This window comes from Cygnus olor, chromosome 8, assembly GCF_009769625.2.
Source record: "Cygnus olor isolate bCygOlo1 chromosome 8, bCygOlo1.pri.v2, whole genome shotgun sequence".
Lineage (NCBI taxonomy): Eukaryota > Metazoa > Chordata > Aves > Anseriformes > Anatidae > Cygnus > Cygnus olor.
Window position 1 is genome coordinate 18,716,498 of NC_049176.1, and position 72,089 is coordinate 18,788,586.

At 37.0% G+C, this 72,089-nt stretch overlaps 1 long non-coding RNA gene across 2 annotated transcripts; it reads right to left on the reverse strand.

Annotated features, from left to right (window-relative positions):
• Positions 1 to 19,664: 19,664 nt before the first annotated feature.
• Positions 19,665 to 32,485, reverse strand: LOC121074035. 2 transcript variants are annotated; one of them, XR_005822076.1, is made up of 4 exons: positions 31,879 to 32,485; positions 24,424 to 24,475; positions 23,508 to 23,589; positions 21,438 to 21,523 (listed from the first exon to the last, which is right to left on the reverse strand). It is a non-coding gene; the product is annotated as an uncharacterized LOC121074035 (long non-coding RNA). The 2 variants fall into 2 exon arrangements; XR_005822075.1 differs by lacking the exons at positions 21,438 to 21,523; positions 23,508 to 23,589 and adding an exon at positions 19,665 to 20,043.
• Positions 32,486 to 72,089: the final 39,604 nt, after the last annotated feature.

Consider the following 72,089-nt stretch of genomic DNA (forward strand, 5'->3'; position numbering starts at 1 on the left):
TCTCATATATCCTCAAGACTTGAATGCTATTTGTATTAGCTTATATTCGTCCAAGGGTGATAAACTGTGATGTATTGTGGTTTCATGCCAAGGCTTTGGAAACTTTGTTGTATGTTTATATACATAATGCAATGGAAGTAGGGCACAAGTGAGAGCAGGGAACAGCCTGTGTGAATATGACAGGCCTAAACAGAGAACGCTTCAGGTCGCTGGGCCTGTGGAAGTGCCCTGTGTTGAAGAAGCAGAACGTGTAATTTGCAGGGCATTCCTGAATACAAAGAACAGTAAAAAATACTGAAAAAACAATTCATAATAAAGCATATTGCCAGAAACTTAATGATTATCCTATATAATTCAGGATCCACGTTTCAATGAATTATACCTAAATGACATCTTAGAAAGGATATAGTAGCAATCAAAGGATCAAGAAGTAATAATCCTATGGCAATATTTTAACTGACTAAACAGCTTGCTGTAGCTAAACTTATTAGTAACCTGATAAGCGTGCAGGTAACTAATTGTAGGTACTTAATTATGAAAGGTAAACATTAGAATTTGTCTCAGTTATCTTTTAAACTGAGGGGATTTCTCTCATCAACCTGGGACTAAGTAGAGGGTGAAAAGAACCCTCTATAATCCACTATCTGTATTTGCTTATAATTTTATCTGATTTAATCTTGTACTAAACACTGGTACTGCATACATTGAAAACTAGTTACTTAGAAACACTTTCTTCAAAAGCTGTAGTAAATACACATCAAAGTCGCACACTTCCCTAGGCACTCTTTTGTCTGTGGGTTTTCTTGTTTGTTTGTTTTTGGTCCATTAAGATCCGGGATGCTAAAAAGAAGGGGTTTGTTTGTATTTTTTCTCTTTCAACTCTGATTTCTTCTGTTATCCAACAAAAATCTTTGGGCACCTGGTGAAAAATAACAATGAAAGCCTGTATGTTACCAGTTTGATTCTGTTAAATGTGACTGCCCCAACAACATCAATTCACTCTGTCATTTTCCATGGTACCTGGTTCTAGCTTCTGGTTCAGTTTAAAAATAAACAGACCTTCCTTAAAGGAAAGCCCTAAAAGAACCAGCTTGTTCCTTGTTTGTACTTTTTACTTACATGTTGTGTTTTCTGGCCATTTAGTCTTTTCATAGGCTTGGCAAAATATCTTCTAGCCTAAGTAAATTTACAAGAAACAGAAAAACAAGGGTAATTGCTGGGGTGGAGGGGGAGGGAGAAACAGTGTTCTGTTTTAACAGATTTGAGCTCAAAGATGCTTGTCTATGGTCATTGGTTAGATGATGATAGAGCAGTGCTCCAGTATCCCCATCCCAATCTGCTGTCCAATAAGCTATAATTATACTTACTTGTCTGGTAAGCTTATACCTACCCTATGATATTTTTCTCCTTTGTACCTTCACCATCAGAAGATATGCATGATGGTGCACATTAGAGAACATGAACCAAAGTTTCATGAAGCACATGGACAGAGGTAGGGAACAGAAAAAGTGTGTATACTGGAGTACAATGAAAGCATAGGCATGTGAGCAATACAGCAAAGCAAACAGACACTTCTGTAAAAGTAGCACATGAGAAGAGAAGATCTAGGGAGAGGTGGGTCAGGAGAAAAGCAGACACAGCAGAAGAGCTGTGATAATGCTTTGAATTCCAGTGCCATGACACTTAGAAGACAAAAAATATGTATTTCCTCTGATTGTGATGCTGGTTGTTAAGTAATTGTTTGAAGTTTAGACAGAATTGTGTTATTCAAGACTTTAGTAAAGTAATACAAATAACATCTATTTCTGTGTTCAGATATCTATATTATCTACACTTGGCTGATTAATTTTATAGCATCCAAGTACTACAAAGTGCAACATGTTGAGTCACTTTGCAGTGGCATATCTGAGGAGCAAGTCAATAGAGAATTTGCTTTCAGGAGTGGACTGTGCTGCCAGTTTTCCACAGGATATTTCTGTATGTGGGTCAAGAGTACTTACAGGACTTCAGTCCTTTGTGCTAGTGAAATGGAACAGAAGTTGGTCATTATAGATGTCATCCAAAGCTTCTAAAGCTTCCTCAATGAAATATGAAGTATTCTACCACAAATGTGATTTCTCTATCTGGAAAGTCTGCAAGGTTATTTGCTACATTCATTAAAAATAAGTTATGACCAACTTTATGATGCCATTCTCATTGTGGAAAATTTTGAAATCTTTTTTTATACTTTGTAGAGGAATGTATAACAGATTTTGACAGATATGACTGTTTAAAAAACAAACAAACAAAAGATATTGATGGCCGACGTTCACTCTTTCATCTTTTACTGGAGTCCAGCTGTACAGCACGCATCCCTCATAACTTCACTTTTGAACTTGATCTTTCAGTTCTTGATTTGTATGAAGAATATATTTTTAATAACTCATTGAAACTGCTGGGTTTAACCATTGCCCTTCTGATGATACCTTACACAAAGCTCTCAGATTTTCAGCTTTCTCTATCATATATTGTCCAATAAATCCATAGGTGGTTTTGCAGAAATATTACTGGGAGAATGAAGCGGGAGGGGGAGAGCCTTCAGAAGAAAAGGGGGGGGGAAAAGCTTTAAAATAGTAAAGTTTTATTTTTAGACTAAGTTTCTAAGTTTTACTGTGAACAAGAAATACTCCACTTCTTTCTTACCCCAGCCTGTGTATTGGATATATTTATAAATATTATCTTTGGGGAGCCAAGAACATAGATCTTGCCTTGGATCAACAATGAGGTCTCATTGCTACTTTATTTTTGCACAAGTCAGCATTGGTTGTATGTTTTTTTCTCTCTGAACTTGCTCCAGTTATCTTTAATAAACACATGCATATGTGCAATATGCACGCCATAAATATATGAATATGGTATATAGTCTTCATACTGTACACATTTTTTTTATGCAGACTTTCTGCGAAATAACTGTTGAGCTCAATTAAATATTGTGAAGGTTTATGTTCAAGAAAAAGCACTGGTCAGTAATGTCCTCTGCTTCCTGCAACTTTAGGTTCAGCAAAGTATGAGTTTGTAAATGGTGCTGCACAAACACCAGCAATCACCAATAATTGTCAAACATGGAACAGTGAAATTATTGGTTATTTCCTCAGACATCTCTAGAGCTTGAAGTGTTGAAGGATTTTTCCATTTCATATTGTTAAAGCATATATAATTTTTGTATTAGTGTACCCCATTTTTACTCAGGCAGGGTATTTTGCTGAGATTTTTTTCTCTGCACAATATTAGAAACAAGTGCGCGTTACCCATATATTGTTTATATGTATTTTTTGCCTCTGTACTAACACAAGCTTTGGGCAAGCTACAACATTACTTGGCCTGTGTTCACCTTGCCTCAGGGTCTCCAATTCTAGCAGTTTCTGCTGTTTTGGTGGTTGACTTTAAATGGTGTATAATTATACTGGTGGTTGGGAAATTGATTATTTCTGTTTGGCTCATGTAGCCAGACCCCTAAAGAATGAATTCTTGTTTTCTGTGATTATTTACTTAAAGATTTCAAGGGTAAATTGTGCCTTACCAATGTGATTATTTTTGATAATGAAATTTTTGTCCCTTTAGGAGAACAGTAAACATCATATATAGTAAATTCAACAAGGCTTTCGATACAATCTCCTACAGTATCATGGCATCCAAATTGGGGATAAATGGACCAGAAAGGGAAATATATGGGAAAATCTGACTGACCTATCTATTGCCATTTCTTTCAAACAAAATGTGTATGCTTCAATGGTCGCTATATTAAAGGGCCAACACTTTTCCATGGTATAGAAATGGAACAGTACCTCTCTTAGTATTTACTGCATTTGAGGGTGCCATCTTAGACTTGCCTAGTTATTATTGGAGATCAGGAGAATCCTGGTAATGTTTGATTTCTTTAGCTGAGAGCTGATGTTTCAAATAATATTCTGAAAGATCTGTAAGCAAAATACATCTGGAGAACATAGACAGTTGAAAATAAAAACATTACTATAGTTTTGGAAACCGACAAAATCAATTTAACAACTGTTTCTGACTTTTGTTAACTGTGGATCCTGTAAATTTGTGTAATGGTATTCTGTTTAACTAAGTGTGAAGATGTTAACACTACTCACCAATCTAGATTACATTTTTATAGAGTAATTGCTGGTGAAATTGCTGGTGTTTTCAAAGAAGTACACCATGATATTTGAGGTGCTAAACTATTACTGCCTGTATACACATCTGTTAGTTTTAGTAGTTTGGTGACTGTTGCAAAATGTTGGTTCTTTAAAGGCCTAACTCAATACCTAATGAAAGGTTACAAAAGCCAAGTCTGTGGGTTTTAGACCTAGTTCATGTACTTTCCATTATTAGTGCTACCTAACAGTATGCAAAACCCTATGCCACGGTGAAAGTGTGGCATATCAAATTGGGGGGAGAAGAGGAAGGGAGGACACAGACCACAAATCACAAATGTAGTTGACAGCTGAATCAGATGTGTAGTTCTTGAGAAAACATGGACTCAGTTTATAAAAAGCATCTGTAACTTTCAATAGGCTTACATTTTGCAAGGTAATTTCATATTTAGTGGAAATATCTGATTTTGATTTCTTTTTAAATGTTGAATTTGTGTGGGGTGTGTAGGATGAATGTCAACATAAGGTCTATATAATGTATTCTGGAGATACTCTGTATGCTCACACTTTAAGAGTAGGGCTGTAGTCTATGCTACAACCATATATAGACCATATAAATAGATGCAGCAGTGTTTGAGTAACAGCAATGTATCGTTTAGCAGGGAAGCAAATCTACTTTCCAGGGAGACACAGCAACATGTGAATGTTCAATTCTGCTGTCGTTTGCCAAGAATGTAAATATTTTTATATAGTGATATACAATATTAGATCATTCCCTAGATTCTTCCCCCATGCTTTTCACACAAAGAATGTGCAATTTTCAAGCACTCATACCACATACTGAGATCCACCCTAGTTTCTGTGTTTCAACTACTGGCCCTGAAGAGAGATATAACCAAGTATTTTACACTGAGAAGTGTCCTCTGTTGGTGTTGTAGACCACAGACGTGAGAAATTCCAAATTCCATTTTTTTTTTATCCTAAAATCTTATACCCCACATGTTCCCTCTTCCTGATAAGTGTTCAAATTCTGATGAACTGACATATTCCTGTTCAAATCTTTTTTTTTGGTTTTCAAGGATGGATTGTAAAACATTGAAACATGGCGTACTGTCAGCTTATCTAAGGGAAAATAAATTAATGGTATTGCTGTACCTACACCACCATGAATGTGGAGTAAAAAGAGCTTTCTGAATGGAGAGGGCAGCTAGACAAATAGGCAAGATAAGCATAAAATCAGCTTAATAAATGATTTCATTGCCTGATGTATTGCTTTATGATAATGCAAAATCATGGCCCTTTAAAATGAGGTTCGTGTCTTGACTTCTGCAGCTGGATGGCTTGTTGACGTATGGAACTGTAAGAATCAAAGCATCTACACAACAGCAAAACAGCAAAATGTGTGGGCCTCAGTGTAACTGGAGAAACACAGCTAGCAAGTGCTTGTTTGTTGTAGAAGACCCATGAATGTGTCATGAATTAGGTGTGGATGGCAAATGTGTATTGAATGGGAGGGAGGACCCTTCAGGAGTGCATAGGCAGTCCCCAGATTTCTGAATTTGTGCCTGGGAGTCTGCCTCACTATTGCTATCTCCACCTCATTCTATGTTATACTGAGCTGCTGTTTGCTAAGGCACATTTGTCCTCTCTTCTCTTTCTTAAAAGGATGGTAATGAAAGTGGAAGTCAATAGTGTACATTTATTACAGCTTTACATCCTCTGTGCTTACAGGAATAGTAGGTGGCTACCCAGGATGCCTTTTGTGGCATGCTTACTAGAGGTCCATGGATAAAGAGTTAGTTATGTGATGCAATCTCATCTCATTGTTTGTTCTTCTTCAGTTGCATCAGAAGCTAAAAAGCAATATTAAGTAAAATAGATGTTCCATGTAAGAAATTGGTGTCCTTGCCCCAGGGACACTGAAGGACTGTGAATGGAAAAGAAGATCATGTCTCTGATACAGAAGGGAGGAGAGATGTGCATCTCTTTATTAAGATGTCATAGAGAATATGGGAAAAGTTTGGGGACTAGTGCACTATAATGAACTTGCTTTCACTAAATTTCTGAAAGCATCTATTTACTGAGGATATCAGTTACAGCCCTCTGGAATTGAGGGTCAGACAAAGCCGATTATTGCCAGCCCAGAATTAGGATTCTCAATAACTTTGCAGCATTGCTGAGCACCTGCTATTTAACCCTAAATGACATTTATTAAGTTTGCGCAGCCAGTGGACTGACGGAGTCACTTCCTCATTATTAAATGTGCGTTTTTCTAATCTTGCATCATTGCAGTGCTTTATTTAAAACTAGAATCAATATTCATGGTGCAGAGGGCTTTTTTCCCCAACTCTTTCATAAGTCTCTTGAGTACTTCTTAGTTTTCAAGCACCTTCAGTGAATGCAGTGAGTATAATACATCTATGACAAGAAAGTCTCAAAGAAATTGCTTTAAGTTCTTTAAAATCAAAAAGCTAAGGCTTTCACAAAAAAGGGGATTTGTCTTCTGTATGAAAATAAATAATTAAAGATTATTATTTTTTTACTATGCCACAATGTGTTGTAATATTAAAAGGATAAAATGAACAATACAGATATTTTGATTGCTGATGTAACAACTAGTTACTGTGCAATGTTGTTATTAAGTAATTACTGAGTTAATTGGTGGAGTAACATCTGAACTTTTGAAATCCCCATTAAATTCTTTTTGAATGAGATTAAGCATAATATTTAAGTATTAAGCATATAGATTATGTCAGTTATGTATTGCCCCCAAATTGCCACATGTGATAGAGCATTCTAAAGAACACAAAAGGTAGCAAAGGGGTTCTGAAGTTGGAAAAGTGACCCTTATGTGGAGGAAGAATCTTCTGTCTCTGTTCCTCTAAAATATCAGCAAAGGCCAAACCAGATGAAATTGAGGAAAATGAGAAATATATGAAGAGGTAGTGGAAGTAGCCAGTCTGGTTACAGGCTGGAAGACAGGAATTTCAGTGGTATCAGAAAACTGTAAAAGTATATAGGAGGGAGGTGGGGGAAATAGGTATTCTGGAAGTGACACTGAGGGGAGATGAAAGAAGTTAAGAAACAGGAGGGATGACTAGACACCAGCACTTACCATAGTAATCTGGAAACTTTATATTCTACTATACAGCATTTGTAAGGGTTCAGCTGACAGAATAAGGAAGTCCTTGCTAGGTCCTCCTCTTATTAAATAAATTTGTGAATATTTTTGGCAAAAAATTGGAGAAAGGTGGAAGTAAACAATCTGATCAGAAGGGTAGAACACTTCCTAGCATAAACAAACCGTACAGATCATGTTTTCTAGTTCTATTCCCAAGACATCTTCATTGAACACTGCTAGAAACAATACAAGATCTGGCCTGATCCAACAGACTTATTAGCTTATTGAAAAACTCACCACAAAATGTGCTGTTGGGAGACAGGACACGTCACATTATCCCTGAACCTTATTGCACAACAGGAAAACATTGAAATCGTGGTGATATATTTATAGAAAAATACTTGAAGAGCACTGTATACCCAAAAATGTTATTAAATAATGTAAAATGTTGTCAGCATCTCCCTAATATGTCCTACTGTGCTTTTTTTTTTTTCTTTTTTCTTTTTACTACAGTAATTACAGGTAAGCTGGTGGCTTTCTAGCAGCAATCTTTATTCTTACTAGTCACAAAATCAGCATTTTCTTTTCCAAGTCTGGCTTTATTTTAACTTTCTTTTAAATCATTTCATAAAAGCAAGTAGCCATTTTTAATCCTGTTTTTCATCTGGGGAAAAAGTGAGTCGTATTTATTCAGTGAACCACAGAATATACCTGGCAGTGAGGAATGGGTAAAGTCAGGGACAGAACACATCTTATGCCCAGCTTCCTTTCCTCTTTTCTACTTTGTAAGATTATTTCACAGCTGACTTGTGAATGCAACTTGTAACAAACATTCCTATTTGGAATGTAATGGAGACTTGTTTAGGATGTTTAATGACACAACATGACATGGAAGGGATGCTCTTCAAAAACAAGGCCCATGCTCGTGGCTTGCAGGACGCAAGTGCAGCTGTTCAGCGGAGCGGCAGAGAGATGTTCACCATAGCTTTGAGTTCTGTCTAGCAGATCCCCTCCAAACTTGTAAGCTCCTGCAGTGTGTCCATTATGTTCCTGTTTGGCAGAAAGGTGATTGCTGCTGTGCTGACATTCATCACTAAGCATTTTACTGTGGGTCTGGTGTTCTTATGCTGACACGCTTAGCTAAAGTCAGCATGGGGGTGTATCAGACTCTGTTCAGGCTACTGCAGTCCATGGGGAGGGCTTTTTTTTTTCCCCAAATGCTTTTTCTTCTCTAATATTATATTATTTTCTGTCTTTGAAACAAGGTAATAAGTGTAACAACAAAATACTTCTTTGCAGCCTTTTTCTTACTTGTGTTATAGATAGATTTTATATGTGTGCGTGTGTATATGTAAATGTCTTCCCTCCCCTTATGTAGTCAATTGAAATAGTGACAGCAGTACATGATACTGCAGGAGGAACAGTAGCCCACTGCCACCTTCTTTAAGCAGTCAGTCATTTTTATGGAGTGACATGTTTTGTTGTATACCCACAGCAGCAGTCCTTTGGTTTTGGAGGGGGGTGGTTTTGGTTGCTTGCAGGGAAGTGTGTTATTCTTCTGGAGGCGAGGCAATTTTAGTAGTATGGCAGTTTTGCATTATGATTTCTATATCACCAATTGTCATGTAACAGATTAGAAAATGCTGGGAAGTAGGATAGCTGTTTCTGTATGTAGAGCACAGACACTAAAGGCACCTCTGCTGATGAAAAGCGATTTTTGCATATCTCTTGAATCTTCATACTCCTTTCAGAAGGAATGACATTTGAAAAAAGACTGGATTTAATTTTCAGGCATGCTAAATATCTAGTATCTGCTAACTTCATGTTATCCTGGGGCTGTTCAGAACTGCTGAATATGAGGACCAATGCTGTGTAGGGTGTTTCTTTTCAGTAGCAGCTGAGAAGAGCTGTCTGCAAATAAGCTTATTTTAATACGCTAATTATATGTACTAGTACTGTGTTTAACTACTTAAAAAAAGTTTATTTCCTTTACAAAGGTATTGTCAGATGATCGGTCTAATTATTAAATGAAGTTCGATTCATGGTGCAATTAAACTACCTTGTATGTTCAGAAAGAGTGGCAGTATCTGTGCTTACTCTCTATGCTATGTAACTAACATCCTGTATTATCTATAGTATCCTGTAATAACTATAGTAGTAGTTGCAAAGACTGTAGGTATGCATAGTAAGTAGGAAGGTAGTATAGTTCCATAGTATAAAAGCAAACATTCAAGGCCTTTTCTGTTCTGCATTTCATGCTCACTGAATTTGGTGCAGAATTACTCTCCTTTGAGTTGAGCCCTAGAAACCATTTAAAGAGAAATGCCCCTAAAATTCTGGCTATGAACAATGGCAGTGTTAGCTTGTCATACAAAATGAAGAGATAACTGATGTATTGTTGTCCCAGTCTGCAATAGTTGTCTGAGCTGAACGCAGCAGCTCTGTGAGAATTGGGAAGTATGCTTTTTATCACAATGTTCCCTCTTAGTCAAAGTACTAAGGATAAATGTCTGAGTGTTTATATTCATTTTTGTTGCTGATGAGACATCTACTGCTCTTTCAAATCTGTTTTCAGGAACAATTACAGGAATTGCTATTTTATTCTCAATGCATTGACATAAATCTTAATAATGTAAGTAAAAAACAGAGTTGGAGTTTAATGGGACTGACTTCCTTCTTCCTGCTTTATAAAAGATTGTATATTCAATCAGGAAGAACAACAACACTGCTTGGGATCACGTCATAAGCAGTGTTTTAAATATTACAAGAAATACTTAAGGGAGTAGGATTTGAAAACAACTTACATTAAAATGTAGTTGGATGAAATATTAATTTAGCAAGTTGGTATTCCTGTAGGTAACTTTTTAAAAGAGTTACGTATAAGCTGTTTGCCTCAATCTAGCTGTAGTTAGTAGCCATGAGTTGCCTTGTTCTTTTATTTCCTCATGTCAATTCAAGTAACCACACCTAAATCTCTGCAGGTGTGTTGATCTATTTTCCATAGCTGTTCAGTGTAATTGACTTCTGTATCAGTGAAAAATAATAATCCTGGATACAGGATACAGACAATATGACATGAAAGAGAGGTGATAAAATTTTAAAGAAAATGATGTGTTCTCTGCAAACTGCTCTATTCAGTTGCTAAAGACATTTATATGTTAACTGATGCAGTCTCCTTTGGAGGAATCCATATTGCAGATGTGGAGAAAAAAAAAAAAAAAAGCCCCTTAAAATAGAATCTAAGTATGTCCAGGTAGTTGTTACAAAATTGAAAATTGTTGTGACTCTGTTTGTACAGGCAACTATTACATTCAGATAGCTGCTAGGGGTAATTTTAACCAAAAATGACTTTGAAATTAGAATTTAAATAGTTATGGAATTATAAGAGAGGATATACCATTTCTGTGTAAATCAGTTTAATAAAAATCAACCCCCTACTATTTATTAGAAATAATTTCACAATGTGTAGGGTACCAGAGCCTAGAAATAAAACAGTACAGATACCAGACCTGTTCATGTTAACTTCTGTCAATTCAAATTCACATCTTCCTTTTGGATATGTGCTTCATCCTGAAACAAGAATTTTCTGATTGAGGTCCTGTATTTCTTTGATAAAAGAACAGAAAGGAATACATAGGAGAAATGCTAGAAAAAACATAAGCATCAACAAACCTTAATACAAATGTTCAGTCTATCTAAGATAATGCACTTGAATCCATATTTGAACACAGGAAGATGACCTTATGCTAAAATGAAATATTATATAGTCAGGCTTTTTTGTTGTTGTTGGTGTTTTTTTTTTTTTATGTGAAGGACAAGATACATAGTCAGAAAATTTTGTTTTATGACATCTACTTAAAAAAAAAAAAGTCTAGGTAAATTTCAGCCTGTCTCTCCCATCTGTAGTAGTGCTGTGTTGAAGGATTTCCAGCACAACTAAAGCACAGTTAGTTCTTGGGTAGTAAAGTAAGAAGATAAGGGAAGTTGTGATGAATATCATAACATTTTATTATTGATGTATCAGTTTGAAAGATAGTGAGAAATGTAGTTGAGAAAAATTGTTGAAAAGCCATCTATTTTCTGTCTAAGACTGGACCATTTTCTAGGAAGGAGAAAGAGATGTTGAAAAATGTGGCCAAAAATGTCAACCAAAATGATTAAGGGCCTGGATTCACCTATAGAAAGAACAGAACAAAAGAAAAAAGAATAAATAAATAAATTGATAGTTGTGTTCAGGAAGAAAATGAATGAAAAGATTCATGACAGGTTAGTGCAAACTAACAGTATGACTGTGGATAAGGTACACTGGGTGCTTGTGTTTACACTTTCTGATGTTAAAATAAATACAAGTGATTAAAAATTTACATTTTTTCTGCATGGTATTTAATGAGCTCAAGAAACTTGCTGCAATGCATAATTAAATTCAAGAGCTTAATAGGTATGGGGTTTGATTTATTTGTCTACACTTTATAAAACAAACAAACAACAACAACAAAAAACGTTTTGTTAATATGTATATTCACCTTAACATAGATGGAAAAAAAATTAGAATGTGAAACTTAATGCATTCTGCCTGAACCACTTTTAAAAGTGCTTTTCTGATCAAGTGTGAAATAATGCATGACAGTGGAAGGCCTGTGAGCTAATGTGTTAAGTTAGAAGGTTGAGCAGTAGACACGTTAATATTTTTTTCTTTGACACCTGTAGTTACCTTTGCTTTTTCCACATTAAGGAACTGGAACAAGGAAGATCTCACATTAGTTTAGTGTCTGAGAGACACTAAACAGTCAAGACCTGGCGTGTAACCAGGACTCCCATTATTTCTGGGCTAACATCTGCAACCTTTGTTGCAGGCTTCTCTCCGATTAGTTTTACAGCCACTCTGTTAGCTGTCTTAACAGCTCGTGTAGTGCGGAGAGGGGCAGTGTTGTTCAGCAGTGTACAATGCAAGTTGTTTCAACTTGGTTTGAATCTGCTTGCCTATGACACTGAATGCTTTGTTTTATTGCAAGAGCAGCACATACACTTTCAGGGAGTTGGGGTGAGGTGTTTTTTTTTTTTAAAAAAAAAAAGTCAGGGCTGTGCAATCAAGTGGAAAATGTTCTGCCTGCACTAACACTGTAATGATCCTTGAGTGGGAAGAGAAACCTTAATGTCAAATTAATGTTAAAAATTTTATATGTACAGTGGCTACATAGAATCTATTGTTCTATGTTTATAAAATGTTCAGTCTCACAGTGCAGGAGAAGATGTGTAGAAAGCTAGCACTTGCATCTGTGCAGTTATGATATAGCAGTGGGTTCTGAAGGCAGACAGGCAGAAGCACGGTGCTGGCCTTAGCAGTCAGTACAGGTTGTTGGGCTTTGGGAAAGGGCTGCAGACCTTCAGCATCGTGTCTCCTTACTATACTCCACAGCTCTTAAGTAAGTGCCATTTAATCCGTGCAGTTTTGGTTGATGCATTTTCAGAGTGGTGGTTAAATGAAGTGGGTGAATGTGCTGATGTGACCGCCGTAGATTCAAGCAAGTGCTTTCAGCTCATGTCACATTACTGAGCTTCCTGTTGAAGGGAGTGGGGTATGCGCATAGTGATTTTGCATATTCAGTAGCACATTTGCAAGTGTAAGAAAACAATCATACTTTCTCCAATCTCAAGTTTATAGGTTTTGTCTGCAGCTTGGACTATGAGAAAACAGCTTGAATTGGACTATACTTCATAGTTTCTATGCCAATATAAATATTTTTGAATGTTCAATTTGTTCGAGCTTAGTACAGTTTAAAGTTGCTTAGGTATCAAAGTAAATATAGGCATGTGTAATAAGTTCTTTACACAACACTTGCTAAATGATGTCAGAAAACATTTTTTAATCAAGAAAGGAATCATCAGCATATTGCTCATTACACTCCTGTTTTTCTTTATTAAAGACTATGAGGAACACACACAAATATGTTCACTAAATAGTGGAAATGTTGTTTACAGTGGTCTTTGGGATCTAAATCTCATATTTTATATTATTTGTATTGACTATTAAATTACATGACCATTAATTTATACCTGCTTATGACTATTATGAAACTACAGTCAAACACGATTAAGGAGCAACAGTAGAGTAATTATTTTTCAGAGTATGAGGCTGAATGTTCCCATTTTGCCCTCTTCATTTCCTTGGAACTTGGCACAGAAATCTGAGGCTTCCCCTCTCAGGAGCAGTCTTTCCCTTCTGGGGGTGGACAGAACAGCCAATTAATTCAAGCATTTCCAAGGGCAAGAAGGCTGAAGGCAAGTCAAAGTGGTTGTCTAGGACCAGATAGGGTATGGCCAAACAGCTGTAGCCCATTGCCCAATTTGTCCGTGCTGAAGCTGGGCTAATGGCTGCTGCAGGGGGGGCTGACTTTTCTTCCCCTTCAGCTCCTCACTGCACCCACTCCTCCTGCTTCTCCTGTAATAACAGGAAAGAGACTCTCAGTCTGTCCTGTTTCCATCTCTTCCTTTTCCGAGCAGTAGTTGTCTAGCCTTGCTCATAGTTTATTGTGTGAGAAGCCTTGAGCCAGCTATGTCCTGGAAGATTTATGACTGCATTTTTAGACACCAGTTTATCTCTTGATCTTCTGCAGTCTTGAACAGAGCTCAAGAATTTGGAGTGAGAGAAGGAACATCTGTGCTTTCATCCTGCAAGGCATCTAGAGTCTTTCTGTATTGTCAGTAACATCTCTTTACCAGCGCAAGTGCTTTTCCTAAGGAGCAGAGAGACTTATTGACAAGGGAGAGATTCGGTTTGTTTAAGTGTTGCTCTTCTGGATGGTAAACCGGTTCAAGGGTGAATGTTAATAAATTGCTCTCATAGTGCCAGGAAAGAGGTATTTTGTCTACTGCCAACTCCAAAGTCCAGAGCTGGCAAATACTCCAAAGTAGTCCGTGGAGTACCGTGGTCAGCTGTTCCCATCTTTTCTGTGCACCATCGTAGTAGTGGTTTCTTGAGTTGGTCATGCTGACTGAATGTCCTCCCCAGCGTGGGACTCCATTACTTCCACGTCATGCTGCCCAAGGGACTCTGAATGATTGAGTTCCAAACTGCCTTATTGGACAGTGCAAATCCATCTCAGAAGCACTAAAATAAGAACTGAGATAGTTTTTCATTTTTGCCATATTTGCCTCAACAATATATGAAGAGGACTTCTTTTTTCTGAAGAAAATTGAGTCAGGAAATCAACGGTTTCTTTGTATTAGAATTTCTCTTCCGTTACCATGTATAGCTAGGTTGTACTGACAGGATTAGGTAACGGAGATTCAGCACTGATATTTGTAACCAAAAGAAAGACTGTCTCTTTATAAGCGTGAGTTGGGATCAACCTCACGCTCTCAGTACCAGTACAAATGTTTTCTTCCAACTCTCATCTTTGCTGTTCTCAGTGAAACCTCAGTCACTGATTTTTAATTTTGCTTAAGTTTCCCTTACGTCCTACTGATTCCTCAGTAATTTGCACTATATCCCTGTTGGCATTATGTTTGTCTGAAGATTACTGCTTTGTGCTGGCATTCAGGAGCATCCTTCCCTTTCTGATCCAAAATGGTACCACCGACTTCCCCACTGAAAGGAATAAGCATATGTGGAAATTCTCCCATAGACAGAAATTGTTATATAGCAGCCTATACTGTCCTTTTCTTTGCTGCCTTCCTTTTTGTTCATGAAACACAACCCCAAAAATTGTTTTGTGGCAAAACTGATAAAGCTCTCCCAGTAATAAAAGGGCTTACCAGAGGATTTCCCTTTTTCTTTCTCCTCATATGATTGCAGCCGTAGATTCACAAATTTTTCTCATTGTTTTTGGCTCCTAATAGGATGACGCAATGTGACCAATTCATGCTTTTATGTCATGCAGTGATAAGTGAAAACTCTTATTGGAGCAGATAGCTGCTTTCCCACCAACCTGTGAACACCCAATTCAAATTGTAATGAGTATCTTCATGCAGATAGAGCACCTGGCAGCCTAGACAGAATGGAGATTTTAATGGTATATTTAGTGGAAGACATGAGGGAATGTTTTACCAGAGATTATCACTAAATAAATTCAAGATTGAGAATTTAACTTTGCTTTCAATGGAAGATGGTAAGAGTTGCATTCTTCCTCTGTGGCATTGGTTGCAAAACATGCTTTTAGTATAAATTATATTCTGGCACAAGAGAAATGTGTCCCGCACTATTAGTTTCATGTTATTGATTAGAGAACACCAGTGTGCAGAAGCGACAGCTATACCATTAGGGTATGCTCTTGACTAAGAGAAAATAAATAGATCTTCATATTAATATTGCATCTTCCTGTAATTCAACGTAAAGAATGCACTCAGCAAAATGTCTTCTCTCTTAGCTATACAATGCAGAAGTCTAATAAGACTATAATCAGGATTCTTTTACTGTTGCTGGATTACAAAGAAGCACTTTTAAAAGCAGGTGTCCATGTAACGTGTGCACCTGTAATGATTTACTGTATATGGTTGTGTGACATTTATCACCTCTTACACTGACTTGCTAAAGTAGTGAATGTCATTATACCCATTTCACAGATAAGGAATCTGGACTTGGATATATGACACCTTAGCTTCAGAGTTAAGTGGCTGATCAGTCACATGGCAGATTTACAGAGAAGGTGGAAGAGACTAAACCCAAAGATAATCCTTCCTTCCAAAACAAGATATTTGTAAGCAGCAGTTCTTAACATATTATGATTAAGGTAGAATATATGTGTGTGTGTGTGTGTGTGACCAAAAAAGCCCTAGAGTTACCAAATGGTAAGTCAAAATTATATTGAAAACCACTTTTTTGCCCTAGAATCAAAGAATCATAGAATCATTTATGTTGAAAAAGACCATTGAGATCATAAATTCCAACCATCAACCTGATGTACTGAATCCCATTGCTAAGGTGGGTCCCTTAGTGCTTCATCCACACATCTTTTAAGCACCTCCAGGGATGGGGTCTCCACCACTTCTCTGGGTAGCCCATTCCAATGCTTGACCACTCTCCATGAAGAAATTCTTCCTGATATCCAATCTAAACATCCCATGGTGCAACTTGAGGCTATTTATTCACATTCTATCACTTGTCACCTGAGAAAACACTGACACCTGCCTCGCTGCAACCTCCTTCCAGGATTTAACTCCATTCACTACAACTCTTTGGCCTGGCCCTACAGCCAGCTCTTCACCCAGTAACTGTGTGTCTGTCCAAGCCATGAGCAGCCAGTTTCTACAGGAGAATACTGTGAGAAATAGTGTCACATGCTTTACTAAAATCCAGGTAAACAACATCCCCAGCCTTTCCCTCATCTACCAAGCAGGTCATCTTGTCATAGAAGGAGATCAGGTTAGTCAGGCAGCACCTACCTTTCATAAACCCATGCTGGCTGCTTCTGATCTTTTGATTGTAATAACATTCAAGATTATGTGCTTCATAACCTTCCCTGGTACCGAGGTCAGACTGACAGGCCTGTAATCCCCTGGATCCTTGATACTGCAATAACAACCACAGTATAGAGACAGAGAGACAGCAGCCTATACTTAGAGTGTTTCTAAAACTTACGACTTACTGTGACTCCTGTGGTTTTTGCTAGAGCAAAACTGGAAAACCTGAACTGGGGGTGTGGCTAAAACAGGAAGTTTAGCCAATGTTTTAAAAGTAAACCTTTCAATTAGTTTTATGACCTATAAATTTGAGTGCTTGAAGTTACCAAAAATCTTGTATCTTACATGGAGAATAAATGGAAGAGTTTCAGATATTTGTTGTGAATATCAAGATACAGTCACCAGATCTCATTCAGGAGGTACATGCCTGACAAATCCTGGAGAGGATGACAAAGAGGGCAGTCCTGTTTTCTGCCATTCCTAGGTGACTTAAAGCTTTGTATACCAACCAAGCAAAATCTTGCAGCACGTTTGGTGGTCTGTAAGCAGTCAAAGCAAATCACTGTGTGGATGTCATTGAAGAGTCTGGACAAAAGCCCTTGATCAGCTATACTGCTTGTTCTACAGTAATTGCAGTGTCTGAGTGTTTTTCAGGGGAATACACAAATAAAGCACGTTACTGTAATCCACAGATAACAGAGCCATTGTCATGGTGTGAACGCTTAAACCCTGCATTTAAAAAAGCATGTGATTTATAAGGTGTATTATTTTATCTATTTAGAAAAAAAAATCACAATCGCATTGGTAAATCTGGATTCATCAAATTTAAGGATCAAAATATGCAGAACATAATCAGAAATGCAGACATATCAGTTATGGAAATACATGTGACCAAATAAAGAATACTCATTCTGTAGCTGCTTTAAAAGTCATATGAAGGGAATGGCATCTCTGTTGCACACATGCCTGGCTGCCCATGCGCCATCTTCTGAAAATTATACTTGAGAGTGAAGATACAATACAAAAGAGAACTGGAATCAAAGGAAGTTATAATGTTGAAGTAGGAAGCAATGAAGGAAAAAAGATTTGCTTTTCCTCCTTAGTTAAAGAGGAACATTAGATAAAGAGGATATTTTGTAATGATGAGAGATGGATACTTGTTGTCGTTTGTTTTGCTTTGTTGTTGTTTTGTTTTGTTTTGGTGTTTGTTTTTTTTGTTTTGTTTTGTTTTTTGGAGGAGTGATCAAAAAGAGAGACCAAGAGTACAAAACACTATGTATTGGTAGTGAGTCAAAGTCGATTGCAAAGGACAATGCACACGGAAGAAAAAAGCTAAAAAGATGCTGCTTTTTTTTTTTTTTTTTTCTTCCCCCACCACTAAAAAGCTTGAGAGAGAAGAAAAGTTCCTTTATCTAAAAAGAAAAGGAATAGACGTTTGCAGTTTCTGGGTCAGCACAAAGGTCTTTCCTTAACATTCCAGGCAGAGGTACTGCAGCCCGGAAGGAGGAGCTTTGCATTGTGCAGTCCCACAGCCTGTGTGGGAATCCTACAGGCTTTGAGACAAAGTGGAAGCCCTATAAGCAGATTGTTTGCTTTTCCATTTGCAGATGACCCAGACGTGGCTGCTGGATTGATAATGCTGACTTCAAAAACTGGGAAGATCAGCATTTGTTTGGCTTCCTGACTAACTGCAGCAGCAGGAACAAAGAGGCGGAAAGCTCACAGCTTCGTTCCTCTGATTCTCTTGTATTTTATGACTAGTGTTGGTCAAATTAATTGATTAGTATAGCACAAAGTGCTCTGCCAACAACAGTCTCCTCTGTTAAGCATGCAGTAATCCTTACTGTAGCCGTATGGCAGAGGAAAGATGTGATTTAGTGTATATTCATGATCCTGCACTTCAAGGAAGTTGTGACCTTATGTTCTTCTATTTCCAGATTCAATTGGTCAGCAGATTAAAAAGCTAAATTTGGGCCATGTGAAGGAAAAACAAGATCAGGAAAACAAGATTCCATGGTTGAGTTCAGACTGGGCGCTTAAATACTGAAATGCTCACTGAAATTAAAAGAATATATGCTGAGCAAACTAAGGCTCTACTACTATAATCATTTCTGGGAAACTTCATCTTTGTAGCTATTTTTCCAACTTCTTCAAACCCTAACATTGCAACAGTACAGTGAAGTGAAATAATTATAACACCTTCTGGGGATGGGAGAGTAGCTCTAACAGACTGTTTCTTTTATCTTGCTAGATTTAGGATGGTTCCACCTCTCACCAAATCATAAAGGCATACCAACCTCTGTTTTGCAGGGATGTTTGTGAAAATACAACACAAAAAGACCAATCTTTACTTCTTAAATATTATATAAAGCAGAAAATGACCCAAAAAAACAGCAAGGAAGTTATTTTTTATATTGACCATACAGACTGAACAGAGTCTGAAATTTTGTATGTAGAGCAGGTATTACTCATTGTGCTGAACATCAGCCATTTTATATTATGATACAGTTTGTGTCACGCTTGCCTTCTTGTCAGGGTCCTGACTGAAGGTCATGTCTTTGCTTAGCATTTGGAAACAGTCTGTCCTAACCTTCTCATCCAGATTCAGTGCCAGAGCAGAATATTTTTACAACTTCTGAGTTTTGTTCTACTACATCAAAAGGAAAATACATATCAGGCTTTTTTTTTTTTTTTCCTGTTTTGGGGACCAAAATTGAAAGTCAAATTATTTTAACATAAGTGTTTTTGAACTAGATTATGTAGTGCATCTCCAGCTGCTTGGCTGGTAGGTTGTTGTCCTCTTCCACATACACACACACAAGTGTCAGAGTATAGGTGGCAGAGATGGTTTTTGCGTGTTACAGATATGTACTAGTCAATGAGAGCCACCAGACAATGACAAGGAACACTCTTTACATCTTAGGAACAGGCATCCGCTGGGGAGCTATATTAAATTCAAGAAAGTAGAAAGCTCCATCTAAAACAGTTGATTTTATTTTATTTTTTCCACAAAACAATTATTTACCACCAGTACACTTGCTGTCAATGAAGATTTTCTACCCAGCTTTCTGTCCAGACTGTTTGGAATTCTCAGCAGTATAGGCTTAACATTGCGAGGATAATTGGGCAAAGTTATCCTAGCCTTTATTTCCTCTCATATGGGAACATAAGGAGCAGAATGTACAAGCATAGCTCTGCTGAATGCTGGGGCTGCCAGGAAAGCATGTGTTGTGTACATGTGCCTCGCAGACTTGTACAATAGGATACACATGGAGCACAACATCTTGAAGTATCAGAGCTATTGTAGGATAAGTAATTGCCTCATCTTAAGCTGCGTCCAGATGCGCAACCCGCAGTCTTGGCCAGGGTTCACTCTTTCGCCATAGCCTAGTGAGAAGAATAAAATTTTGCTGTACAAATGTTGCCACATTTAGCCACGTTTTTCTCACTTGAAACAAGATTGCTCTAATCCGTTCTGCATGTGGCTACAGCCTGAGATCATTTAGAAATGGAAACTAATACAGAATGTCACAACTCACTATGTCATTCCACAGCGAGATCTCATTACACTGGTGCTCAGGGGTCTGTTCTGGTTGCCAATAACTTTTTGAGTAAAGTTGTTGGTTTTAAGTTCCCCATGCTGAACTGTTGCTATTAGAATTTGTGGATGTGGTTGCTCAGAGGTACTGTCTGTGAAAGGGCCACAGTTGTGGAGTTCAGCCCCTCTCTTTGGGAAAGGAGGGGGAAAAATCTCCAGGACTTGTCAAAAATATACTGTCAGGTGTATTTATTCCTGTTTGTTCCTCATAACCTTCTATGAGGTATGGAAATGTTCTGCTTTGTACCATGCTGACAGTGTGTGTTTGTTATCTACACATAATCAGTCATGAAAGTGAAATTATCTGTTGTACTTGAGTCATCTCTGTGGGTGTGCTCTGTCACTCTGCCTAATGGCATGTCCTTTCCCCTCTTTCCCCTGTCTCTAGGAGTTCAGGAGTTCATTTAGCTAGCTCTTTTTCTCCATGTTAAAAATTCTGGCCAACTTTAACAAAAACACAGCCTTCTATTTAAAAATAATAACAAAAAGTATAGGTTTTACCAAGGAGAAAAAGCACATAGCAGCATGGGGGAATTATGAATACTGCTCTCAAGCACTCTAAGAAATTGTGCATTTTTCTCCTTTTCTGATATTTGAAACAAATGGCAGTCTGTTAGGCAACACAGGTGGCAGATGTTGGCTCTGCTCAAAGGCAAAAGAAATCTTGTGGTCTGGCATCTAAGGAGTGGGCGTGTCTCAAAGAGAAAGAATTTAACTTCATAATATATTCTCACTGCCACTGAAATTAAGCAGTTTTTGTTTTGTTTTGTTTTGTCTTTAATATATCCTCTTACTAAAAGCACTCCCTCAAACGTTTGGTGAACGTAATGAGTTGCCTATCTGTAGGAACTCCAAAACAGGTAAAGAGAAAGTAGAAATTTCTCTCCTTGGGTCTCCTTGGTGCTGCAGACCCACAGAGTGGGTGTTCTTTCAAAGCTCCATAGGGCTAACAGGAAGGAGGGGTAGGAGTCAAAGTCCAGTCCTGATTACTTCATTATATTTTTTTGATCCTTTTATTAGATTGCATTTATCGTCATCAGTTTTCATATTTTTGATCTCTGTGCCCTTAGTTAATTTGCAAGTGCTCTGTGCCTCATCACATTTCTCTTTCTGCAGTTTAATTTTGGTAGAAGTGGATAACAAAGCTCAAGATACATGCCAACACTATGTAAAGAGATAGTTTATCCCATTAAATGTATTTGTTTATTTGAAACCTTCTGCTTTACTGATATTTATTTTTCCATAATAGGGTCACTGCATCTTGTCCTCCTGTTGGAGAATTAGGTAGCATTTAATTGCCATTCACCTGAAACATTGTTTTGACATAATTCAATTAACATTAAATGCAATTTATAAAATTTGAGTATATTATATTTACCTCAGCTCATAAATTTAACATTTATGATCTAAGGTACATATCTTTCTTTCTGCAGAATTAAGGAGATGCTATTAAATGCTTGGTCACCTTTGATAAATGTTGTTATCAATTATATCCTTAATTATTATTATCTGTCAAGATATGCATTATGAATAAGTATAAGTTAGGGTTGAGAGGTTATAGTTCTGAGTCATTAATTCAAACTTGCATATATTCAGTAGTGTTTGGAAAATTGGTCTGTGATTGTGCATTTCTTCCAAAACAATTTATCTGAACAGATTAAGGAGAGACGTAGCAGTTGGTTTAATGATAAAAAGTGGAGTTCTTTTAAAATCCTCTAATTGAGAATAAATGTTTCAAAAGTATTTGCTCTGAAAATAGTGAATATAAATGAGACATCATTTGTACATCTGAAGATATATCTTTACACTTATGAATCTGAGGAAAACATAAGGAACAGATTCAGATCAAAAGTACCAGGCAGGAGCCTGGGTTTTGACTTCCATAATTTCAAAAGATATGCAACTGGCAATGTTTGTGCATGCTGTCTGATCATTTATGCTAGTAAGGAAGCGACTGGCAAGATCAAAAGCTAACAGGTAAAGTCCACCTAAGTTCCGTTAAAACCACCTGCTTAGAGCTAGGAGGACAGATAGATAAGCAATTTCAGCTTTCCATCTTTACCTGAGGAAACTCCTCAGAAAGTTCAGATGATCCTTTGGTTTAGAATTGTCCCTTTTAAAATGTAAATTAAATCCTTAATGAAATTTGTCCATAATAAAATTAAGGGATAGCTCCTTTCTGCTACTTTCTGCTGTTCTAATCAGAGGAAACTTCACTTTATGTTTAGCCAAAGTATGTTTGTTTGAATGTTATCCCATAGCAAAGGCTACCTAGGCAAGTGAGTTGCTGCACAGCTGTTGAAGTACTGCCATTTTTCAGTCATACTACCTTTGCTAGGAGCGGGTGTTCAGATGAAGTTATTGTCCATGTTGTATGTCAGTGAATCAACATCATTCCACTGGAAATATTCACTGGAAATTATTCACTGTGTTGTGAATTTGGCCAATTCTTTACACTGAGCAAATGTCTGCAGTTATAGATCGGAAGAAAACCACTTATTTCAGTGGTTTTCTAACCATTTCTAACTGTGAAATGCATCTGATTCACAGCTCCTTTGCAGCTGTTGCAAAATGTTAGTTTGGAAGTCACTGCATAGTACTGTCAATTCAGACAGTTCATGCATCTGAAGTATACTGATGTTGTTAAATGGTTCACTAAAACTCTTGACACTGTAAGGCAAGACAATGCTATTGTTTCAATTTATGCTTAATGGTAATTGAATTATTAATCTTGAATTTACCATATGGAACATTTAAAATCATCATGTTTCTCTAGAGTTAAAGCAAGTGAAAGAGAGAGAAAAGATTAAATGCTTGGTCACTTTCAATAAGTATTAGAATCAATTATATTCAACAATTATTATTATCTGTCAAGATCATCTTTGCAAATATGGAGACTTGTAGCGTTAATATGCATATTAAAATATATAAAAACTTGCAGTCCATGAGCAGTATCTGGTTTTCTATATTTATAATTCAAATGTTTCCATTAAAAACACAGCTCTGTGGTTCATAATAAGAGTTAACTGTCAGAAGGAAAGTAATGTTTTGAACCAGTAGGTGTTAGGAAGAATCTACAGTTAGCAGTGTTTTAAAATAGCCAAATGGACTCCTGTAAGTATGTTCAAATTAAAACATTCAATTATTGCTGAAAAATATAATTTCTTCTCCAGATGGCATTACCAGGGCCCAACTTAATATGGTGTTGAAGATCATCTGTTTAAAATATCTAAAGCAATTGCAGGGCAGCTACCTGATCATTTCTGAAAGCATTTTTATCCACATTCTGTAGAATTCAGGTGACCATGACCATATGAAATCAAAATGCTCATTGTCTGAGAAAACACAATACAATTACATTAATAAAATTGATGAATAAATGGGGATTTTATACAATGGTCCTGCTAAGTTTGTTTATCTCTAACCTGAACCATGTTTCACTTCTCTAGCAATGTATTCCAGACTTTTTTTTTTTTTTAGGCAGTCTTTGTAAACATTAAATCCATTAAAAATAACGATATAAGATCTTTCTCATGTGCAGTTTGACTGCATCCAATTAAAATGTTCTTTTGCAGCAGTCCCTTATGTAAACATATGCCTATCTAACCTTGCCATTTTGCTCCAGTGTCCCTCAGACCACAGAGATCTAAAGCAAATCCTTGTAGCCTTCTGTTTAGTCCTATGAATAACTGTTTAGTCATCAACAAAATTATCTTCTGAGAAATAACTCCAAACAAAAATAAAAGTAATACTATTAAGAACGTGTAGCATAATTCTGTTCAAGGGTATTGAACGCAAATCCCTAAGTTGAAATGTAGTTATGAGAGATTAGTGGTTTCCGAAGAAGTGAGTGTCATATCCCATCTTTTGAGTCTACATTACTGTTGGGCTGGAAGTATTAAGATTAAGCTTCAAGAAAGCAACAGCTTGCTGACAAAGTTCCTGCTTTTATATGCATGTTCTTAAAGGGAAGAAATAAAGGGATTAGCAACTTATTTTTTTTCATCGGTTATGTTTTTCAGCCTACCCATTCACTGAGTATGAAAGATTACTTAGGTGATAGTCAACAGGAGACGTACCTTTCTTTTGAATGTTAGAGTCACTGGATGAGACTTCTACACATAATTTAAATTTCCACTCAAAGAAAAAAAAAGTAAAGAAAAACATACCTGTGATTGTCTTCCATATTTTGTGGGCCACATCATTTTCACAAAAATAAAACTGCAAGCAAGAGAGCAATTAACTACAGTTGCAGTACTGCATTATAAGTTATTAATAAGCATAAGCTCTGCATGTGTGTGCATATATATTGAAAATGTATTGTTTGGTTACATCAGTACATGAGACCTTGGATACCCCAGTGTGTTGTTAGAACTCTGAATTTGTGCCTGTGATATACTGCATCAGTTCAAGTACTGTGCTGCATTGGAAAGAGCTTTTAAGAATTTAGCAATCATTTGTGTCCAATTTTGTGATATGCTATCAATGCTGCATGAACTCCTCAGGGCTAAATGGCACCTCTGTAATAGGAAGATATGTAACCCATTTTTCTTTTGTTTTGCTTATGTATCTGTGAACAACTCTCTAGTTCTGAGTTTCTGAGTTTTCCTTTTGTCTTCCTCTGTACATGTCTTTTGTCTTCCTCTGGTAATGATGGTCTTTTAAAAGACCAGACCATGTGTCAGATAGCTCTAGTATATATCAACAGCTTTCCTTTCTTTTGTGTGTGTGTTTTGTTTTTTTGTTTCTTTGTTTGTTTGATTGATGTTTTAAGCTAGTCTTTCCTATCATGGCTGTATGTTTTTTAACAAATTAAAGAAAGGTAATAAATAAATAAATATTGCTCGATATACTCCATGTATTGAGGAAATAAAATGAATCCTGTTAAATGTGTAGTTCATAGGCCCCCTTTCAATTTATGAACTGATCATTTGCTGATTTTAGAAGAGGAGCTGGTATTTCAGAAGTAACAGCCTTACTGGGAGATGCATAGTTCTTAGTTTCTTAGTTCTTAGATTCTGCAGTACTCAAACTAGTCCAGTCTTAGTAACTGCACTTTATGATTACCTCATCTATCTCATGACATTTCATGTCAGATCTGAAAGTACAGCTATTGTAAGTTTCTTGCTCACTAGCATTAACCTTAGAACCGAAGATGACAAACTGTGTAACCTCTTACATACTTTGGAGCCCTCGTTACACCAGTTTTCTGTCCATGCACAGAAGTAGTTCATTTTCCTTAGCAGCACTAGACACAGCTTTAATATTCCTGAGTGATTACAGCTAGTGAGATAAGACACAAAAGACTCTTCTAAAGTGACATTGTCAAGTGCATTTTAGTACTTTAAAAATATGTTCATAGAAGGACACGTACATAAAAGAATGAGAAGACAAAGTCAGAAGCAATCAATTATAAAGATTATGAAAAATCTCAAGCACATGCTGTATTTCAAATAACCTATCAAGTATCTGAAAACTTAATTCATAGTCAACAATAATAGACCATGATGTGTAGAATATACAAAAAATTACATATTATACAGGTAAATCAGAGAGGGTTTTTGACAGTTACAGTAAAGGAAGACAGTGGTTAATATTTCCTGTGAAGATGCCTAAAAATATTTCACTCCAATTGGAAAATGGAAGAGACACAGATGTTCAAAAAATACAATAAATTAATAATATATTAAAAAGGATTATGCCTTTCTATAATCCTATTAAAATGTTGCCTCAATAATCTGCACATTTATGTATCTTTTAGCATGAAAAATCCTTTGAAATTCATTTAACTCCCCCAAAATTTTATTTTGTATTTGAGGAACTTGTACTACTCATTAGAAAGAGCTTTTTTTTTTTTTTTTTTTTTTTTTTTTTTTTTTTTTTTTTTTTGCCTAACTAGAGTTAGGAACTTATTTGCTGTGCATTATAGCTTAAAATAGTTCTGCGAACATTGGATGTTAGGCAATGCTTACAGATTGTTTGCAGCAAGTAGATTATTGAATATTGTGCTCTCTAAGTCTGCTTTTGAAGTGTTTGATAGCTCAACCAAGAACAGAGAGTGTGTTGTTTTCTCTCTCTAACAGTATAAGAGGAGTACTTCAGAAAATTGGTTGGTTATGCTTGCGTGCCTATTAATTCATAAAGGTGCTATTGACTTATATAACTTCCTGGAAATTCTAATGAAAGTGTATATAAAAGTGGTTGAAATATACAGTAATGTTGAATTTTCAGGCATATCTGTGAATACTTTTAGTTCTGCTATGAATCAGTTCCAAAACGGTATGAAGTCAGTAGGAACACTCCAATGGACAATTGGACAAGGGCCTACTTGTCCAAATACATTATGTCAGCTTCCATAAAAGCTTAATCCAAAGACAGAAATTCAATAATATTTGTATATCTGTTCAATACTGCTATTGATTCCTTTCATTTTTTCAACACTCATTACTCTCTTTCAACATGGATACTGCCAAAGAGATGGTCCAGCTATTTTATTGTACACAGAGAGGTTTAAAATCTCTGGTGGACTTCTCGATTTACTGTCAGTATCTTTTTCTACTGGTGTAGTGAAAATCTTGTCTTAATGATCTTCCTGCTAATTTCTAAACTGACTCAAGAATCATCCAGGTATAAAATGCACATCTATATGAAACAAAAATGAAATGGAGAAGGCAGTAACAGTTTGTTTTTTGGTCACTTTAGGCAAAGGTGTTCTCAGTTTATTATACTACTTAGAATAATAATAAGTTTCATTATATATCTCCTGAAACCGTGTAAGTGTAAAAAGGGCCATTGAATTGCCATTTTACATAAATTCCCCCATCTAACATATCTGGCTTTTCAAAAGATCTCAGATCTTCAGCCAATTTGCACACTCAGTCTGGGTTTAATCTAAGAACTGGAGAGCTCTTGACTTGGAAAATAAACAAAAAATGTTGTCTCTTGAAATGTGGGTTTCTTGCTCTTCAGTTCAAGTGTCAGTCCAGGTTGCTGTTTTTCTCTTTGGCTGTATGGAAAGATGGGTAAAGGTCACTGATTAAATTAGTTTTGTTTATTTTTTATTTTTTATTTATCCTCCTTATGGAATTCATCATCCTGGAGATCTCTCACAAGCTCTCTGGCTTTGTCTTTGAGTTGTGCTTAGAGCAGAATGCAGGTAGCTTATGATCACAGAATCACAGAATGGTTGAGGCTGGGAGGGGTCTGTGGGGGCCATCTGTTTCCACCCCTGCTCAAGCAGGGACACCTGGAGCAGGGTGCCCAGGACCACGTCCAGGCAGTTTTCGAAGATCTCCAAAGAGGAGACCCTGCAGCCTCTCTGGGCAGCCTGTGCCAGTGCTCCTCACAAGCACAGTAAGAAGTGCTTCCTGATGTTTAGATGGAACCTCCTGAGTTCCAGTTTGTGCCCAGTGCCTCTTGTCTTGCTACTGGGCACGACTGAAAAGAGCCTGGCTCCATGGCTCCGTCTTTGCAACCCCCTGCCCTGAGCCTCCTCTTCTCCAGGCTGAACAGTCCCAGTTCTCCCATAGGAGAGGTGCTCCTGTGCCTTGATCCTCCTGGTAGCCCTCTTTTGGACTCTTCCCAGTATTTCTAAGTCTCTCCTGTACTGGGGGGCCCAGAACTTGCACAGGACTCCAGGTGCAGCCTTATCAATACTGAATCGTGCAGAAGGATTGCCTGCCTCTCTTGATGTGCTGCTTGATGGGTCAGTTCTTTCCAAGGAGCAAGCTTAGAAGCCCCTCAGTATGACTGAAGCTAAGCAGCCCAACTATAAAGCAACAGTAATCAAATGTTGGCATGTGTGACATGCAAGTAATTAACACTGCCATAAAATCCCTGCACAGTATATTAAAAGGAAATTTTAAATATTTTAAAGGTGACTAATGTAGCACAGCAAACTTACGTAGGACTGCCAGCTGCTGTAGAAGTCTGTCAAGAGCTGTGAGGACTGCTATAATCTGCTAACATTTGATATTTCAGCTCATCAGATTATACAAATTCTTGCAGCTTTATTGTGGTACAGTAAAATATCATAAATTTGCTTCCATAAACTGTCTTGCCATTCTGATAATCTCATGGACAATAATACATTCTCATCAGCTGTTCATCTGATTATTACTCTTATGTTGCTCTTATTTTAGCTGATTTAATGGGAGAGTTAGCAACATCAAATATAAACACTCACCATCTCATTCTTGTAGTGACAGAACATTATACTAGACAAGGCAGTGCTACTCTAGAACAATGAGAAGTGGGACTTAATCATCAACCTCCTCCATGCACTATTATAGAGAGGGTTCTTTTGCCTAGCATGCTAAGATGTAACAACACCCAGTAGTAACTGATGAAAAAAGCAAATTTGTGTTGAAAAGAACACACATTTAATGTTACAGTGATGAAAGTTACTAGATGTGATGGGTTGTCCATCACTGGCATCAAAATTGGATCTTCTCTTGTAAATATTCTGCCTCAAACAGGAAGTCCCACATCTTGTGTTGCACATTCAAAATCTGTGTAATTTGCGCTAAGTTCTTTGTAAGATAGGGTTTTCTGGTTCATTTAGCAGCCCTGTTTGTATTAACACATAGGGCAGTCAGTGACAATCTTTTAACCTTTATTTTTTAAGATTTAACCATTAATTTTCTCGTCATTTTTTAATATTTTAAATAATGTAAGTATTTAAAAAATTGAATATATTATTTATAATGTATTACATTCTCTGATGTTCCATCATTTTCATCCAACAACTTATTCTGCTGAGACTTAATATCTTCTATTTTATAGCTAGTTCTAGCTACATGAGATTTGATGAGTGAAATGATACTCAAGTGCAACTATTCTGTCTTGTCTCTGAAGCTGCAAAATCCTAGCCCCGTGTTTGCTCCAGTAGGCACAGTATAGGGCCTTCTCTCAATGCATCTGTCAGCTGTACTCTATAAAACTCATGATTATCTTAACTATGAAAACTAAGTAACAAAGTTGAATCCTTTTTGAAGTCTCCCTGGATTTTTGCATTGTTTCACTGATGCACATTAAAGTTGCATATTCTTCAAGTAAAAGGAGAGTCTGGTCAAAGTCCTTTCAATGAAATATTGTTGTTGACTCACTAAAAGTATTTAACAACAATTAAGCTTCCAGACTCCGCTGAATTTGCACTTACACATTTAAATTGAATTGAAATTTGGTAGCTTCAGACTGAAAGATTTTTTGTATGTACTCAAAGTAAGAAAAAGCATTTTTTTTTTAGTCACAAAACTACTGTCAGTGTATTTATTAGGATGTTAAGGTACAGAGATCACAGTTTGTCTGTCTACTGCAGGTAGACTAGGATGTGGGCTTTGCTCATAGTGGTTTAAGGGAGAAACGATCTAAACATAAAAGGTAATATAGATAATTTTTTTATGAAAAGAAGTTTTGGACTGAAAACAATACTGAAAATATAATAAACAGATGAAATAAATGATGTCACAAAGTTATCCTTCTAATTTAATGAGTGGTGCAGATAAGTGAGTGACAGAACTGATAACACTTAAAATTTCCTAACACTTTTTTTCTTAATTAATTTTTTTTGTAAAATCCTCTTTTTTTTTTTTTTTTTATTCTTGCCACTTCATGACTCATAACAGTCTGGATGCATTTTTAACACACCACATATGAAAAAAGAAATTGCTGGCCAGCTGAGACCACGTAGACTGAATTTCAGCCTGGAGTGAATTTGACAGCTGAGTTATTGCAGACAGTGCTGTAATAACAACATTACCACCCTGACTGGATACATACATGGAATATTCTTTACACAGGAACTTATTTGCAATTCAGAGAACTCAGCTTGAACTTTAAGCACCACTGAAATGGATTATAGCTTCACAGTGATATGCTGGAACAGGTTTTCAGTTCAGGTTCAGGCAACATCCTGCTTCGTCCTGTGCTAAAACTTCTGGGGAAATCACCCCTCCCTTTGATATCATAAAAATCACCCTTGCCTGTGATTACCTGAAGAGATGCTTTTTGCCTTCAGAATGTAGCTCACTGAACTAAATGGAGCAAATGCACTGACTGACTCTCATAAGTTCCTGGGGAAGAAGCCCAAACTACCTTCTAAAAAGTCATCTTTCTCTCTCACACCTATACTTGCACACTGGGCAAAACGCTTCAGATTATACACATTGAAAAGAGTACTTTATTACTGTAAAAAAAGTACATTTACAGAAAATGGACTGAATTTGATAAAAGTCATTCTTCTATTACTGCCATCTTGTCCCTTCCCTTCACCTCCCTCCCAACCTCTCTACCATATAAAGGATATTTCTGGAAAACTGTTACGTCTTTTTTTCCTTCACCTCATAGAATATGGAATTTTACCACAGACCAAGTCAGTTATTGAACTGATGCTGGGAGCCGCTTGCACTGTCCTTAATTGTAGCTACACTGTGAGAGAAGTTCATGCATTCAATTAATGCAAGCATATATTATACATTCCCTTCTATGGATAAGTAGAATACCTTTGTCATGTTGAAACATTGCCAGGGAGGAGAATCATGTGGGATTTGCTCTCATCAATTGCTTAGCAATATCTGTCTTTATTTTAAGATCAACACATATGATAGTAATGTTTTGATGCAAAGAAAAGTGCATACTGCTTCCTTTTATTTATGCATTTGTTTATTTATTTAGAGCCTTTATCAATTTAAAGGATTTCATTCACAAAACTTTTTTTTTTCAATCATTTTGGGATCAGGGAGGGTGTGTGTGTGAGAAGTCACCCTCTTTGAACAGTCTCTATACTTTTTTTTTTTTCTTGAAATAACTATTATCTTGGAATGTGTGTGAAACTTATGATGAAACCTTGAATAGACTCTTGGCATTAGAGTAAATGTTACTCTTGGTTTCATAACTTTGACTCTGTTATACTCACTGCATGTGTTACATCGGTCTGATGCTCAAGTTATGTGACAGTGCAAGCTGCTTGGCAACAGAGGCAACATCACTCCTTCCAGAGAGGTTGGTGGTATTACAATGTATGCTTGAAGGACAGAAAAATATTGGATCTCATATACACGCACACACAAACAAATCCACAAAAACTGTGTGGAAACGGCCAAAATGTTTAATGTATCATAACTATATTCTTCTTTTTGGAAAATATGAACAAATAACCAGGTGCTGGCGTTTAAGTGAGAACTGCCTCCAGGCTGATCTGATTTGCAAGCTGAGCCTGTACTGCTATCATAAACACCGCATCACAGGAAACCACTAACACTAATGTTGACCAAAACAGTTGTGTCTTTCCAAAATTTACAGTATAATCACTTGAAAGAAGTTATGCAGCATTAGAAAGGTTTCTAGTGTACAGTAATTCACTGTTAAAAATCATTTGGTCTATACAAAAGGGTTCTCTGTCTACTCATGTTATTAGGAGCTCTTTACATGACTGTTTGGGTTGTAACATTGCCTGCAGTAAGTGACAATGCCTTCCAGGGGACAGTTTTCTGTGGTTAACTGTAAAATATGGCACACCATTGGTTGGGGGAGATTAAGACTAAATGAACCCAGAGGAAACCAAAATCTTAGACCATTTTGGAAGTTTTTTCCTTCCCTGTTGTCTGAGACAGAACCCTCCATACCTGAGTCCATCTTCTAACGTTCTGTGAAATCCTGGTGAGGTATCATGTGAGATCACTGTGGTATTGTTATGCAATACTGCCTTTCCTATGCTTTTTGCTTCTTGTTGCTGGGAATGATTGTTATGGCTAGACTTTGAGTTGCCTAATATTTTCTTTATAACGTCCTGCTAGCTAATTTAACTTAGGATTCTCTCTGTGACTCTCATTGTAACACTTGTAATATTTTGACATTTTTGAATTATTTGCAGCAAAAATAATTGTTTCTAAAAGCAAGAATTAAAGGTAAGCTGTTCTCAATAAGAGGTTTGTTTGTTTGTTTAAAAAAGAATGTAGCCTTTTCTGGAGGATTCTATGTATTTCTGTGCTTTTGAATAACATCTGACAGAATTGTTCATGATACCACATATGTTTTTGCTGCCTCTCTGAAAGAGCTTCCAAGCTGGATATTCTAAAAGCAAAAAATCCATTTTGAAAGGAGTTGAAGGCATTGGAGCTGAAGTCCTCAAAGACATGACCTGTATGGATCATGCTGGTTGTTACCAGGCTTCTGCGTGAAAATGCTACAAATTGCAGCAGCTGGGTCCCCACTTTCCAGTGGCTGTTGAGACACTAGGAGTAGTCAGTTTAGGAGATGATTGCAGGCAGTGGAGTTTCTTTGGCTTAATGAGTTAGCATTCATCTACCGAACTGCTTCAGTTCATTGTGTTTTTGTGCTCCTACCATTGGATATGGAAGGTGAATGGTTACACAAGTGACAATCAGCTAATGAGTTGTAATTTACTGTGTCATCATTTAGTTGTTTATACACCCAATAGCTGACTGCCTTCCATGCTCTCCAGTTTCTTACTGAAGGGAAGGCAACTGGCAGGGTTGAAGATACTCAGCACCTTCTGAGCCGCGATATATAAATTCACGATGTGCAGGTGTTAGGCCAAAAGATCACAATACAATATAAAGTAATACTTAACTTTGTGGATGGTGCTTGGAGTGTGTTTTATAGTACAGCAGCTTAGGTAGAAGAAACATTTTTTAGAAACAGTGACCTTAAGTTTGTATCTAACTTATTCCAATCACAAGTAATTTGTCAGAATTTTGTGCTTTTGTTGCAAATGTTACAAGAACCAATTGAAAAGAAAACCATATCTGATGGTTTAAAAAAAAAAAATCAAATATTCATTTAACATGGTCCAGTTCCCTCTAGAAATACCACAGAGAAATTTTCCTCTAGATAAATTGCTATCATCAACTTATGCAATATAGTTGATAGGCCCATTTGTTTCTGAGGTAACATTAAATCATTATCTTTTTCTACGCACATGCTGAACTGAATTTGTATCATTATTCTCCCTTTTTGTTCTCCTGCTATGAAAGGGCTCTCCGATTAAAGGCAGTGGTAAATTCAAGCCAAATGGCAACTTCTTGTCATTAACTAAAAGATGCATTTGGCAAGGTCAGAGCTCATTTCAAATTTTATTTAATTTATTGAAGCTATAGTATGATCATTGCATAGGTGATACACTTGGGAGCATTAGTACACAAATTATAATCCCTTGTGCATCATTTTATGCCAGTTACATGTGACTAGAATTAAATAGCAAATTTTGCTACAAATCAATTACTACCTGACTGTATTTTGTGAGTGGTCGTCAACTGAGAACTATCGAATTTCTTTATAAATTGTGCTTTTGAACTAATTCATCCATGGAACTCTATTCACAGAAAAATAAATGATAAAATTATACATATTGAAAGAAGTATTATTTTAAGACTCTGCTGAAAAGTGGATTAAAATATTTATCTTGGGATTAGCAGTATAGTGTTTGGGACTCTCCTGGGTTTAGTTAAATACTTGATATTACTGATCCATAAATTTAAATTCCCTGCTGTTTCTAATAAATCATAACCATAAAAATACACTTCAGAAAATAGTAACCTACTTTGTATCAAAATTGTCTATATTCACATTGAATCATAAAAATAACCTTTTCTTTTACAATTTAAATAGGAAGAAATTATACCTAATATTAACAAATATTGATATAATTTGTAATACCAGCTAGTCATCGGAACTCAAAAGAGGAGTTTAAATACCCATTATAGCTATACCTAATATTATAATAAGTTTCTGTATATATTAATTATGTAACAACCAAAGTCCTTCATCCCTTCCTTCTGGTAACAGTAATCTGCATAACTTTACTGAAGTCAATAAGATTGCATACAATTAACTTAAGAATTTCTATCTGGACTTTCATAATTCAACAAGATTAAAAATAAAAGTAGACTTACTGCATATCTTAACTACCTGGAACAGTCACTAACTTAACAGCTTTCAAAGAATCTGCATGGCTATAGAAGACTCTCCTTCCTGAATCACACTGTCTTCAGTAATTTGACTGAAAAGTAATAAAGCTTAGGAAAACCTGACTAAAGTATTGTAAACCCTTTGTGATTTTCTTCAGTTATTCAGAGTAGTCATTACCCTTTTGTGTAGTCTGTTGGTCTCTCATTTTGGAAGCGGATATGTGTCTACGTACTTGTGTAGGTAGTTTTAAAATAAGGCCAGAAAATCAAACCTGTGCATACTGGCTGTTTATGAAGTGATTCATTTTCTATTTGGACCTCCCATTGTGTTCACAATGAAGACAATTTAACTGCTCAGTTCTTGTGGCACTAGCGTTTCAACAAAAAAGAAAAAAATCAAAGTTATGCAGAAGAGTATCACAAAAAAAAAATATGAAGTTCACTTGGGGAGTGTTAGAACTAAAAGTATTTGATAAGTCACAGGATCAGTAAGATGATTTAGATGATCAGCCATAATCAATGAAAACTGCTTTTGGAGGCACAGTATTCAAAATGCATATGAGACCCTATTCATTTCTCAGGACCCTAAATAGTAGTTTTCCTACTATCTATACAGTGCATGACCAGTTTTGAGGGATGCTCTGCACAATTTATGTATTTTTGGCTGGACATACATTTAAAACTTTTTAAGAAAAACTATTTTGAGTTCTTCTAAGTAATATAGCTGAGGAATTAAATCTACTTATAGATATTCTATAGTCAGAATTGCCTCTCATACAAATGTCGTATTTGAAGCTTTTAGTAGAGAAGAGCCAAATGAGCAAACCCAAGCAAGGAGTGTTGCAAATGTTAATGCGTACTCTTAATAATGCAAAGGTTAAATAGTCCCAACAGTCTTGGATTCACAGCCTCCTGGTTAAACCCATGAGTCACTACCAAAAAGACTGTGACTAAATTGTTGTCTGGTAAGGGGTCCAAGGTTAAGATCCAGTAACAACAAAATACTGAAATCTGTGGTACAAGACATTGCTCCTCATGTGGTAGAAGTTATGTAGGAATAGCATTCAGTTTTTCAGGTTTTGGTGCCATTTAAACTGGAAAGCAGGATGGTCTATCTTTTTAGCCATCTAAGAATAAAAGTACGGGAGATGGGAAGGCAGAGAATGAAGAACTTGAAACCTGAGCCAAAAAAATTAGACATTAGGGACTTTGTTAAGTCCCTGTCTTAATTAATTTAGTACAAAAATATATTTGAGTGTGGAATGCATAGATGCATCCTGCATGTTGAGTCATTATTGGATAACAGAACAGTAGTTATTCCCACAAAAACTCTAGTTATTCCCACAATTTCATATTGTGACAAGATATGTGCACATGACTCTTAAAGGGATAGATGCTTCTCTAAAATTTTATGGTTGAATGTTGTCAATTATCAGTGGGACTGGTAAATCCCGTGAGACAAGTCTAGAAGACCTATAGAGAGATCATAGTTTGCGGCACTGCTGCAGTAATTAGAAACAGCTGACAAGGTTAAGCTACACAGGCAGTCTGTCACTGCTCTGCAAGCACTAACAGAATAGCTAATGTGGCTGGGGGACAAAGCATACCTGAAGGGTATTTAAGGGATTCTAGAGGAGGATCAGTTGTAACATCTACTGGTTCTTGTCTATTCAAAACAATACTGGAAAATATCCTTTGAAGAAGGCTGCAAGCTTTTTCTGTTAGACCACTAGTCACTGCAAGAGAGATGCTTTAAAAAGTGGAGTTGGTGAGGATGATAATAAGAAAAAAAACGATATTGAATGAAGCAATGAAAAACAGTCTATTCTCAATGTAGCAGCAAAGAGTATGAACATATTGCAAAAACATAAAACTATTCTGGACCTTGCCTGGAATTCTTGACATTCATATTTATTTATGCAAACTACATTAATTTAAATTCTTTGCAGACAGGGCACATGAAAATTTTTGGAATTAGGTTTACTTTTGCAAGTGAATGAATTTACTGTTCAATATTAACATATAAATTTACTGGCCTTCACTGGTGGCTAGGAGAGTGGGAACGTCATTGTTATTGGGAAAAGACTTTAAGCACAGAGAACTGATATGTGTTAAAGTTGTTCAGTAATTAAAGATAGTTACATGCTTTATTTTACATAGGAATGGGCTGTTGATCTCTAGAACTGCTATGGTATCTGTTAAATTTTCCTTTTCTTCTTATAACCAAAAGTATAATATATGCAACCTTTGACATGTTTTAAATTTAAATTCAGCAGATAGAAGCATGTAGACCTATGACGAGTGCATCTGAATTCAGACAATGTTAATTCAGGCTTTGAGCATGGATTTTTTTCCCTTCCTCCAAATGCAGCTTGGATATTATTTTCTTTTTGTTCACCCAAAATGTCAGAAAGCCTGCAAGAGGAAGATCCTTTGCTTCCGCACTTCCTTCTTTTGTTGTTAAGTAAGGTCCTCACTAGTAGAAGTAATTGGAGGAATCAAGGACCCTCCACCTCTGTCTTATCTTTAATTCTTTAATTTTAATGGATTTGAGGACTTTAAATGGAATGGGTCTGTATTAGGTGAAGAGAAATTAGGTGAACAAGGGCCTAGATAACTCTAAGGCAGATTTTTCAGCATGAGAGATTAAGCCTCTTACTCTCTGGTCGTGCTGATTATGGTCAACATTATGTGGTGAATGTCAGAGACTTCCTGAGGAAGGAGTTGCTGGCGTGGAAACCAGTGAACTATATGGGAAACAGTGGGATCAGGGACTAAGACTTGCAACAGATTGTATTCAGTGAAAACATCAGGCTCTCAGTTGGCATACAAAGTATTTGTCTTTCCTCAGTCCCGCAGTGCTGGCCTTCAGAAGCTCTTTAAAGGCCCATTCCTTTCCAGTGGGTGCAACACTGAAGGACTGGTATAAGGATCAAGAGTGAGTGTGTGATGTCGTGGTTAATCAAACTTGTCACAATTAGCAGGGTGATGATGAAAGAGGGGGGATTAATGACTTCCCAGCCCAAGTTCCTGAGTTACAGGGTCCTTCTTCCCCAGTCTGCACAGAAACTGGACTCTCATGGCAGGCATTCACATCCCACTGTTCTCAACACCTCAGGAAAAAAAGGTAAAATCTTTGTACAAGAACTAGAAAAGCTTTATCAGCATTTTCTTGGCAAGAGATGTGATCGTGCATTCCTAAAAAAACAATGCTAACATACTAAAAAGGAAATTCTCTCTTTTAGTTTCAGTATGACCAGAGAAAGTGACAGTAATGCTTTCTGCTGCAGATATTGGATCAGAATGGACATTAGAGCTCATTAAAAGGAACTGTTCAGTATAAAGAACAGAGTTTGGAAAAAAAAATTGCCTAGGGGTAGTTCTCTTAATGGATTAATTCCCACAGACTCACACCCACATGCACTGCCTTTTTCATACTGCTCATCCCAGCTTCGTTGCTGTGCAGAAAGCCCACAGCAAGGATGGGACAAGTCCTCTCTCACCTGTAGCTTTACAGAAAGAAGGACGCCATTTGAGAGAGCTGTATGGGATGAGTAAGCTCTACAAATGAGTATTGAGCATTGGTAGGCAATCATGGGCTTCCAGCAATGACTGTTTAATGTAAAAATGGTGATTGCTGGATTCAATCCATGCGTGCATTGAATGTGACCTTACATATAATGGTATTTTATGTGCCAGGGTGTAGCCCCCGTGTAATTTGCAATTTGTGTATGCTTGAAAATCCTCGTGTATGCAAGGCTGTGCATTGTGTACACATCCATGTACATATGTGCAATTACCTCTGTGAATATGATGAAGAAAAAGTGAAAATAAAGTCTAGGCAGCTAGCAAAATTGATTTAATATCTGCTCTCATAGTCAAGAAGAGGTCCCTATTCAATTCTAGAATTTTAAATACATCATTAAATTTGATCCATCTAAAGAAAAGAATTAATAAAACATAGAAATTCCTGGGCTTGCCATGTTTTCATCCCTAAAATGCTCTCATCTGTCGCTGGTAACCAGGGATTTTCCAAGGTGCTTAAATACACCTTTTCTCATTCTTCCTGTTTACAAATATTGGGATACCTACCAGGGAAACTAAAATCCTCCACCTCATTTAGAAAATGCAGACAAAGCATCAAAGCATAAACTCAGTACTGTTTTTTTGTTTTTGTTTTACTTTTCTCAATGATACTCATTACCACAGTATGTGTATGCCTCGTGTATTCCATTGAATCCTCAAAATTTGTCTGTACAGAAAGAGAATACTTTTATCAAGGATTCACAGGGAAGTAAAATGAATGTATTCCTAAATAATGTAGAACATCTATGCTAAACACAGGAAAAAAAAAAAAAAAAGCTGCCTCATCTAAGAACTATCTTTTTGTCATGTATAAAAATCCATTTTTCATTTTCACAGTGTGAGTGAAAAGAAAGCCTGACACTGAAACTGGCTCAGGCATATTTTCAAAGCACAAGTACAATTTTGACCCATACCATCCATTTTTTTCTTTTGTGTGGGTGTTGTTGAAGTGGTATTTTTGTTTTTGTTGATTTTTTTAGTTATCATTACTTAAATCATTACTTACATTCTCTGCTGTTATACATCCTTTTGTTTCTAATGAGCTTAATCATTAGGGTCTTTGATGGTCACTAACCTAATATTAGCATTGTCCCTCCATGGCCATGTACAGGATACATCACTTTTTTCAAACTCAGATTTGTAGAGCTGTTCTGACTTTTGTCACTTTTAACAACTCTAGAAGGACATAAAATATTTTAAAAGGTGTAATTCCAATGGTGGTACAGTGCAGCACAAGTCTGTAAGATGGCTCTTGAAAACCAAGGTATTGTTACAGTATATCATTATCTGGACATTTGTCATAGAACAGGTTTTCATAATAAGCTTCAAAGAAGGTGGAAGCCCAGATCTAAGCTTCAGGTTTTTCAGAAGTACTTCTATAACAGGAGCTTTATATTCTCTGCACTTTGACCAGTAATCTCCACACGACCATTAAGGTTGAAATAAAGCTGGTTTCTCTATCTGACAATATAAGATGAAACTAAAAAGACTGAATTTTAAATCTTTTATTCTATTTTATGCCATTTAAATCCCTATTGCTCCCCTGAATTTCCCTTAATCTATCTGTTATAATGTACTGAAATTAGAGGTGGGGCATAATTATCTGTGAAACACTGAATCTCTTTCACTAGGTTTATTAAAGATAAAAGGATATCAAACCTGAAACAGGTTAAGGAGATCATGGAGAATGCTGGACCAGCAAACCACTTTTGTAGTCTGGATTCCAAATGAAATGTCATTAAAATAGCCTTTTTCACAGCATTATAACATGAAGAGGGACCTTGGTTGTTCCCAAAATGCAGGCCGAGTGAAGAGTCTCTCTACTCATAATGAAATTAACTCATATATTTCATGGGTACACAAGTTTTAAGATTTCCCCCAGTATGCCTCTAGGAGCTTTAACTCCAGTTCTTGAATTCCTCAGATCTTCAGACAATCTTGATAAGTAACAAATAGAGGGTACATTTCAATTAATTATCTTATATTTCTGTATACAAATTGACACATATATAAAGCATTAAACAGGCAAGAAAATGAGATTTTTTTGCCTCACTTATTTTTTGTCACTCATTTTTTGTAGACAACCAGAAAGATTTGTGCAAGTTTTATGTAACATTTATAGTCTAAGACTAAGTCTAATTCTATTGTCTTCCCAGTGATTTTTATATTCTCCAGACATTTTCAGGAGAAGAACTCTAATGGGATAAAATTCCTCATTTTTTCAGGAAAAGATATCTTCCTCTAGTTATTGTATAACTACAGCGAAATGACTCTGGGTCACCACCAAGTCACATTGCAGGTTCTAGTTCTCTCATTCTTCTTTTCCTCTTTGGAATGGATATCCCTCTTAGTTCTAAAAATCTTAACTGAAATACATTGCAGAGATATAATTATTAGAAATATTTACTGTCTACTATTATATATTTCATCTTTCACATTTATTTGAAGTCTTGGTTTTGCACATTTTTTTCCTAGAGAATATCGTAAGCAGTTTTAGAGATATGCAACTGCAGTATCAGGTGGTCTTGCAACCAAGAGGTCAGACGAGTGAACTGACATAGCATTTTTAAATATGCTGCTTTGTCAAGACGGCTGACAGTTCTCCTGTTATGTACATAAAATCGCATATTGCTGTGAATGCTAACTTGGTTGTCAGGAGCAGTTTCGCCATTCTTTTTAGCTTGTGTCATGTAAGATTCCTTTGAGCAACTAAAAAAACAGCCATAATCCGTTTGATTTTCTGTCTTCCCAAGAGGAAAACTTTTGACAGATGATAAATAGCAACTGCTGACAATCATCAATGTGAAGCTATCATGCTTTTACATTAAATACAAAAACAGAGTTGTAATGTCACTAGGGATAAGACTTTTGACACATAAGAGACAAATATATAATCCTCAGAACTAAATCAGTATTGGGATCTAAGGAAGTGCAACAAAGCACAGCTGCTTTTAGAATCTCACAGAGTCAAACTAAAGCTAACTGTGATATCTGGAATCATATGCATGTTCCCATCCAGAGTATCTTGCTGTTGCACCATAAGCTGCTGTTACACATGCAAACATCAGTGGATGTATGTGCACAATGTAGAAAGACATTTTACAGTGCTGTCTTATTTAATTAGGGCCAGAAAGGGACCAACATCGGAAGAAAGAATGGTGTTTTCTGAGCCAGTTCAAAACTAAAATGCCAGCTCTTCCTATGGTAAAAAACCAGTCATACTAGTCACATTTAAGTATTCTATTTTATATAACTTCATGCCTGTATTTTACCCATTTACTCATAAAAGAATTGTTGTTAAAAATATAAATAGTAACTTAAATTACATTCTGCTGGCTGGAAGTTTTAGCAATAAAATCTGAATTAGACTTTTGTCTGACTAAACATTTCTAAATTTTTTCATCTCTACAAATGGGAAAGTATTGTCTACATAGAAGTACTTTTAGCCTAGTATCTCTCCTAATGAAAACCATAGTGTGGTACTTTACAGCAATTTTGGAAACAAAAGTATTTCTTTTTTATATTGCTATATAACCCTGCTCCTACAATTGGCATTTGAGTGTGTTTATTTCTAGTATACACTGTACAGTTTTTGTTCCATTCTTCTTAAATATGGAAATTTAAGTAGAAGTAGAAATTTAAAGTCTCCTCCTTTTTAGCAGTCTCTAGCTGGGAACACCACAATTCTCTTGATGTAGATGTCAGTTCATTGAGGCTCATTTAGCAGACAAACTGTGGGGCTGAGCTGGTGAGATCTTTGAGACTGAGATGCCTGAGACTGATGCCTATTAGACTGAGACTGTGAGATGCCTTAACACTTCATAATCCTCACTTGGTGCTAGAGAAGCACCTTTATACACTAGCCGTAAGAGGAAATTCCTTTCTTTTAATCCACAGGTTTCAAAGGCATAACTACTGTCCTATGCTGAGACAAAATTTATTATAACGTGGATTTGCTTTTAGCCATTCTGGCTAACGTAAAGGAATTTTTACTATCTGATCTATATCTCTTTACCAAGAATCACTGTTGTCCTGATGATGCCTGTTTCCCATTCAGGAACAGGAGCTGATTGAGATGCACAGTCTTCAGTGCAAAATCCTCTGCATTAAATTCAGTGACCTATTTTATGTAGATACTAATATTAGGATATTGCAATATTCTTTTTGCTTTTAATATCTGGGAATGTAAATGGTTTGTGTATTCACTTCAGAAATGTATTTTATATCTATGATTTCATAGATGTTTTAACTGGAAATGTTTACATTAAGCCAATAGAAAGGGAAGTTTAGGAAGATAGCAGTCAATACCATTTGTACCTGTTAGATAAAAATTGCTTGCATTAGTGTTCCATCATGTCTTAATGTGACAAGCTTCAAGTTAAGACAAGAAGGAATCTATGGAATGGATAATTTAAGCAGAAGTACCCAAGTGTAACAGACAGAAGAGAAACTGTGTTTCCAGCTTGTGAAGTCTCAGAGGAGGAGGAGGTTTTTTCATATAATAAACAGAACATCCTCCAGCAAACATACTGTTTCATCCTTCAGGGACACTGACCATTCACTTTTTAAGAGGCTATGGGATCCTATTAGCATGTTCTTTCTTAAAATACCCTTTTCCTGTCACAGTGTCTGTCTTGCAGATCTTATAAAATTAAACTCTGAAATCTAGAGTTTTAGAAGGCAGTGTATGGAGAATGACACATAGTGAAAATTCATTCTGCTGCTTAGGAATTACTCAAAATGGCTGGAACCCTGGAGACTTAGAATTATGTAATGTAATGCTTTAATGAACACATCAAATACAGTTGACAAATTTGCAGCTGAAATAGGGTCCTCCTTTAAGCTTCTAGATTGGGTACATTTTTTCCCAGGAGTGGACCCCTTAACAAAAGCTTTTTTTGTTTGTTTCAGAACTAAAAGTAAAGCAAACTAAAGCAAATTATATGGTCTGAGTATTATTTCATCCTATTTTAATATATGTGTTGTATACATTGCTACTGTCATTTAAGATTATGAGAGGAAAGGTTCAAATTCTTATTAGCTCTGCTAGATTCATGAGCTCCAGGTTTTCATAACTGTTTATATTTTTCAGTTTTACAGCCTGCCAAACATTTTCTTCCTTTCAGCCTCTTAAGTAACTCTGAACAAACCAAAAACCTCAATGGATCAATCTGATGAGGGACTCTGATCCCACTTATAAAGAGTTTTGCTTCCTTCTGTAACAACCATGACTCCATTTAGCTAGTATCAGACAGCTCTGTTGTGATACTGTTACAGGAAATAGCTCTTCTTGTAGGGGAGAAATCAATCTTTGTGAAGTCAGTAAAACGGCATCATACATATCTATAACAATAACATAACTGTATTAATTGCCTAGTTTACTAGGAACTGAGTAGCACCGTGTAATGCCTTGAGAGAATACCTAGGAAATCTATGGGACATTTGTGGGCATGTTAACAATTTATCTACTCGGTATACTGTAACCACTTCCGCTTCTTCTGTCCAAGAGCTGATGTACATTGACCCGAACTGTCATTTCTTTATTTCTAATGCGTTCCTTCTTCTAATATACATGTCTGGGTTTAGTGATTTCTATCCTTCATGTGCATACAGTTGCTAAAATATTTAGCTTAGCTGATGTTACATTCCTCAAAGATCATAAATATCCAAGAAGTACTTGAGAAGAAATGATTTGGTAGTTACAGCTATAATATATTTTCATGAGGAAATGCTGGCTTATCACATGTGGAGGTTTCATATATTCATTTATTTGCTGAACTTTTGTTGTAGTCTTTTAGCTAATAGCCAAAAACAAAAGAGCATTCCAGACTACATGATAGTTTGGTAGTTAAAATGTGTTCTGGGATGTAGGTAATTGGGTATGAGTTCTTAGTCAGAAAGCAAAGAGAGAAGTATCCAAATGAGTGTGTTAGTCTGTGTTACAGCTCTCCCTTGATTTTCCTTGGAAAGGTTTGGGAAGTCTTTGTGGTAGAGAAAAACAAATTCCTGTTGAACTCTGATGACAAGTACTTAAGACTAATCTTTAAGCATGTAGGATTGTCTTTCTGAAAAGTCATTCAAACAGACAAATTGTTTTCTCTAGGTTGGTTTTCTTTCTTGAGTGTTCATGCACTATCCGTTACTACGTATATGTATAGGGCTTACAGAGCTTGCAAGTCCAAACTGATAAGAAAGCAAGAATTGGGAAAAACTATTCTACTATCCACAATATTTTTAGCAATTGTAAGAGAAGTCAGTACATCGTGCCTTTCTGAGCAAAAAAGAGGAGAAACAATTTCATTTATGAAAACAGGTTCTTCAGAAAAGCGAGATAATGTTTTCCTCGCTTGCAAAACTGTCCCACTGTTATCGGTTTTTTTTTGTTTGTTTGTTTGTTTGTTTCCAGCATGTTTTACAACTGTACTGATAAGTCATTCTGTAGATTATGTTAGACATAGCACTGTCTGTCTGTGATGTTCAGGAGAAGCTGAATGGAAGGCAAAGGGCTGTAAGTGTATTTGAGATAAAAGCTTTAAATACGTATCTTGTCACGTAGGAGCTGATTCTTGTGGACTTTGCCCACCTGTAAATTTCCCCACTAGAAGTTCTGAATGCTAAGCCTTCAAGCATTCAAGCAAAGCAGCCTCATAGCTTGTCAGCAACCTGCTTGAGAATTCAGACTTCTAATTTTTGTATATGAAGATAGAAGTGGAAGATAGAAACAGATTTAACACTTATTTCCATCATAGTCCAATCTTCCTTTGTTTTTGTTTTTGAGGGAGAGCTATAAGTGAAAGAATGTTTTTAGAGGACAAATATATAGGGGGAAAGGTAGGAAGAAAATGCTTTCTTTACATTTTTCATCTTTGCACTGTGTAGCTTTTGTGCTCTGCTTTCTCGTTACTCACTACCTTCTTCTTCTGCCTTTCCCCTTTATTTTTCTCCTTTATTACACTCCTGTGTAATTCTTTTTCTGGAGGCTTCCCTCTGGCTACCCTGGATCTCCAGAAAATTCTGTTCCCTTTCATTTGCATCCTCCCATTTATTTGATTCTCTGTTCCTTTATATCCTTTATATATCCTGCATCTTTTTCACTTCTAGTTCAGCTTCTTGGATTTGGTTTGTTTGTTTGTTTGTTTTTATTCCAGGAGCTTTTGGGGTTTCATTTTTTCCCTGTATCTCTATGATGTTTTGCTGTTCTCACAGAATTTCTGCTGGATGAAGTTTCAAAAATACCAGACAGTGGCATTTTTTAATCCAGGTTTTATTGACAGAAGATTTTGGTGTGCCCTGACTAAGCAGAAACTACTTACAAACCCTCAAAATACATTTATTTATATATATTGATTGTATACAGCATCTCAATATTAGTTTGTAAAAAGAAATAAAATCTGCTCTTTGTACACTATTTGATTTACTAGCATTTTCCCATTTACTAGCATTTTCCCATGCAGCGAATGTCATAAAAACAGCTTTGCATTTATCTGTGTATTTTTTACAAGTTATTTATTTTATGGGTGTTTATAAATAGAACATCCCTTCACTAATAGAACTGTGCAGTAATTTAATAGAAAAGTGCATGTGATAGTATCTTTAACTTGTTTTTTTTTATTTCTAAACAAACAAAAAAAAAACTTAAAATTTCTAAATTCGTAAAGACTGAACTTAAAGATGAAGGTGTGATCAAAGTTATTTTTAGCAACTTTTGTATGTAGTTACTTGTATTAGAAGACAAGAATGTTTTATATCATTTCTTGTAAAAACACTTTGGTACAGCATCTCACCACCAAGCTGTGCTTTCACATTTTTTGAGAGATTTTGTCTGTAGTGTCCAGAGGTTGAAAGATACCTACGGATAAACTAAATGAAATTTCAAAAGTTGTTTAGGTAGCTAATATTTTTTATAACAGTTGGTGATTTTTTTCTTGAAGACTTAGGTATTTAAGTACCCATTGCTAACCATGGTCAATCCATACTAGGTGGTATACTTTGAATGCTTAAAAATATGTCTTTGAAGACTTAGTTGAGTTATCATACATATTTTGGAACATTTTCAACTTTAACATTGGATTTATTTGCATATAGGAAAATAAATGTGTGTATTCTGCCTTTGTGTATCTGGGCCTATACATGTTATAGAATACATGAGAAGTTTGTAGAATGCAAACAAACAAACAACAGCAAAAACTGCCAAAGGGTTATAATATTTTTTTTTTTACCTGCAGTCCACCATATTAACTAAACACATGTTTACCTTTAATTAAATGAGTGCTTTCACTGACCATATCTCTATGTCTACTGACTGTATCAAATTAAGCTTATACTCAATTAAAGTCACAGCCTCTTAGAACGACATTTCTAATAATTTGTGCAGGAATTTTAGCTACAAAGTTGCCCTTGATGTCAGTATGAACTATATCTCTTAACTCAGTTCAACCCCTTAAAAATCTAATGAGTTATTTTAAATATTTGTCATGAAGAACTCTTGCTAAGTTAGTAGAATGTTTGCCTTTTAAAAAGTTGCAGAATCAGACTAAATGCTTTTGAGTATCTAAAATAAACAGAAATGCTGCAGTCTGCTGTTGCAGTGTATCTTATTGTCTAGCTGAATGATTCTTCGTGTTCTAATATCTAATTTAACATTTTACTTTAATTCATTATCAGCCTGTCATCAATCCATGCCCTTCCTCTTAGGATGAGGTATAACACTATCATGATTTGTAAATCATCTCTCTAAAACCTACAAATGCTGAAGCTGGCTAATTATTCTTCAGAATGAACAACCCTTCCTCCCACATTGCAAGACATTTTGATGTCCATCCAGTGCTTTTTTTCATCCTAGTGATGTCCTTTCTGCAGTGTAATGCAGTGGTCAGAATGGCACACAATATTCCACATATAGCTTCAGAATTCTTTCATGTAGTGCCAGAATGCCTTCCATTGATAAAATGTAATTCTCTCTTTGTTCTTTCCCATCTACCTTATCCAATTTCCTGCTCCAAACTTTTGTTTGCCTTTTTATTGCTGCCAAATATTGTGCAAAACACTTTAAACTATCTTATTCCCACTTCCTTTTCCTGGTCTGTATTCTGTGTTGTGCTTTAATTTAGACTTCAGTCTCAGTGATTATTTTTGGTCCCTAGTCTCATTACCTTTTACTTCTTTACATGGAACTGCATAACTACTTAGCATCCCATAAGCCTAATTCTATCCAAATCATTATGACTTTGTTTGCTCTGTTCCTCTGTATTTACTACTTCTCAGCTCTGTGTCATCAGCAGATTTAGCTACTTTTGAAAGGATGTCCTCCCACAAGGTCATTTCTCTATTAGCCCAATAAAAGTGATCCTGTTGCAATTTTCTTATTTTGCGGAGTCCTTTCCTTGGACAGCCCATTGTCAGAGGGGTGGGTATTAAGGTTACTCTTTAAAATATGTGTAATGTCAATATCCTGGTCCTGGGATTTTACCTTATATGTCTCCATGGTCAAGTGGCAGTGGAGACTTGCAGTAGGATGGAGGGACAGACACATAATTCTGCAGTTATTGGGACATAACTTGTAACTTGTCCAATAAGGACCAAGTACTGCTTTCATTATTGGCTGGATGGCCACAGCCAGATAGTTGCATTAAATGGCTCTATGTCCAGGTATAGGCTTGTGGTCACAAGTCACTAGGACACACAAGTGGTGTCCTTCAGCGGTCTATCTTGAGACTGGTCCTGTTAATGTCTTTATCAATGACATAGACAGTGGGATGGAGTGCACCTTCAGCAAGTTTGCAGATGACACCAAGCTGAGTGGTGCGGTTGGTACAACAGAAGGAAGGGATGGCATCCAACGTGACCTGGACAAGCTTGAGAAGTGGGACCACATGAACCTAATGAGGTTCAACAAGGCCAAGTGCAAGGTGCTGCACCTGGGTCAGGGCAATCCCACACATGAGCATAGACTGGGAGAAGAACTCATTGAGAGCACCTCTGCAGAGGGGCTTGGGGATTCTGGTGGTCGTAAAGCTTCACATGAACCAGCACTGTGCGCTTGCAGCCTGGAAGGCTGACTGCATCATGGGTTGCATCTTGGCCAGCAGGTTGAGGGAGGTGATTGTCCCCCTCTAACTTTGCCCTCGTGAGGCCCCATTTGGAGTGCTGTATACAGGTCTGGGGACCCCAGCACTAGAAGGATGTGGACCCGTTAGAGCAGGTCCAGAGGAGGGCCACAAAGATCATGAGAGGGCTGGAGCACCTCTCCTATGAAGAAAGGCTGAGAGAGCTGGGGCTGTTCAGCCTGGAGAATAGAAGGCTCCAGGGAGACCTCATTGCAGCTTTTCAGTACTTAAAGGGGACTTACAAAAAGACTTTATACATGAGTAGACAGTGATAGGACAAAGGGAAAAGATTTTAAACTAAAAGAGATGAGATTTAGATTAAATGTTTGGAGGAAATGCCCCATCCCTGGAGGTGTTCAAGGTTTGAAGTAGGTGACTTCATAAAAACAAGGTGGTGAAGCTTCTAGCCTAGATGTGTTAGGACTGTGTTCAGTTCACCTACAGTGACCACTCCTTGGTAGCTTAGAAGAGAAGTTATCTACCGGTACAGTTAAGGGCCATCAAAGGCCTCCTCTCATTTAAGTAGCCTTGACAATACAACCTCAGCACGTATAGGTGCTGAATCCAAGGAACTTTAAAGCATTGTAACATGGTACAGCTACAGTAATTCTGATTAGCTCAACAAAGCGACTTGCATTTCGATTATATTACTGTAAGTGATAGGGAAATCTGTCAAACAGAGCATGCTAGTGAATTTCCTATGTATCTCCATATAGATGTATATATTTCCTATAAAACAGCCAGGCAAAGAGACAGTATGGCTACAGAGGGAGAGCATAAGGTTCATTTAGCTGAAAGCAAAATGAATTCTTTGCCTAAGTATTCCCAAAAGAAGGGTAAGGCAGCATTCCAGAAACTGCAATACACTCTCCTTGGGGAAAAGTGAAATGTTAAAAGGTTTTACCATCATACTAAAGCAGATAATTAGGCAATTATGACTATTAACTTTGACAGAGCACCAGGCTTAAATGCATTAGATTCCAGAGTTTTGATGTAGATAGCTAGGGAAATAGTAGGGTCTTTCTGAGAGCTCACTTAAGACGGGTTAGTACTGAAGAGCTAGAAGGTGTGAAAATAATTCCTATGTATGTGTAAGAAACAAAGAATGATTCCGGAAAAGACAGGGTAGTAAATTTGTCTTCAGCAAGAATGTAGATATTATTAGAAATATTGGTGAGAATTGCCTCAAAATCTACTTAGCAGTGCATAATTTTAGCAGTGTAGAATCAAGTTGGGTTCTTAAAACCATTGTCAGTTTGTTAACTTAATCTGATTTTCTCGTGTTAATGTAAGATTTCAGGAGCTATTTAATACTGTCAAATAAGACGAAAAAGTCTTGGAAATCATGACGTCTCTCCTTAGCAGCTGATTGCTGCATGGACGTGTTCTGGGTTCATTTCTACTTTTCCTGCAGGGCACACCTGATCAAGTGTATGGATGATGTGAAAAGCTTCAACCAAACTACTACTGCGATAGATAAGCAAAAAGTGGTTAGAAGACGAAGGAGGGAGGAAGAAATATAAACTCCATTCAGACTTTGTGCTAGAACTGTATGCGTGAATAGGAAAGATTATTCATGAAATGCAGGTGTCTTCTGCCACATGGCTCAATGCAGCTGTTTAAGAAAACCTGAGTGAAGAGATGCATTTGTTGTGCTCTATCTCTGCTAAAAATTAAAACAAGACCTCAAACTTCTGTTATTTTCAGCAAAAGTCAAAACTCACGCTCAGTTTATTCACCTTTATGTCTTGCTTTTGGAGTAGAATCCATGATTCTGTGATAGAATCTATGATTCTAATCATAGAATCTATGATTCTATGTCATGTTTTTTGAGTCTGTCCATTGATTTGAATAACTGTAATTTACAGTTGCTTATATCTGTGTTTGGTAAAATTATAGGAGGAAGTCTATTTATGCAAATAATATACAAAGTTATGACAAATTGGTGAGATGTAGATCTCAAAAAACTCTGTCCCAGTTCCAGAATTAACTAGCAATTCTTGGCATTTCTGATAGCTCCTTTCACTAGAGAGCTACAAGAAACTGTATCTGAGACTGTGTTCCAGATTTAGTGGCTTCATAATAATTTGAATCAGCTGTGAATTGATCTCATCACTTCTTCCTGTATCTTGCTCCTATGCATACTCTTGAGAAAAACTAGGTCAACCTCTACTCCTAAATGGCACCTATTTAAAATGAGCAAGAATTATACACAATCCACATGCAGAATTTGGCTTATACTTAATCAAATGAGCAGTGTTGACAGCTAACAGAAATGTTTTCTCAGCTACATAGGGAAATCCTATTTTCTTAGTTTTGTGGGGAAAAAAAAAGAAAAGAAATCTTTTCACCTTGGGTTTAGAAAGAAAATGCAAAGCAGTTTTCAGAGGTGGAAAAGAATTATTTTTACATGGAAATATTTGTGAAGTGAAAAATAGTTTCCTACATGGATTCATGTTGTACTTTGCATCCTACAGTTGCATGCAAGATTCATGGTCACTTGAGGTGATACCAACTTACATAACAAATTGTCCAACCTAGGCTTGTATGAAAGTTTTGCAAGTGCATCAGCAGAGCCCAGGATGTAGAATTAGCATGCTTATGTAAGATATTTTTGGAACTTTCAGCTGTGTCATTGTACACTTACATTTGAGTACTGGGGCTATAGATCTAAAAGGTTAGAAAGCATACAGAGCAAACAAAAAGAGACATTGATGCACTGAGACAGGACTGAAAGTGTGTGTCTTTGTAATAGCCTGCTTGCAGGATCATCAAATTTACTCTGTGTAAGTTTAACTAACTTGGATCTTTTCTCCTCTGCTGAGTTCTGTCTGCACTAGAGTTCTGGGCTATGCTGCTACTGAAAGTGTATACAGGATACACATGCTCTGACAAGCAGAAGACTTGGATTTTTTTCTCAGATTGCTTACAGATCCACTGTATGACTGTACCTTTTTATGAATTATTTTTCTCAATATCAAATTAGTTTTGTATTTTTGAAGATATATTAAGATCTGTGGATAAAAATGGTCAGTGCTAAGCATTTTTGCTGTTGTATTTTAACTAAAGCAACTAAATCAGAAAATCGAACACATAAAGCGCAGAGGCCTATTAAAAGGTTTTACTCCACAGTGGGTTATGTGACTACAAACACTGTGGTCACTCTTAAATACAAGCACACTATACAAAAACAATCAAACGAACAAAAAAAAAAAAACAGGAACTTAATAACCAGCTTAACTGTACTGTTAAAATAGCTAATAATGTTCTTGAGTTCACTGACACCTGATCTGTTTTTAAGATGTTTTGTTTTTACAGTTCAACTCTACCTTCTCTCTAGATACATCTAGGTGGACAAAAGTAAATGAGGCTCCTTCACTTGAGAGGTTACTTAGTCTCACTTGGTCATGCACGTCAGCCCCAATCCCAAACCTGCATAGCTGCTTTAGCGTGGCATTATGACAAATATAATGGGACAGGTTGACTGTACTCTGTTTTACAGCTTTTGAAACCAAAGTTGGCTTACGTCACTTTGAGTTCATGGAGAATATGTGTTGATCTCACCATTATGAAGAAATTTCTCTTGCTTCTGGGGACATCAATTTTAGTTCTTAAAAAAGATCAGTTAGAAACAGAAACAGATTGATGAAGAGAAATCTTCATACATTTAATGCCAGGAAACTGATTTGTTTCCACAGATTCCAGACAATAGATCAATACCTCTGAATGGATTCTAAGTCATCTCAGTCCAGATTCTAGTACTGAGGGCTTCTCATAGAAATCATCGTCTTCGATTTGCATTCCTCAAGCTAAATCTATTCATAACATGATCATTATTAATCAAGAACTATTTCCAGGCTCTGCCCTGTGTTCATGCAATCAGAAATTCATTCATACTTGTCTGGAACTGAACTTTGAATTCACTTACTCCTGGTACTTATTCTTTTGCATTCCTTGCACCATTTCTGATTAAATTGAAGACAGAAGCTCATCTAAGCTTTTCTGTTGCAATAAATCACCAGAAAAAGGAGACTAAGCATAAATCCAGGGATCTTTGAGAGCAGAACAGCATGCAGAACTAAATCTTGGACCTGACATACGCCAGACCTTCCTATCTCCTCTCTTGCACTGTCTAGCCCCCAAATTAGATGAGCAATAGTATAAAGTGTGTATCATCATGTTCCTATTAATGCAGCCAGTATGTCTAGCAACAGATACAGGAAAGTGGAAAGATTTGGCAATCTCAGCTTCTCATTTTCAGTCATTCTGGGAATGCACTGAGGGAACGAGGCAGCAGCCACTCATCTTTTACCATCCTGACCCCTCTTTTTCCCCGTGGAGAGTCTCACATGAGCAATACTCAAGATATACTTATAAAGAACATTCTAAACACTTCTTTGCTTTCTTCAGTGTCATGAAGATGTCAGTTCTCTCCTTTAATATATTCTTCTCTATTAGCTCAGTTACATTTTTCCATGTAATAAGTTGATCCATTCATTTGTCTGGGGAAAAGTATTGTGTGGTATGTTTATTTCCATCTAATGTTTTGTTTTTTGTAGCTTCTTGGGACATTTTCACTTAAAGTACTATATGTAATACTATTATATGTAGTACTTTAAGTATGTAAAAATGAGATCATTGAGATGAAAATGCATTTTTTACATTTAAGGGGGAAAAATAGGGAAATTTGAAATCTTTGCCATTATTAGAAATGTATATGTACTGAAAGGAATGTGATTTCAAGGCAACTTAAGATTTAGTTTTAGTCTTAAAGGAGGAAATATGATGTCTTGGTTGAAATCACAGGCTGGCAATCATGCTTTTCAACATTTTACCTGAAATATTGTTTTGAAGACAGTTTCCAGGTCTCACTTATGAAGGGTAAATGCATGCAGTGATGATGACAAGCAAAAATCCCCAAAGGAGAAGATGAAAAATGAGTGTGCCTAGTTTACATTGTTTCTTCTATTGCAAAATCCTTGCAGAGAGACCGTTATTGGTTGTTGGATGAGATAAGGAGTGTTGAAAACTTTAGTTGATTATGTCTGCCTCCACCATCAGTTGTCTTTGTGACATCGGGTCTATAATAATAAATGTTTTAAAGGAGACAGTATCAGTCCAAGAAAACTAAAATATGTTGCTTAAAAAACACATTTCCATCTAATGTTGTTATCGCTTCTACATTAAAATATATAAGTCGATTATGACTGTGTGGGTGTTGTAAAATATGCCTTTCTAAACCACCTACAGGTGGTAATATATCACCCATGTCTCCAGGTCTCCTGAGAATTTCACTAATTACTTTTCCAGAAATATATAGGAGGTAGTGTCTGCTACCTTTTATTACTACTTACTCCAGCAACAGCTTTGAATAGTTCTCTGGAAAAAGAAAGAAAGAAAAAAAAAAAAAGTGGGAAAAAAAAAAGTGGGGAAAAAAAAAAGTAAAGAACTTTAAAACCTGGAGGGAAATATGCTTTTTAAGTATTTGATCCATGATTCAAAATGTAAGCCATAAATGCTGCAGGAAACAATATGGAAAATATGGTAATTGAGAGAAAATGAGAAAAGACAGGCTGGGGTGGAGGGGGGAATAAAATTCAGTTTTACCTCCAGTTGTCCTGCATGCTATGTAATAACTTGTTTGTATAGTGGATAGGCAAATCTAGCAATAAAATGTTGATGCTTGTGGTTATACACACTACCAGTGACAAAAGATATGGAGTTTCTGTTGTTACACAACTTCTATTTCAGGCTGCCTTAGTAATTTTTAGCTTTACCTTTGCACCTCATCCAGAACTGAAAAGCAAACCCAGGTACTGATGCATTCCTGTGTGTTTGTTTGTTTAAAATATTTTTAAAATAACCATGTAAAACTAATTTACGTGTAGGAATAGACTGATGTGATTTTTACACTAGATAACTTTACCAAAGCTCTTCACACAAAGGTAAACACTTCCCTCTTTTGACCAAGAAGCTCTGTTGGGAAAAAGTGCTTCCAGTCTCTCCTGTTTGAGAAACCCACTTGATGCTGGTATAACGTTCTGCCATGTGATGCTGCTACAATGTTCTGACAAACTGTGGGTTCCCCATCAGGCTGCTGAGTGAATCCTGTGAGGTTTTGAGGACTCTGACCAGCACCTGAAGTGCTTCCCAGGAAGTGCTCAGAGTTATACTATGGGTCTGTGCTATATATGCTATATATGCTATATATACACGCTATACTGTACATTTACAGGTATAGGTGTTCATTACTGAGAGTAATTTGTGTGACTGTTCGTATAAATAAGGGTTTACAAGGTAAAATATTAGCTTTCCTCTTGGTTTCTATGAAAATATCAGGGGTACAACATTGGTCTTAAATCCGTATATGAGATATAAAAAAAATACTACCATTAAATGACAGCACTGTGCAGAGCATAAGTAGGGGAATGATTCTGTAAACACCTTCAACCTGTAGAGTGGATTAACCAGCCTATGGGTGGTTATCACCAGGGTGAATCCTATCCATATGAATGGGTCCCTAATGTAATAAACATGACACGCTGGAGCCTCAGCTAATGTAAATGAGTTTGGTGGTTCTGCTGATTTACACCAGCTGAACATTCACCCATATGTTCAGTAGTAAATATTTGCAAGATCAGCCCATAAATAATATTTTATTTGCAAGTGAACATGGACACGACTAGCCAGACTCTAAATGAAGCTTAACACATGAATGCTGAAAAGGTTTCTCCTGCAGAGGCAAATATGAAATATATATTCTGGAAAACAATTTGATGTTACTGCCAGCTACCCTTCTCTGTCTTTTCCTGTCATGCTGTTACTTCAGTGTGTCTTCTGTATTAAAAGAAACTCCTGTAAGTTTACTCTGCCCCATTTTCTTGTTTGACTTTTTTGGTAATTTAATGTTTGTGACTGTTAAACTCAGGCTCACTTAGAGTGAATGCAGTTTCCAAAGAACTGATGCTGGATTGTGATGGGAATGCCGACTTATTATCCATGTCACCTGTCAGACACTGTTACCGCTCCTGTCTCCCTCTCCTCCACAGCTGTGATAGAGTGGGATGTACAGGCAGCGAACAGCCATGTATGCTCACGCCGGCCTCGTCAGGTGGAGCCTGCTTTTACCCACCTGGGGGCAGGGAGCGAGACACAGAGTGTCACGACCCACACATGGCACAATTCTGCACGGGTACTTGTCTGGGTCTCAGAAGCAGTACAAGCCTGGTGGTACTCTGCCTTCTCCAACTATATTGGACCTGCATCCTAAACCATTTGTGATTTGGTGTGAGTTTTCAGTACTGCTTTTTTGGCTTCAGTGGTTACCTCTCTGAAATAGCTGGGCTCGTTCTGTTACGGGCAGCAAGCTTGTCTGGGCCTAAGGTACCTTTCAGGCACAGATCCTTCACTTACTTGTTCAGTGTCACATCAGATCTGATCGTGGAGAAATTAGCTGAAACTTGGGAGCAGTAAATCAAGCCTTAGCCCTAGAATTAAAGTAATCAAGTTAACAACTATTAAGATGGAAAATGGTGTAGTTATTTCACTTTACTAGATTTTTCTGTTCTGAAATTGTTTCTGGCCTTCTGCTTGTGAAGGACATGATTATGAATGTGAACGGTTCAGCACTTTGTTACTGACACTGCAGATTGTCAGTCAAACTGTAGCTCAGAGATAAAAAGTGTTTCTGTTTTTTGCCAACTAAAGGCATTGCAACAGCAGTTTGAATGTTAACTATTTAGATGCCACTCCTTTTAGCAGAGTGCTTCAGCTGTTACAAAATTCTAAGTGAAGTACAATTAGCACCAGTGCTGACAAAGAAAATTAAAATCCAAGAAAACTGATAAAAAAGGACATTGCCAGACCAGCTACTTGCGGGTAGGTAGGGTGTACCCTCTGGCAAGGCCAGTTAGGGGACATAAAGCTTCTTTTGAAGCTTCCAAACTTTTTCCGCAATTACATTCTTTAAAAATACAGCATCCATTGCATCTCTTGGGATTTAATTTGAGACTGGATGCAAAATAGCAAAATGGCATAGTGATCTTAACCTGCCTTGTCCAGGAACATTTGATTCCTGTATTCTGGCCTCAAAAACTTCTTATTCTTAAATAAATATTTTTTTATTTGTTTGTTTATTTTATTTTATTTTATTTAGATTTCAAAGGTCTACCTCACCACTCTTGTCCCTTGTGTAGGCTTTTGCACATGTGAAAAACAGGAAGAAAATGAGTATGAAGGATTACTTTTCCAATCTGACTGTATTCCAACTCTCTCTGTACAGATGTAAGATGACACCATGATTTGGAAGGTTATACAATAGTAGAGGGCAGTGGCCCAATTCTCATTTAAATTTGGGCTGCTTTATATTACTTGGCAGTAAAGGGACTTGAAATTGGGTGCAAATTATTTCTTCTCTTTAAACCGTATTGGCATAACTTAGGTAAAAGAAATGTAAAAGACAGTGCATCCACTAATAGTAAAATACAAATAAAATTAATCTTAAATATGATGCCTTAGAATGAGAACAATATCTTTTTTTGGCTTTCCTCCATGATTGTAGTATATCTTTTCTAAATGTTATATTTATAGTTATTGATAAAGGGGGAGATTTTTCACCATGTAATGCAATGAATGCCAGTGGTAAAACACGTGCCAATAGCTTTGTATATCATGTTGTTTTGTTTACCAAGTAAATTTATTTTTCTGCACTCTGTGCGACATCATGCAGGCAGATATCAACTGGTGTGTGGTTTCTTATTTGGTCTGCAAGTAGGAAGTCTGCATTTTCCATCAGGATACAGTTACTACGGGAACAACCTTAAAATATATGGGGATGGATATGCAAATAAGGTGGAGTTGTGTTTGCATAATCTAAACTGCTAATAATATGGAAAGCAGATATGCATGCCTAATATGGAAAATAAATGTTTCCAGAAACATGAGCCATTCAGACCAAGATGCATACTTCTATAGTTAATAAAAAGTGTTGTGGATTTTCTACTAACTAATGTGACTCCTGAGTACTACCTAAATGTTATAAGCTGGAGCTGATTTCATTTCACACAATCTACTGAGCAGCCATCAGATGGTTATCTGTGCTGTAGTTAAAATTTGTAAGTGAACTATTTTCAAAGTGAAAATATCAAAGGGTTTTTCACAAGCTTCAGAGAGATCTAAACTTCAAGTATTATTTTATTTTTGCTAGCCTTGAAGTGGATCCAGAACCTCAGTTGTTAACTTGAAACTGGTTTCTGTAGTTCAGAAATGTTTCTGAAACTTTACATGGTAATAAAAATGTCTTACAACCTCAAATATTAAATAAAACACTTTTTTTTTTTCTGTTGGTCTGGACCAAATACAAAACCTTATGCCATATGTTGAAAATGTTTTCTTCAATTTGAAGCGTAATACTATTCTATTGCTTGTAGCATTTAATTAAAATGATTGCATTCATTAGAATCAAAGAGGTTACAGATGGAAAATCTATTATATCACTGAGCACATCTTCCTGTTAAAACATTAACGTTATGTAAGACGAAGGCAGTCCATATTATTCTGTTCTATTTCTGAGATTAAAGGAGAGAATATTACAGTAATAGTTTATATGTTAACCTGTGTTATAAGATTGCTGTGCTTTGATTACTAACTTTATTGAGGGTTGTGAATGGTTTGTGTTTGTTGTTGTTTTGTTTTGTTTTGTTTTACCAAACTGCTAGGGTATAAGAATGTAGTTCATCCTCAAAAAATACATTTCATTGTTTCATGATGTCTGCTGTGCAAATGGTTGGCTCCAAATGGCATTTTAACAAATATCATCAGAGAACAGTTACATACCTCAAAGATGGTCCCAGGCTACAGAATCAGTATCAAAAAAATGGTTTCTTTTGAAGTACGTGGATTTTTAGATCTTTGGCTTTGGATAATGTCTAAGCTAAAATTAAAAATGTTTAAGTATAATTTTAAATATGTTTCACCAAATGACCTACATGTTTATTACCTGATATTTTCTAAAAGACAATCTATTTTAAATAGAAATTTCTATAACTTTAAATGAAGCATAAATAAAACATTAATGTCATTATATGCTTTATCATAGATATATTTAGTGGCAAGTGAATAAAATATGGGCAAATCATTTTCCTTACTATTTTGATGACTGGAGAAGCTTCCCTACTTCATTCAGTTTCTCCACATCTGTACATGTGGAGCTGAAAAAAGAACAGGGAACTTTTGCACTTTGCATTGTATCTTTCAATTACATTTGTAATATGCTATTTTGAATTACATACATATTTTCTGGGGAAAAACAAAACAAAACAAAAAAAAAACAGACAAAATAATTCCTACATTAAATTAAAACAGATGAATGTGATCTAGAAAGCCTTGCAGTGAGAATCTGCTTATGGGGGCCAGCTTTACCCTACCACAAGCAGGCTCAGTCCTAGGGACTGGTCTAATACAAGGGATATATGAGTATATCTCCTTCAAACATACAGTTGCCTTCCTTTTCTTGTCTTGTGCAAGCCCAGAGTTAGTCTGTTCTACTGTGGTCTTGTCCTCTAACTAAAGTATTACTGAGGTGATTTGTGGTGATTTAGACCTGCCCTTGCACTGCTTTGCTACCATTTGCACTGTACAAAGGGCACCTTTGGGTTGAAGGTGACTGCACTTGCTGCTCACATGAGCCGCAAACTGGAAAGAGCTCATAGCTAAGAGCCATAAAACGTAAATGGTCACCTGCAGGGGTCCACGGGTAGGTGATGGTGGCAGCTCTGCACTGGGTGACCACCGAGGTCCCAAGATGAATTGGCAGCACTGACCTCAATGCTCCCGGTCTGTTGGCTCGCTTCTGCCCTGGCCTGGGGGTTTGCATTTCCCAGCAGTTCCCATTCTGCCGCTGGTTACGTGGGATCTGGGCTGGGACCACATGAAATGTTCATAAATTGTGCATGGTTCTAGATCCATGGGTTTACCAACCCTTTTCTGTTGCTTAGGCCACATGGAAATAATCATTTAATATTAAAATACTTCCAGATATCTTATTTTAGATATAAGCAAATTATTATTTAAGTGAAGCAAGAGTACACAAATATGTTTGTGTAGAGCTGTGCTGCTTGTTTTGTTAGGGATCCAAAATAATTGTATGTGCAGCAAAGTCTCGTGGAAGGCATATAATGTACAGTAAGGTGGTGTTTGAGCTCGCTTTGTTATTGTGAAATTTACCTATGTCACACTGGAGGGACTTGAGCAAGGGAGAGATTACCCACAGTGTTTGAAGAAAAGAAAAGGTAATACATTTTGCAAATAACACCTCTCTGTGGGGGGGTTTAAGTGCATCCTACATATTGGTTAGATAATACAAACTAAAAGTAACTTTTCTGATCTTTGTGAGCAAGGTAAAAGTGAGGTGGGGAGACTGTGGAAGAAAACTGTAAGAAGGGAATAAACATTTTCTATGAAATTAAACCCGATACAACTGAAGCTGCAGGGAAAATCACCAGTTAAAATATAATAAACAGTCTTGAAGTCTTTAAATTCCCGCAGGAAGGAATTGTTCTGTTACAGGAATCCAGTATTATTAAGTGGAATTCACCCGACAGGGCAGGAAATCCCCTGTAGGACAAGCAGAAGTTTAAAGCTCAGTGCTCTGTATTGAACTTCTACTGTGTGCTTTCCAGTTAAAGAGAGAGTATTAAAATGAGAGAAAGATAAGGCAACACCACTTCTCCCATTATCCTATGCATCCCGCTTCTGCCACTCGTTAGCGGACTTGTCACTTGTTTAGCCTCTGTGGGATTGGAAATATTTCCTTCTTACTGAACAAAATGAAAAAAGAGGAAAAAAAAATTCTGATGAGGAAATATTGCAGGATTGATTAAGAAGCAGACCAAGATGAGTTTTTGTGTGATCGTCCGAGTGCAAACCAGTGTAGATATAAAACAGGGATGGGACACAGGTGTGCTTGTTGGGCTTCCTTGGCTGTACACCAGTGGCGGTCACAAATACTTGGTGTAGGGATAGCTGCCAGGGCACGTATCATACATGCCTGTACACATGTGGTACATTCTTGTTAGCACATGAGATGGGATTAATATTGGTAGAAGAAGCTGTCAGAGACTTAAAAATGACAGGGTAAAAATGTCCCAGTGGAAGCAAGGGGCTTTGCGACAGGAAGAAGCAAAGGCCAGAGAAAACATCTGTTACCAACAGTGATACGGGGATGGAGAAAATAGTGTGGGAGGCAGAAGCACATATGCCTTGCTGCCAAGCATACTGAAAAGAAGCTAATACGTTGGGTTTTACCCCCCCGCCCTTCAACAGAAAAGAAAAAACAATGCAATCTGCCACAGCTGTAGAAAGTATCAGTAGAAGGAAAACAGGTATAGGAATGGTGCTTCAAATAGCTGACATACAAAAGCCTGAGACAGATAGCTGCAGAGGAAGGAAGGGAAGAGTTGGTAAAACACAAATTAAGTCCATGTCTGTAGAAGGACTTAGGAAGGTTAAGGCAAATCAACTGAAATTGATTCAGCCGTGTGGATTATCTCATTCTGGAGCAAAGCAGCCATAAAGCTTAGCTGCATTTCACACAAGGGTGGGAAAACTGTATCTTATGCATATTGACTTCAGACTTTCAGCTGAGCTGCCTTTCCTGAGTGTCCTGTAGTCAGAAATTACAATGTGAGTATAACTTGCACTTTCAAGTCACTCCTGGAGGAAGTGTCGCAGGTAGCAATGTGACAGGCATAAAGTGTATGCAAATTGCCCAATTAGATATAACCTGCTATTGAAGAAACAGTTGCAACAGCAACAAAATGCAGCACAAACCATTGCGCAATATAGGAATGCCAATTCAAAATCTGTCCTATGAATACATGTATAATGTACTTGACTTTTCTGTTTATTTATCGGTGCACTGAAATTCTTCTGAATCTTGTGAAACAAGCAGTTCTGAAACATAAAGTACCCTCTCTAATAAGGTGTGATGGATAGGGATGTAAGTAAGAAAAGTGTCTTTATTTCTCAGCCCCAGTCACACAAACCATACAGGGATTAGTTATAGATTTTCACCCTGAACTGCAGCTCAGGTCAGTGTCAGTTCAGTGGAGACTTATACCATGCATTGTCTGCTTTTTCATCAGCATGGTTCTGAAAGCAATATATAACTATGGGAATGTATTTGAAAATTAAAAGTCACTGGTCTCTAAATAACAAGTGTAAGTGCATTAGATTGTAAGCACTCTTCTCTCCCCCAGGTTTGCTTTGAATATCAGAGGGAAATGACAACATGCAGCATATTTCTAAAGGTGTGGAGCATCATTCGGTTTCAGACAGAGTATCTTTATTTTATTCTGTCTAGCAAGTTGCAGCTAGATTTATCTCCTGTGCTCTGGCCGTTAGGAAGAGCGTGTGAATGTGCTCCTTCTCTCCTCTGAAGAAATCTCACCCACCCACTGGTGTGAGAAGTAAATTGTTCCTTCTCTTGGAAGCCTTCTGTCTTCTAATGTTGTATTCACCATTGTGGTATCTGGACACTTTCTGGAAGTGAATTAAGTGTTGCAACTAAAATCTGGCATGTATGCTTCCCCTGGCCTTTTTGCTTTTTCACCAATACCTCTTTAAGAAACAAGTACCAAGGCTGTATCCCCCATTCTGATAGGTTTTCAGAGACAAGATCTGTGCTGAAGGAGGTGAACTGGTGTTCATTTTAGTGTTAAAAGTCTCACTGGTGTGTCTTACTCATATCCTGAGGGTTAAAATGGTTCCTAAATTTGGCATCAAGTAATTTTCCCAGAGATCAGACTGCTCTGGAAAGGTGTGGGGGTTTATTGCGCTTGCCTTGCTCACCAGCAACAGGTACACATCCTGAAATCACCCAGCAGATCCAGCAAGTAGATTCCTTCCTATCATGGCAATTTAGGATGCCTGTACTCTGAATCACCTTTCCATCACAGCATAATAGATTAATCTTTTTTGCCTTTTAAATTGCAAATCTTGTATTTCTCGCAAGTTGGGAAGAAGTTTGCGATGCGCAAATGCGGAGTAATTTTTCCACAGATCTCTTCCAGACTAAGCAGCTGTTATTACATGATTGCCTGAGATTTGGGGGGACTATCTGATGATCTATGTGACCTCTTCTAATCTTATTATAATCATTGTTGCTCTCTGCTTTTCCATGCTTTCCGATGGTTGCTATGGAGACATCGTACTCTCCCTTCCTTCTTAAGTGGGAGAGCGAGCCAAGGCAGCATCTCCAATCTCCCTCTCTTTCTCACCTTTCTCCCTCTCTCACACTTTCTGGCTGTCACTGGGAATCATGTCAGCTCCTTTTCTTCATCTCCAAAAGAAGCATTGATGGCCTCTTAGCACCAGCATGTTCGTTCAGCATTTTTCGCTGCTCCCTGGGGAGAAGTGTGGCAACACAGGCTGCATCCAGAGCTCATGAGATCGGCCGGAGCCAGGCTCGCCCTGCTCAGACTTGCAGATCCCTCAGCAGCTTGGAGCACGCCCTGCAGAGGCAGTTTGACCAGCAGCAATCTGGTCTGGGTGTGCACCCACGGAGTACCCCGTGCTGGCCGTTCAGCAGCATGAAGTGTGGATGCTGCATTCTGTTTGCCACAGCAGTAATGAGGGACTCAGGCAGAATAATATTAGAATGTTTATGGTTGATTCAGAATGAGAAAATCAGATGCTTTTAGACAGTGCAGATTAGATGCGAGGTGTTTCCAGGGGATGTGTATGGAGTGCATTTAAATTTGTTTTTTATTGTCTATTTCATAAATTATATTCCTTTACGGGATAAATTGAGTGGATTAGGTATGGAATCATCTGTAATTAACTGGATGCTAGCTACTTAGGAGGGCACATACAACTTGTGTTATTAAACAGCATCATGTCAGATTTAATGGATGTCATTACAGAAGTACCTAAGGGATCTGTCCTTGGACCATTGTTATTTATGATCTCTATAAATGAACTGACAAGTCAGTGCACTGAGTACAATGTTCATTTTTATTCTGATGACACAGTCATGTCCTGAGTTCCTAGTTGTTAACTGAACTTGAAATTTCTCTATGCGTATTTTTGACAGCTCAGCAATGGTTAATTCTCAATGAAGTTGTTTTAAGCAATGCTACAGCAGATGTTATGATTAAAGTAAGTAATGCCATGTTGGGTCAGGCCTACTGGTAGGCAGATACTGGTAGGTAAACAGATCTAAACCTTCACGCAGAGAGAAAAAAAAAAAAAGTAATAATGTACTAATCCCCTAGTCTATCAAAAACTGACATTTTTTTGCATAATACTCCTTACTACAAAAATAGATTTTCATTTTTTTAATAATATCTGGTATATCTTATTGATTGTGTGAGGCAGATACAACTGCTAAATATGGATGTGAAAAAAGATTCAGAAGCGAATTAATGCAAACATTTCTATTTGCATTGTGCTGATGTGTAATTTTCTGTTCATTTGGTGCTTTGGTATTTTTTAATTTTTTTAATATTTTTTTTTTTCTCTTCTTCCCCCCCACTTTTGTAAGGAAGGAAAACAGTGTGTGCCCTTTTTCAGATATCTTTGCGAATCTCTCCATGCTGGAAATCTGCTTTTTATAGTGCAAATTGCTTTTCATTCAATGACAGTGATATGACTTATATGGATCATCTGCTGATATATCAACTCTTGGGAGAAAAAAACTGGAGGTTAGGCCCAGATTCTGCCCTTGGGTTTGGATTAAGATTACCCATGGGGGAAGGAGGCAAGTTCCAACAAGTCTTTATTTCCGCCTATAAATTGAACTACAAGGCACCAGAGACAAAATGAGGAAGCTGAGCTAATGCTGCTGCTCTGGAAAATTGTGTTAGTGGCTCTGATAAAATTGAGGGTCTGACATGGCAAACGGAATTTAGTGTACAATGAAAATGACTGAGGGGAATGGATCAGAAGGTGATTCATTCAATAGAAAGTAATCAGCACAGTATCATCATAAGTTGCCTGTCCATAAGCAAATGAAAAATGGCTGGTGTTTCTTTTATTGCCTCTGCTCTGCCTGATTGTCTGTTAGTGGGTTGCTGTACTTAGCTTAGTACTGGAAGAAAGGTAGAAAGGTAAGGAGCATCTCGTCCCTGAGACATCCCTGCTTGGGGTGCACTGACTCAGGACAGCTTCCATGTGGGAATCACAGGGGCTGTGGAGCCCAGGAGCCAGCTGGATACACCTTTTCCTATCAGATCTTCTGTACACCTCTTCTCCTCCACATGCATATACCCATCCCCAAGCATCTCAGCAGAGCCTTACAAAAGGCCTTTTTACTGGTTCCCACCTACTGGGGTAATCTTCTTGCCTTTAGCTTTTACCAGTCTCAGAAACATATTTCTGTTTGTTTTCAGTTTCACTGGATTTCAGCACTTCAGCTGCCAAGTGAAAAATTAAAGTGCTAAGCTAACTGGAAGTACCAGTCCTGTGACAAAGCAAGGGTTTTCCATTCAAATTTCTACCCAGAAAAAAAAATATTCTCAGCTTTAGTTACAGTATTGTCTGGTGCTCATTCAGACAAATCCATTCTACATTTTAAGTTTCCCAGGCCCTAAGTGACGTCACTGTTTAAAAGAAATATATTGTCCTGATTCATTTTCCTATACCAGGTTAGCATCAGTGTAAGCTTGACTTTTTAAGTCACCAGTGCAGTCAAGAGATCCAGGTCGCTGAAAGGAAGATGATTTACTGTTCAGTTAATGACATGTGTCATGTTCTTTTGTTATCTGCAACACATCATTACACCCCCTTAGAAAAGCCAAAAAAGGATGCATAAAAAGGATGTGCTTAAATTATTTTTAAACTGTCAAAGGAATACTGAATTCTCTTAGCTGGTTCTATTGGGCTTTAATCATGAACCGGCCTTCCCGTACCTACAGAAAATGTAGAAACTGGAATTGATTCCTTTTTTTCTGAGTTCCGAATGACTGCAGTAGACTCTTCCTTATGCTTAATCAGTAAATACAATAATATCTTCCAAATGTGGCTCATATGGTTATTTAAAGCAGAACTATGGCTGTTTTAATATGGTTATTGTAGCCATACATTTTGTTTTTATGAGTTTTTATATAGCACTATTACTTATATGCTAATCTTAAGGATATTGTTATAATTTGTTTTATGTGTTAAGTATTATAGAGGCAGTTGCTAGTATCACTACAGTTAAGGGTCTTATGAACATCACATCTGACAAACAATTGCTTGCTGCCAGAAGCCCAATGAAATGGTTATACCCAGGGATACAAATCACCTTTGCAGACAGTTTGCATAGATTTTCTTCAAGCAGGAAAACCATCTAAAATGCATTATGTAGGAATATTTGCAGTTCTCTACACACACATGCTTGCGTGCTTACAAAATTCCCAGGCTAATGGTGCTTCCCTTGCAGGACGGTCAGAGGCATATTCTTCACAGTCGCTTTGCCTTGCCTTTTATCAAACATCTGTGTCATTTGATCCCCTTCTGTACAAGTCCCATGGAAGGGACATGAAACTCTATGCATGCTTTAGAGGTTCCTTGTTTTCTTTCTGTGTCATGCTCAGTGCTTTATTTTATTTGTCTTGTTCCAAAAGCAAAGTTATACATTTTCTTTGAGAGGGACACTCAGAGGCAGCAGTGACAACTCGCTTTTCTAGACAAACTCCTACAGGAGTATTAATGCCAGTAAGTTCTGCGACAGGAATACATTCCTTATCCTGGACGTTAATGACATATGTGCTTTGTCAAGTGTTGTCATCAGGCTCACCAGGGACCCATATGACAATGACTTCTTAATTTTTGCTTGTGTCTCTGGGAGTGACAATGTGGATTTCTGCTTTCCTTTGCCACCTGGAGTTCTGTGAGGCAAGCTTAAAGGATTCATTCCTTATACTGACTGGCTGGGAATTTGCTGTTATAAGAATTGTTGTTGATGGATTTTATTTACAAAGATGGTAGATCTTGAGTGTCTGTGCAAAAATGAAGGGCTCGTTTATTGAAACACATTGCATTCAGGCAGGAAAGCCTTGCAGATGAAAGGCCTGTTTCAGAAAGACCATCTCATCAGCAGCACCTGGAGCACCTCACTGTCAGTATTTTAATATTAAACTAGTAGAGTTTTTTCTTGGTGAATGAATACGTAAGTCAACATGCCACAGATGTTTGAATGCTAGAGGATGTCCACTAAGAATGGGGCATTTCTTAGGACAAATGATGCAAATTCCCATGTACAAGAGGACATTGAATCATATGGTCCTATGATAATGCTCTCATCACTGAATTGCTTAAAAACATGAGGAGAAAGATGAGCATTGCTTATTCCACCTGTGAGGTTATATTTTGAAGGCAGGCTGATCTAGAAAACATTTACTGGAACAGGGCAGACAGTTGACATAGATAGAAAATTGTCTTGGCAGGTTTACACGTGAGAGAAGCAACCAGACAGGCCTGGCTCCCAGATCTGTTAGCACTGGTGTGCCTGTTACATGGTAGTGGAACTTTGATTTTGAAGAATGAACCACCAAAATTCAGGGTTTTCAGGCTGAGTCTCGTGGTGGGGTGAGGTTTGAAGATTATAGTCTCATTCTACAGAAACTGGCAGTTTCACATTCATACCCTGCTGAAGGCCCCTGGGACACAGTGCTAAGCTTTTAGGCCTTAGGCACTATGCGGTGTGTGGTCCTTTTGGCTAATAGTCTCTGTGATTTTGAAACATTTGCGTGCATATCACTGAAAGGAAATTAAATTGAATTATAATTATCACAGCCATTTATTCCCTAAATTAGTTATCTAGCTGTTCGCAGAGAGGTCAACAAGCCAATGGACTATATAGTAACTGGCAGTGAATGCCTTAACGCGGGTAAATGATAATTGCTTGCAATGTTGTGGAGCCTGCAGACACGAGGACGGGAATACTACACAGCTGGCATCATTTCTGTGTAGGGAAGGAGCCATAAGAATGGTGGTAGTTCTTGATCTATAACAGGAAATTGGCAAAGCATAACAGACCCATTATGATACATTGGGGGCTTGAGACAGAGCACAGATTCCACTTACTTTTTTTAAGTTAAAAGACAAATAAATGGGGCAATATTTCATCATAAATTTTTGGTGATCTCTGAAATACTGTCTCATAGAGCCAGACACAAAAACAAGACAAGTTTCTATGTAAGTATAGGTACCAAGGGAATGCTTTCCCTAGTGATGGTCCTCCTCTGTAATAAGCACCCAGCTCTAATTTATTGTACAAGCTAGACAATGACTGCATGTTGAAGTACCTAGATTATTACTTTTGGAAGGCTTGTAACATTTTTACATCTCTCTGATGAGAATACTTGACAAAAGACAGCTCTTCTTATTTGGAAGAACTATGCTATTGCTAAGTGGAATGTCTGTGCTTTGTAGCTTGGGAAGGCATGAATCTAAAATACTGATACTATGTAAAACAGCCCTGTCACCCATATGACATGGATGCCACTACATGTTCTCCACCAATGATTGATGTGACAAACTCCATATGTTAAAAGGAGACTGAGGAAAATCTTTTTTTCTTTTTTTTTTTTTTTCCCAGATGGAAAAAATATGTAACTGTGGTACACAAACACTCTTTGCAGAGTTTCTCCATTTCCTCAGCAGTAATAACGTATCTAAAAATACAACTTGGATCTGGAACAAGAAAAATATCATAGCCTACCACCGCCCTAGTTTTCTGCACAAAAGAAATGTAGACATTTAAGGGCGTCAAGGGAAAGTGGATTTTTATTTATAGTGGCCATGTTTATTATTATTCACTACAATTATCTGGAGAGAGAATAAGGAAGAGTGCTTAAGGTGTTGCTTTCCAAGTAATTAACAAAAATATTTTAAACGTACAGAAGAACTGGCAGATCATTCATCAGTGCTTATTTAGGGAAACAGCTCTCAGTAGTTTAGCCACATGGGTTTGTGACTGCACCTTAAGGGAGCCTCATAATTAAAGAAAAGGAAAATAATTACAATTGTTAGCTATGAATATTTTATTGTTACTGGAAGAAATAATACAAGACAAGATAGATAAAACCTGTAGTTAAGAGATCAACAATGATATCTTCAGATACAAAGTCTTATACATGGTTCCGGTTTGGGGATTTATTTATTTTTTTCTAACTTTCCAAAGGGATTATTCCTGGTGGGGACACTGCTTCTAGATGAAACTGTAAACAAAATGCAGAGATTTCTAAAACTAATATATGTGTTTTCTATAGTTTGTTTGGGCAAAGAAATCTTATTTGGGTTGATGAGTGGTAGGTTACTAATTTATATGTTATTGTGTAAGATAAGGCAGGAACGTGATAATTAAGCCTTTAAGGCTGAAAAATATCTAACTCAGTTCAAAGAAAGTATTTAAGGAACAATTTTGAGATAGATAACTTAATAAACATTAACACATTCTGTATTTCAGTTAAATCCCAATACTTCTATCTGTGCACCAAGGTGAGCTGATGAAAGTTCATTTGTTTCTATTTGATTCATTGAATACAGACATCTCTGAGGTCATGCAACAGTGTTATTGTGCAGCCACATATTCAACCAACGTCATAAAGAAAGTTTGCATTTTTTAAACATATAAGGCAGCAAAGGTTTTTATCATTGAGGAATAAAATATTCTGGGAACATTTTTTCAGCTCTAGACATTCTCCACAGTATTTGAGAATATAGAACATTTTTAAGATGTTTCAAGAATTATTTCTTATAAGTTTAAAACTAAAAGTTTGCAAGAAGAGTATCACTACTGATTTAAAACACCGGTAACAAATCGATGGACAGTTATCCTTACTTTAAGTCTTTGCACTGTTTTACATATCCATGTTTTCTTCTAAAGCATAAATGTTTTAAAGAATTTGTTTTCTGTAAATAAAGGTCATGATCACAACAGCTGCTACCTTGTAAAAAGACATAATGTCTTGGTCTCTAGAAGTTATTTTTATTGATAGTTTGCGTGCAGCCAATCTTTCCCTGTTTCACAATTCATAATATGTTTATAGTTTAGAGTGAAAGACTACTGTCAAGTAGTCTGCAGAGTGCACAAGTCTGTGTATAATACATACACACATTCTCCCAAAAGAAATTAAAGTATAGAGTAAGTTAGAAAGCTGTTTTCTAGATTCTGTGTAAATGCATTTGGCAGTAATAAGCTTGGTTTTTATGGCTATGATTATTTAATACTTTTGGTGTTACTAATTTCTTATCAAGCACTGGAACTCTCTGGGAAATTTCCTAACTTTCATTTTGTTAAATAAGTAAGCAGTTAGTGTCAACATGTAAAATCTGTTATCTTCAAGGAATTCAAGCATAAAGTAATTGTAGGTAGCACCTTAAATTAAGGATAGGTAAAACTGTAATAACCTAAGATTAGAATAGGAACATCATTTGCATCAGTATTGAGGCTAATTCCTGGTTAGGAAAGAAGGGACAAAATTGTCAAATTGAACAGAAGAACGTGTATTAATATACAAACAAAACAGTTCTCACGGAGAAATATCCCTGAGAAATACCAAATTTGCAAAAGTGAGAAGGTACCATCTATATCAAGAGGCCAAGTGATTTGGGATGAAAGTCTTTATTAAATATCAACTCTGAATTACCCATGTCTTCTTCCATTTCTTTTTAGAAATAGTACTATGCTTTCTTTCCCTTGTCACTATGCTCATTTGCATTGGTTTCACTCTCTTTCACTCCTTTCCTAACTTATTTTACAGCTTGTGCATTTCTCACAGCTGGATAACAAGCAGAAATCCCACTGCACGACATATAGCCCATGCTGATGAACACTAATTCTATGCATGGATCATGCAGTGAAGCATACAAGAAGAAAATTTCAATAACATTCTAGTTTTTCAAGTAACCACCACACAACTGGAACAGATTTTCAGGTGGATACAGATCCTATTTTATGACTCACAAAGGGGACAGATTTTCAAAGTGGTCCAGTTCCAACAGATTTCCCTCAGGAATTATTGCATGTATGGCCACATTTTGAAGATAGCTCATCCTTCAATGGGCTCACAAAATTCCAAGATCACAGTTTAAATCTTTTTTTTTTTCCTCCATAAACAAAAATGTGTTTAAATCTGAAATTCTCTCGGTAGACTGATTTGGTTGGTGCAAAATATGGCATTCAAATTTCCTATAATACGTTAAACACAAACTATTGCAAAGCTAAGTATTTGGCCCCTGCATTTGTCATCCAATTTTCACTTTTAACTTCCCAGGTAACTAATGGCTGTTGCAAATTTGTTCAAAAAGCACCCATATGAGAATGTATGAATAAATCTTGAACTTATAAACTTCCCACTTGTCCACAAAGAAAGGTGACCATGCCCTGCCCTCCCCTATGTAAACAGCAAAGTTGCCTGAGTACAAGGAACTCAGTACATTTGGTAATAAGGGAGAAAGCAGCCTATTGCTTTTAGCCACCAGGAAACTTGTGAGTGAAGATGTGGAAAGGTCGATACTGCCTTTGCAGCGTAGAACAAACAACACAGGTTTTCAGTATAACTTTGCCAGAGTTCTTACCCTTAGCTTTTTGAGTAGGCAGTTCTCCCAGACTGTGATGTTACTTTGTGTTTGGTTTCCATTTAATAAACCTGGAAAATCAGGTATGCAGGGGACTTACCTGGAGTTGATTTCCCCATCGTTAACCTTCTGTGATGCAAGCAACGTGGACCCAAGTCTTTTGAATGTCTGATGGCATATTCCCTTCTGAAGTTGCCCAGAGGGAGATTCCCCAGAATCCTGTTTGCACTCTGCCCCAGCATGCTCATGGAACTGTGAGGTGCAGAGACTTGGCCTTCTACCTTTTGAAACACCATATTTTGAAAATATAGCTCTTTTAACCTGACAGTAGTTGGGCTAATGCTGTACCCAGTCTGGTTTTCAACTTACGTCAGAATACACTGAGAAGAATCAGATTCCAGAGTTTGACAGCTCAAGAAATCTTTGCAGGGTTGGTGAGGCTGAGTTTGGAGTTGTTCAGTGCTAGCATGTCACAACAGTGTATTAGGCTGTTCGAAGAAATTGTTTTGCTCAGTATGTTAATGTTTGTTATCATGAGTGTATAGCCTTCTGGATGGTCTGCTCTGCAAGATGCTGTAGGGAAATACTATTTTCCAAACAGGTACACACACACACAGAAAAGGGGGGAAAAAAAAAAAAAAAAAAAAAAAAGACTGTCATTATTTGTGTCTGTTGGCAACAGTTAGTCCTCCAAAATACAATGCACTGGCTATGTGAATCACAGCATATTACATTGAGGTCATATACATTCAATGATGGTAAAGTCTTGTGCTAATGCCCCTAAAGGTCTAAAAGAGCAGTGAAGTCCAAATCGATTGCAAGAATATAAGAAATAACTAAAGTCTTTCCTCAAAGTTAGACTTACAAATTACCTGAAAAATTTACTGAGGGTGTGTAAGATCATTCTGAATGTTACGTATCTTGTCTTCATTTAATAAGTGTTTTAGAAGCTTGATCTGGAAGAATTCAGACTAATTTTCAGACTGCTGAGGTTTAAATCAGCATTATGTAAAACAAAATGCACTCAACCCAGATTTCAGTGCTTTAAGCAACTATGCTGCTGGCAAAAATATCAGGCTGAAGACCTGGCCTCTGATTTCGACACGGCTTTGCGTTTTCCATTTGTTGCCCCAGCCTCTTTTAACGGGAGTCTGGGAGAGGCTGCTACTGTACAGCAAGGGGGCGGTTCATTCACTGTGACTATTACGGGCAGAAAATACTCCAGACCATTAGTTGCCAAGGGCAGAACATGGTCAGGCAGGGTGGGGACATCAAAAAAAGCACCTGTTCTGTCAGGTCGAGGAAAGTTGCTGCTGCTGCTGCCGTGGGCAGGGCCCAGTGTGGGGCTGAGGCTACCAGTGCCTTTGTTCCCCAGCTTTTCTCCAGCAGCTGCTCAGCAGCAGGAATGGCAGCTCTGCCTCACCGACTCCTCTTCTAGCTCCTAGGATTTACTTAATTGTGCCATGCTAATGGTCTTGGCTAAAGTGAAAATGATTAAACCACATTTGACTTTAATTTGTTGAGCTGACATGCACTTTTTTTTTTTCTCCCAGTGTGACAAATTACTAAAAGAGCAAACCAAATAAAGTGTAATTTACAGTTAGTCTGCTGTTGCGTGAACATGGAATTAAAAGCAAAATAATTTAAGAA